Source organism: Mercenaria mercenaria, chromosome 8, assembly GCF_021730395.1.
Source record: "Mercenaria mercenaria strain notata chromosome 8, MADL_Memer_1, whole genome shotgun sequence".
In the NCBI taxonomy this organism is placed as follows: domain Eukaryota; kingdom Metazoa; phylum Mollusca; class Bivalvia; order Venerida; family Veneridae; genus Mercenaria; species Mercenaria mercenaria.
In genome coordinates this window covers 61,529,784-61,601,872 of record NC_069368.1, presented here as the reverse complement: position 1 = coordinate 61,601,872, position 72,089 = coordinate 61,529,784, and the positions used below count along the sequence as shown (strand labels likewise).

The 72,089-nt window shown below is 32.7% G+C and overlaps 1 protein-coding gene across 1 annotated transcript; it reads right to left on the bottom strand.

The window, feature by feature from the left end:
• Positions 1 to 21,823: 21,823 nt before the first annotated feature.
• On the bottom strand, positions 21,824 to 46,065 carry LOC123566248 (uncharacterized). Its single transcript, XM_045360191.2, has 3 exons — positions 44,759 to 46,065; positions 22,163 to 22,287; positions 21,824 to 22,043 (listed from the first exon to the last, which is right to left on the bottom strand). Exons 1-3 carry the CDS (start codon positions 45,676 to 45,678, stop codon positions 21,931 to 21,933), a joined length of 1,158 nt encoding a protein of 385 aa, XP_045216126.2. The 5' UTR covers positions 45,679 to 46,065; the 3' UTR covers positions 21,824 to 21,930.
• Positions 46,066 to 72,089: the final 26,024 nt, after the last annotated feature.

Sequence of the window (72,089 nt, the reverse complement as noted above, 5' to 3'; positions counted from 1 at the left end):
ACATCCAATGTTAGGATTAATTAATATAAAGAATGATGATAACGAATGTTTTAGATGGTGTCATTTAGCTTACAAATTTCCTGTTAAAGAAAACCCTCATAGAGTTTCAAAATATAAAAAAACATATAAACGATCTTTATTATACTGGAATTAAATTTCCTGTTACATTAAATCAAATACCTAAAATTGAAGTTTTAAATGATATATCATTTAATATATTTGGATATGAAGAACCTACGGGAATTTATCCATTGTACATATCAAAATATCAATACGAAGAACACTGTGATATGTTATTAATTAATAAAGATAAGATAAATGGCGACTGAAAATCACCAGAGGCCCCAGTCCAACATTATGTTTGGATAAAAGACTTTAATAGATTAATGTTTAACAAAACAAAACATGCAAATAAAAAACACTTCTGTAAAAGCTGTCTGCAACATTTTTCTCAAGAAAGAATATTAAATGAACACATACCAAATTGTTTAGCTATTAATGGTTCCCAAGGTGTAAAAATGCCAAAAGAGGGAAGTAAAGTACAATTTAAAAATTATCATCAAGGTTTAGCAATACCTTTTGTAATTTATGCTGATTTTGAATCAATAACTAAAAAAGTTTTAACTGCTTTACCATCAACTGAATCTTCATTTACTGAACCATATCAAAATCATATAGATTGTGGTTACGGCTATAAAGTTGTTTGTTGTTATGATAACAGTTATACTAAACCAACCCAGATTTATAGAGGTCCTAACGCAGTTTATAAATTTATTGAAAAAATGCTTGAGGAAGAGGAATATTGTAAAGAAATATTTAAAGAACATTTTAACAAAGATTTGAGAATGTCTAAAAAAGATGAAAGTGAATTTAAAAAACAAAAGTTTTGTGATATCTGTGAAAAAGAATATAAGGAAAATGAAAATCCTGTCCGGGATCATTGTCATATAACAGGAAAATTCAGAGGAAGTGTTCACTCAGAATGTAATATTAATTTTAGACTAACACACACAATTCCTGTTATTTTTCATAATTTAAGAGGTTATGACGGTCATTTTATTATGCAACAAATAGGAAAATTCAAAAAAGAAATTAATGTTATTCCTAACAATATGGAAAGATATATGGCATTTATGATTTCCGACTTGATCTTTATTGATTCATTCCAATTTATGTCTCAATCATTGGATAACCTAGTAAAACATATTCCAGAATTTAAATACTTATCTCAAGAATTTGATTACATAGAATTATTAAAAACAAAAGGTGTTTATCCATATGATTACATGGATTCATTTAAAAAATTCAAAGAAACAAAATTACCTTCTAAAGAAGATTTTTATTCAATTTTAAATGAAACACACATATCTGACAACGAATATGAACATGCTAAAAATATCTGGAATAAATTTAAAATTACAACAATGGGAGAATATCGTGATCTATATTTAAAAACTGACGTATTACTTTTAGCTGATGTATTCGAAAATTTTAGAAAATTATGTTTGGAGTACTACAAATTAGATCCTTGTCATTATTTTAGTAGCCCTGGTTTAGCTTGGGATGCAATGTTAAAAATGACTGGAATTAAGTTAGATTTAATAACTGATATTGATATGCATCTTTTTATTGAAAAAGGACTGAGAGGAGGAATAAGTTATATTTCAAACAGATACAGTAAAGCAAACAATAAATATATGAAAGATTATGATCCTAAACTTGACAGCAAATACATTATGTACTTCGATGCCAATAACCTTTACAGTTGGGCTATGTGTCAACCTTTACCCTCTGGAAACTTTAAATTTATATCTGAAAAACAATTCAAGAAATTAATTGCAAAAGGTAAAACTAACTTTATAGTTGAATGTGATCTTGAATATCCAAAAGAATTACAGTAAAACACCGCTCGCTCGAGGTCGCAAGGGGATGAGCAAAATGCTCGAGTTATCCATGGTTTCGAGCGACCCAAACATTGACCAACATACGAAGAAAATTGAAGTTTGTTTTACCAATTGTCATCGAGAGCATTTGCAGAGGAAACGGTGATGCATAATAATAACACACTCGTGACATTTTAAAAAGCAACGTATTACAAACGTTATTTATGATAGATCGTAAATGACACATGTGAAGAAACAGCTAAGACATTTAATTTTTTATTTGAAATACTGTAATCGAATTCGCAGTTTTCTTCTCCAAATTAAGATGTCGTAATTATCGTCTCAATTTTATGAAAAGGCTATATTATTTCCTTTATTTGCATGCAAACAACTGTTGAACAAAATATTAAGATCTCATAATTATCTTCTCGATCCCGCAGAAAAAATGTAATAATAACAATTTGGATCAATAAAATTTTTCTTCAACCTTTCATCAATTATTATTATAAAAAATCTCATAATCAGATCAAATATACCGACAAACAAACATTTAAGATAGTCGGGGAATAGACCATGCAATTCTCACGGCGTGCGAAAGTTTTAAAATAACCGATACATTTTGACAGCCGAAGGTGTGAAATTTTTTGACACCTCTGCTCGAGTTTGCCATAAGCAACAAAGAGTAAATTAATACACAGGGACCAGGTGTCATGCTCGAGCGATCGAGTTATCGATGCTCGACCCAGCCATGGTCATTTCACATAGAAAATAGAAGAAAATCGGCCGGGACTACATGAATTGCTCGAGCGATCACGGTTGCTCGAGTCATCGATGCTCGAGCGAGCGGTGTTTCACTGTACATAAAACCCACAACGATTATCCTTTAGCTCCTGAAAAAATTAAAATACCAGATGAATGGCTTTCTAATTATAGTAAAAATATTAAAACAAAATTTGAAATAGGAAAAAGTAATGTAAAAAAAATTAGTTCCAACTTTAATGAAAAAACAAAATTATGTAGTTCATTATAAAAATCTTGAACTATATACACAATTAGGGTTAAAAGTAACAAAAATACACAAAATATTAACTTTTGACGAAAGTCCTTTGTTAAAAAAGTATATTGATTTTAATACTCAAAAAAGATCTAAAGCAAAAAATTCATTTGAAAAAGACTTTTTTAAGTTAATGAACAATTCTGTATTCGGTAAGACGATGGAGAATTTACGCAAGAGGATTAATATTAAATTAACTCATGATGAAAACCTTTTATTAAAATATATAGCCAAACCTTCATTTGTTAGTTCAACGATGTTTAACAAGAATTTGTTTGGAGTTCATAGAATAAAAGAAAGTTTGTTATTAAACAGACCTTGTTATGTTGGAATGTGCATTTTAGATTTATCAAAATATTTAATGTATGATTTTCATTATAATTACATTAAGGAAAAGTACGAGGGTAATTGCAAATTACTATTCACTGACACTGATTCATTATGTTATGAAATAAAAACCAAAGATGCATATGAGGATTTTTATAAGGACAAAGATTTATTTGATAATAGTGATTACGATAACAACTCAAAATTTTATTTCGACAATAATAAAAAAATAATTGGAAAATTTAAAGATGAAGCTGCGGGCATTCCCATTGTTGAATTTGTTGGATTAAGAAGTAAAATGTATTCATATTTATTAGAAAACGAAGTTAATATTAAAAAATGTAAAGGAATTAAAAAACTTGCTGTTAAGAAAACAATAGTTCATAAAAATTACAAAGAAACTTCGTTTAATTCAACCCAAACTAATCACACCTTTAAAGTTATTCGCTCTGATAAACACAATCTTTCCAGTTATGTTATAAATAAAACATCTTTATCATGTTATGACGATAAAAGATATATTCTTGATAATGGTATTGATACATTAGCTTAATCTTAAATTAACTCTTAAATTATAGAACCATAAATTGTTAACTGAATATTTTTAACGTTTAAAGAATTAATATAAATAACATCATTTATTTTAAATTTATTAGCATAATTAATAGAAATAGATTCATTTTTTTTTCTGTTATTTTTTACATCGTAACTTTGAAGAATTACATTTTCTTTATTTTTTAGTTGTAATTTAGCTTCTCCTTTATCTAATTTAATTGCATCAACAAGAATAATTAAGATGCAATTAAAATTAATTCTTACATTATTACCATTTTGAACTAAACCAGGACTAGCATTTACAGTTTTCCATTGAAATAATCCACTATCAGTATCTTGGGTATAACATGTTAAAAACAATGGAGGTTTTCTTATTAATTGTCTTTCTATTTTATTTACTTTTTCATTTATATTATTAAATATTCCCATTATATTAATTATTCCAGTTAAATAAAAACACAGTTTTAATAAGTTTTAATTAAAACCCGGAAGAAAAATTTACATGTCCTTATTGGTTAAAATAATTTATAATAGTTTGTTCATTTTGTTTTACATTATTAATTTTTAGTATTTTATACAATAAATCATAAATGTTTATACCATCTTGTAACATTTTTATGAAAAATAAACAATAATAACCACAGAGTGTACTTGTTTTGTCTTGATATTGAACATTGTTGTATTTTACATTTGGTATATACTTAATTACTTCTTTCGGCAGAGGGAGTCCAAATGGATCGAAATACAAAGCATTTCTCAGAAAATCTCTGGTTTTATCGAAGTACATATTATTTATGTAACAAACCCAATGTGTTCCAGGTCCAGCAGAGTCATCTAAATTGATTATTCCACACTCGTCCTTTACTTTTAATTTTAGTAAATTATTTCTACTAAATACACCCCTAAAGTTTTTAATTTTTAATTGTTTTACCCATTGTTCAATTTCAAAGTTAGAAATTGGTTTGTTTATAAATTTTATTTTTTTTTTACTATAGGAATTCGTCTATAAGGTCTTTTCTGAGAATCAATCTGTAGACCAAAACCTTTGGTTCCTGGGAAATTTATAATTCCACCCTGACCATGTCCCTTACCACTTAACAAAGATGTAATCAAAGGTATCCCTAGACTAGCAGCAAACATACCTAAAAAGCCACCATTTTGTTTTTGTTTTTGTGTTAATTTAATCACTCCAGATCCTACTAGTTGCTTTATTTGATTAGGTGTAAGATATGGTGATATCATATTTCTCTTATCATTAGCTACTGAAATCATACCATTCCCAAGTAACTTACTAACACCAGTACTGGCCAGTCCAGAAAGGGGTCCAATGCCTAGAGGGGCTAATATTTTTGGAGCTATTTTTGCTGCCATTGGAAGAATTGTTTTTCCTAACAAACCAGCCAAAGCTCCTAAAAATCCACCATTTTAACCTTGACTGGACATTGGATTTTTTGAAATTTTAATTTCTAATCCCTTCTTATTTGCAACAGCTTTTTTAATTTGATTAATTTGTGTTTTTGTTAATAATAAAGGGAAGTTTCCATGTAATTGTTCATGTTTAAATCTAAAAGTATGTGGAATTTTATTATTATAAGCTTGTGCTAATTTTTTCTTTTGTCCATCTGTTAGGTTAACTTTATATTCAATATAATTTGATGTCATTATATATAATTTATATTTATTTTATTTAAACAATAACAAGTTCATTTCCAATAGTATTTATTTCAACTGTTTCTTCATACAATACAATTGCTTAAACACGAATATTAGCTGCTGGTGGAATATTTAATTTAGCTGTTAATGTAATATGCTTAGGATCTTCTGTTATTACTTCCTTTTTATATTCCAAGTCAAAATGAATAAATCCAAATAATCTAGAAAAAATTGATCTATTTAGCAGGCTTCCAGTAGTCTTATTATTTTGTTTATAATAATAATTAATTACATCATCATATATTCTTGATATACTTGTGTATTCTGTTTCTGGATAAAAAACACCATTACCAACTTCAAGACGACAAGATTCCAATGTACAATTATAATTATTAGCATTTACCTTAAATGTATCCAACAGGTGTTGGTTATGTTGTTGTGAATTACTTTTGTCAGGTCGTTGTAAATAAGCAAATACATGCTGTGGTTTTGTTACACCAGCTGTTATTCTAAAGGTTATATTATTTTGTTGTGTATCAGTTGATTGCGTCACCATTTCCCTGAGGTATGACCATCTTGCTTTTGTAAATCTTTCAGAAATTAAATTAAGTCCAAATTCATTAAAAACCAAACGTGAAACCCATAGAATTAATTTTGTTACAATTACTCTACCAGCATCAGCAGCATTAGCTCTAAAAATCAATTCATCATCATCTGTCAGCTGTAGTGTTATTTGAATTTGACTTGGAGGTATAATATTAGTTTCTAAACCCTGAAAAAATGAACAATTATTTAATGGAATTTTAGCATTTACCTCATTACCACCTTGGATTAATAACTTCCTAGTAGCAAAACCTTTATTATATTCAGCTTGGTCATCCCTACTTTCAGCAACAGCAGTAGTATCTAAAGAGATAAATTCATTTGTTCCAGTTGATTCTGCATAATCATTAGATAATTCAACTAAATTTTTTACATTTATTACTTTGTATAAATTATTACAATCTTATACAATTTTTCCATTTTGTTTAACCACTAACTGATCAATTAATGAAGCTGTATTATTAATTAGAGCAATTTGGTCTCCATCAGCATAATTATTACCATTAGCAAGCTTATTTACTTTAAAACTTACTTCAAAATAACCATTAAACCAATCAAAATATGAACTTCTATCATTAATTGTAAAGTGATATCCGTTTTTTGTTGCTTAACATTATTTCCCAAGACAGATATTAAAGCTGTATCTAATTGAATAGGAGTTAATTCATATCTTTCACAATTTTGTTTTGTTCTAAACATGTATATATTATATATTATTTTATTTTTTTATTAAAGTTAAAACTTTAGTTTTTATTAAAGTTAAAACTTTAGTTTTTATAAATTAATCTGTTAATACGTTTACGTTGAGTTGAAGTTCCAGATCCTGACAATATTCTATTTATTCTCATATGAATATCCTCCAATTTATCATTATTATTTTTATTATTTTTACTGTTATTCTTTTCTTGTAATTCCTTAGCAATTAAATTACCAACTGCCGGAGCAGGTTTCTTTTTAAATTTTTCAACAATTTTATTAGCAGCTAAATTTCCTACTTCTGTTCCAACCTTTTTTGTTCCACTTTCTAGTGCTGCTTTTCCTGCTGTTCCCAAAGCTTTTTTTCCAGCTGTGCTAATTGAAGATGCAACTCCGCTTGAAAACAATTTCGTTAAAGTGTCAAAGATACCTGTTCCGTGTATGATTTCTTTTCCTGTGTGAGCATCAACATAAATAAATATTCCTTTATTTTTGTCATAAACCTTTTTGTACATTATATAAGACTAAAATTTATAATTTCATATTTCTTTTAATATTAGTGTAAAACTTGTTTCAACCTCATTAAAATTAATTATTCTACCAAATACATCTGTAATATATATTCTAATTGAATTTATAATATAATTATTAATTTCAGAATATCCAACTCTTTTTGGTTCTTTTGTAAATGGATACGCTCTTGTTAAATCTGCAGTACTTAAAGCATAAATAATATCACTGAAATTACCATCTACAAGTGAATTATCAATAAGATCACAATGAATGTAAATTGTATCCACAGAGTTAGTTATATTTGGTGTTGTAGTTCCCCATTCAGTTTTGTTTAAAGCTTTTTCTCAAATCCAAGCAATGTATGAAAATTTGACATTCCTAAATCCAACATAAAATTATCTTTAATTGAAATCAAAATCTTAAAACTACTTAAATCAAATTCCAAGCTTATTGGAGCAATGTTTGATTTATCAAATTCATAATCATCATTACTTATTAATGTTTCCCTAATATAATTATTAATATCTGTGTAACTGTAAGAACCATTTGTAAATATGATATCTTTCCAATCCTTACCATTATTATAACGAATTCTTTTATTATCATATTCATCACTAATATTATGCCAAGAGTAGGTCATAGTGTTAATACTATCCAAACCAACAACATAAGTTTTTTTTTTTTATCTAAAATTAAAGAACGACTAAATCTGATTGTAAAATCACTCGGAATATTTTTATTATCTTTAACTGTTTCAGAACTTAATACTATTTTTTGTTCCATTTATATATAACTAAAATTTAAATTCAAGAAAAATATTTTTTATATAACATTTCATGTTGTTCTGGTAAGAGTGAATTCATTTTTAATAATTGATCTACTACCCTAATACCTTCATTTTTTAGTTCTTCATTATTATTTCCAGCATTAATTGAACCACAAATTAACTCCAATTCATTAACCAATTATTTTGGATTACATGGACAAACGTCATAACCTTGTCCTCTAATTACTTTTTTAAATTTCATAGATCTTTTATTGATAGGTAATCCTGACTTTTCTGTTAATTCTTTGAATATTTTTCTAGAATGAATTGAATGTTTTTTATTATTGTTATATCTTTTATTAATCAAATCAATCAAATCATTATCTACTTCAGTATTAATTACTTCTTTTCCAGTTCTTTGATCCTTAGCAATTAATTTGTTGTGACCATAAAGTTTATTTAAGTTAATAATTAAATTACCATATTGTCCATTTGGTGAAACTTTATATGGGTTATGATATCTTATTCCTTTTCCCATATACTTTTTTCCTTGTTTTAAAATATCAATGATTACGTCTCTATATTTTTTTATAATTTTCCGACTTAGCTATAATTGCTTCCTTTTGCTTCAGATCGAAATTTGTTTTGTTTTTCTTTCTAGTTATTGCACCAGATTCATTACCCAATTTTTTTATATCCTTTGATGCCTTTTCTATGATATTTTCTACTTCTTCTCTAGTCATTTTTTCATCTGGATCTTTAGATTTGCTGTGAAAAAAATCAAACACTTCTTGCGGCGTATAATATTGTTTTTCATCTAAAAGATCTAAATCAATATCTTTATTAAAATTAACTGTAAATTCTTTTGGTCTTGCTCCAAATTCTTCTTCTAATTCTTCTGATTCTTAAGGAAATTCTCTTGTGTCTTCAAACTCATCATCTTCATCATCCAAACCCATATGATCTTTCGGCGGTAATAATCGTATTTGTTCTTGGAATAGCTCTTCCAACCCTTTTAGATTTTCTGCTTCTTGTATCTTATCAGCAAACTGTTCTGGAATTAATGCCAGTTGTTCTTTAATTCCAGGTAATGCTTTTAACTGACTTGATAATTGTTCTTTTTGACTTTCTATTCCTTCAGTAATTGGCTTATAAATTTCAGTATACATGTCCCGATTTGTAGCTTTTCTTATTTTTTCTCTCATTATTTCTTCTCTAAGAGCTCTCATCTTTTGCCCGACTAAGTTTTTTCTTATTCTTATTTCATTAAGTTTTGATTGCATTTATATAATAACGTAAGATAATGTAAAATAATGTAAAATAATGTAATATAATGTAAGATAATGTATTATTATATATAAATGGAAATTCCAAATTATGATACAAAAAGTGATAAATCTAATAACTTTAAACAATTTAAGCAATATCCCTTTATGCCAGATTCATGTTTTAGAATGTTAATATGTGGATCTTCTGGATCTGGAAAAACAAATACATTAATGCATATACTTCGAAAACCTCTTATATATTATGATAAATTATACTTATATGCTAAAAGCCTAGAACAATCTAAATATCAAGATTTAATTAACCAATTAAGTCAAATTGCAAAAAAAAAATTAAAGTAGATCCAAATGAAATACTTGAATATTCAGCCGATTCCAACCAAATTGAACCTTGTGAGAATCTTGAATCAGAAAACCAAAACGTAGTAATATTTGATGATTTTGTATGTGAAGATAAAAAGGTTCAAAATGAAATAACAAAATACTTTATTCAAGGACGTCACAAAAACTGTTGTGTTATTTATTTAAGTCAGTCTTACTATAAAACACCAAAATATATCCAAATTAACTGTTCACATTATATTTTATTTGAAAGTCCAGGTAAACGAGAAAATGATATGATTTGTAATGAACAAAATATTAACCCTAAATCTTTTGCTAATGCAACAAATCAAAAATATGATTTCTTATATATTGACAAACCAAGGAAGTTTTTTAGAAAATAACTTTACTGGTAATATATAATAATTATATAATGGGAGTTCTTAATAATATAGAACAAATAAGTGAACCTGGTTGTATAAGTAAAGTTAAATCTGATATTGATTTAAGTGATTATGCTACTAAAAAACAATTCAAAAAACTTAAAAGGAAACGGAATCGTATCTTCACAAAAATAAGGAACTTGATAACGCAATGAACAGAGCATTAGATATGGGAGGTAATAACCTTATAAACCTAGGAGATCCAGATAAACCCAACGATGCAGTTTCAAGACGGTTTATGTTTAAAAAAGTTCAAAGTGTAATAGATAACTATAATCTTGAAGACATCAAATCTATAAAACAAACACTAGAAGCAGAAGTAAAAAATATTGAAGAATTAACAAAAGACTTAAAAAACAATTCATTATTAATAGTTCAATTACAAGGTAAAATTGAAGAAGAAATGAAAGCTATGGTTGATTCTATTAAAGAACTTGAAGAGAAATCTGATTTGACAGACGAAAACATAAAAGAAGTATTTCGAGTTAATTTAAACATTTTATTCACTCAAATTCAAGAATTAAAAGATAGTATGATTAAACATGAAGGACTAAAAGACAAGATTATTGAGGCTGAGAAAAAGTTACAAAATATGTATCAGTTAGAAATCAAAACAGAAATAAATAAACTAAATACTGAAACTGAAAATCAGCATAAAGATTTATTAGAAATAATTTCAAATAAACTTGCAGTATATAAATCTGAACTGGAATAGGCAGCTTCACAAAGAGGTGATGATCATGACACAGCATTAGATAACCTTAAAAAAGAGCTCAATTCTAAAATAGATGACTTTAAAAAACAAATTCGAGTTTGGATTAGTACTGTTGACAACCGTCATAATTTAAAGTATGCAGACTTAAGTAATATTACAAAAAAATTACAAGAAGATATTAATGAATTTAATGCTAAAGTTGAAAAACATAAAAATGAACTGGACTTTGTGGTTGAAAATCAGTTAAACAAGGAGAATCAATCACTGCTAATGCTAAAGCAATTAACACAATTAATGATCAGCTAGAAAATTTTAAAAACAACTTCGGAACTTGATTAGTACTGTTGACACACGCCACAATTTAAAGTACGCGGAATTAAGTACACTTACAGGTTTATTACAAAAAGATATTAATGAATTTAAAGATAAATTTAATGATAAAATTAAAAAAATAATAAATGATCTGGACTCTGTAGTTGAAATATCAGCTAAACAAGGAGAATCAATCACTGCTAATACCCAAGTAATTACTGCTAATACTAAAGCAATAACCACCAATGTTGAAGAAATTACCACTAATACCCAAGAAATTAAAAAAGTAAAAAATGTTTTTCTAAAACAAGGAACACAATTAGCTAGAACAAAAGGCGTTGTTGACAATTTATCTGCTTCTGAAGTTGCTACAACAAAACGACTTGATGATTTAGCTGAAATAATTCTTCAAATTAAAAAGAAAGATAAAAAAATAAAAGAAGAATTGGAAAAGTTAAAACGGAATGAAGTATTTCTTTTTGAATACAACAGTGGTTATAACACAGATCCATGGAAATACAGTACTTATGGATATTTAAAAATGAAAAAGTATTTTAACCGTAATGGTGTCTGGATGTATTCAACATATGAAGGTTTAAGTGGTTTTAATGAGGCCAATCTTCATATGTTGAATACACTTAATTTGAAACATAGCGATGTCATAAATTACGGAGATTTTATACACATAAACCAACAACATAAAGTGGCTGTACCAGATGTACTTTTAGAAGGTGTGTTTTCAGTCAAAAAAGCTGGAATTTATATAATAGATATCATGTTTTTATTATCGGAGCTCGGGCCTTTAAATCAACTCAGGAAAAGCTCAATATCATATTTTATATTTAGGTGGTGGGATGATAATGATGATGATCCATTTCAATTATTTCCCATTAACAGTGTAAATATAGCAGCCGAGGACAATAACATTGGATCAGACGGAGCATCTATGTATAAGAAAAAATTTAAAATTTATCTAACAAAAGGAACAATGTTTGACATTCATCCTTATGACGATTCATCATCTACAGAAATAAATTTTATACCTTTGACGGATAGTTACATCAAATTCTACATATTGGAGGAATATACACTAAATTATAAAGAAAGCAAACTTTTGAGTTAATCTTTAGTTTTTATTAATTACTGTGTTTTTATTTAACTAGAATAATTAATATAATGGGAATATTCCATACTACTCTCAAAGGCGTATGTTCAATCATGCATATGCCTATGGCATACTCAAACGGTTGAGTGATTTTCATAACATAAAAGTATTATGATATTCAATCATGCATATACCTATGGCATACTCAAACGGTTAAGTGATTTCAGTTGTTTGTACTTAAATCTTGTAATACTTGTTTAATAGTTGTTAAAAAATGCAAAAGCCGTGTTGTGTACATTTATTTTAACCCCGACGCCAGGTAGAATTTATTACGTGCACACCCGACGCCGGGGTGAACCATTAGTCTTTCCTAAGAGACCTCATCTGTAGGCTCACCATACAGCTGGTTTTTCCTAAATCATCAAACCTGCCCGGTTTTGCAGCCAGAATCACCTTCAACCCCATTGTTCGTTGCCTCCCGAAACCTTCGAAACTAGAGACAAGAACGAAGTAAGGCAATTCAGTGCTATTACAACATTGACGGAAGAATTCTTTATGTGCACAACCAGTCAATGTCATAACAGCAGGCTGTAACCGTTAACAGACAAGGCGATCCAGTACACAAACCATACTGCAAGCTACCTTTAAACAGACAAGGAAACGTCAGATCGACTTCCGGAACTAAGCGTAACACAACTCGGCTCAATGATATAAAAGTTGAAACCGGTTTTATATAGTGTATATTCTTTATTATAATAGTGTTATGGTTTTGAAATTATCATAATTTTATTTTTCATGTGTTATAATTTATTCAATTACTTTTTGTTTTTAAATAATAACAACTCCTAAAGTAATTTTATTCTTCCAATATTAATTAAAATAATTTGTATGAATTTCAGTTATCAAAGGGAGATATTACTTGTTTTTTTTTAATTTCAATTATTAAAGAGGGGGATAGATTTGTAAATAACCTGACCTTGTTATATTTGTTATATTTAGCATTTGGTTTCCCGGTCTATGTTATTTTTAGTTTGAAATTTTCTTGTTTCATGGATAATTATTAATGTATTTATTGGTATTGTGTACATTTTGTATCATTTCTAATGTCTTTAACAGTTGTTTTATCTATGTAGAAGGATTACAAAACAAGGAAGTAAAAAGGTGATTTAAACAGAAAATAAATGTGGTCTAAATTCAACCACATTATATTTTACTTCCTGTATGTTATATTAGGCCAAACTTATTATACATTTTGTCTCTCGGTGTAGTGTTTAAAGTTTTTAAGTGGAAACTATTTTTAAATAAAGACATATGTTTTCTTCATTTTAAATCATCTTTAATTAAATCATATTTAGTTAAATCAGAGGTTTTTACTGGGTTTAAAACCTGTGGATTTTAAATTGTCCGACATTGACCAGTCCTGACCAAGGGTCAAAAGGTCAAATGAGGTTATACTGTTTCAAAAACATCATGTTTCTAACTACTAACAAGTCCTGATTTCTGAGCTATTATTTTTGTAGATGTAGTGAACTTTAGATTGTTAAGTCCGTTGCATGTCGAACAGGGGAAACTTCATTCCAAACCTACTTTTCTGCAACTGCATGCAAATGTTTTACAATCTGATTGGCAAGTACAGTAAACAACTTTTGTGACAACTGTTCCCTCTGTTAGAAATGCAGAGGACTTAGTTGTGATAAATCGTTTGTACCGGAGTTTAGTGCTGACTTAATCTATAAAAATCTATAGTTCTGTAGTGGGTATTCAGTTAAGTTTAAAAACGTCACTGTTAAAGGTAAGGGGAGAAACAGCCAATCAGAGAGGAAGATCCCAATCACCTGGCCAGGAGGACCAATCATCGACGAGCAGCATCGCTTCACTTCCAGACTCCATTGAATCTACATGTATTCTTTATCACTAACTGAAATCCAAATCCATCTTGTGTAGTAAGTGACTGCATGGTGTTTATATCTGTCTGTTAATCCTCTTCCGCCCCTAATAGGAGTTTCGGCCCCGGACAGCGAAGGTCATTTTCTCCCTATTTGTGTAAGAAGTGGGATGAATGCAGCATCTATGTTGTCTATAGCACACATGAAACTAGGAGGAAAGTTAGATACGGTATCTGCATTATTGTACAGAACATATTGAGTGCTAGAAACAGGGGTGACTACAGTATACATAATTTCTAGGGCATTTAAACAAAAGTAAGGTATCTGATTTATGGCATAAGGCATATGGGGTGCTAGAGTTTGTGATACTGCATATGGCGTTGGAAGGAATGGTAGATACAGTATCTGTAACATTGTCCAAATCATATGGGTGCTAGACTGGAGGGTTACTACGGTATCAACACTATCTATATTGCACGTGGCATTGGGCATAATGTAGATACAATATTTGTATTACTGGCCAGATTGCTTTGGATGTTGGGCTGATACTTTCTGATATTTTCTAAACTGCAAGGGGCGCTCCGTGAAATGTTTAGAACAGTATCTACACTAACACACATAGTGCTAAAATTATGAGTGTATACAGTCTCTGAATGATCTCCTTTACTAGTTAACTTGTTGGCAATAAATATGGTGTTATTCCTACCAGGACTACTAGCATTAGTGGTGCCAGCAATATTACTCCCACCATCATCTGATACAGTCATCAAGCTGATTACCTGTCAATATACTGCTCCTCTGCGGAGACTCATCACTGATTTCCACAAGACTAGAGTCTGGACACAATAGAGAACTACCAGCCCCAGAGCTATTTGCCTGCTCTCCCCATGGTTTCGGACATTCGCCCAGCACGAGAGCACTACTCACCCCCCCCCCCCCCACCCCCTATTCACTACATCTACAAAACTAATAGCGCAGAAATCAGGACCTGCTTGATTATTTCTGGAGAAATAAAGGGTAACATACTTGCAGAATATCTCCTGGTGAGTAGGTCGGTAGACTAATTCAGATATATCTGTTTTGCTGAGAAACAGTGTTCCCTGAATGTTAAATGTTTAAAGCAGACACCATGATTACAAATGTACAGGAAGTAACTGTGTAAGTTAGACATGGAAATCCAATAAAATAATGCATTCTTACCCACATGCTAACTTGCCTAAGCGTGTTTTAGGGCCGTAGGAAAGAGAGGATGTGGGGTGGGGCAGGGGCCGATTATGGTAATTATCATAGCCATTTTCTGACAGCGAGTCAATTTTAGCTGATTTCCATAATGTGTGCTCCCCCGCCCCATATGAAAATGCTTCCTACGGTCCTGTATTTGACTGAAAGAAAATTCATAGTTATTCTTTCAATTAAAGAAATTAATAGGGTTCCAACCATTTTCTTCCAAATCCGATACACAAATTTAAAACGAAAATATTGAAAATAATGTACAAGATAAGTTTCAACATTTTTAAGCTTCAGAATTTCATTTTACTTATAGATATAGGTGTATTATCAATATCACAGAAAATCGTGATTTTAGATACAGTTTCCAGCTTTTTTGCACCCCCCAAAAACACAATTTGCGTTCTTAGATTCTGGTAGATTTTTCACTGTTGACTCAGCACATGTAGCAGGACATGAAAACACAAAAACGCAAATTTTTCCCTTTATTTGCATTTTTGACACAAGATTAACTGGACTATAAAATAGAGAAAAGTGGAAACTTCGCAGGTCGCTCAATACGACAAAAACGAAAATGTTGCAGGCTCGGTTTGATTGAGCCTGTTCACGGACGGTAGTGGAAATACATGCTACCGTCCACGCCCTCTAGCCCCGGGTTGAGCAGAACTCAACATTTACACATGCTAAAAGTACAAAAAGCAATTTAGAGATATCCGCATATGTAATCAAACGGCGGTGAACATGGAACCTTCAATGATACACGTGTTGAGGCGTGTAATTCCATGAAGAGCGGCGTTTGGTCCCCAGATAAAGTAAAGGGTTTGCCCCAAACGAGAAAACAATGGACAGAACTAAACCAACTGGAACTTAGGAAGGGGATCTGAGGTTATGGAGCCTGCGTATAGTTTTGCAATTGACTGCGTAAAAAGCAGTTTGCTTCCAATGTACTGTTGGTGGTTACTGCACTATAAACTGTTCCGCTATTTGCATGTATCACAGAAACAAATTTGTCTTGTAACGTAACCAAAGCTTACTAGGTAAAAGAGCGGAATATTTCCTGTTGCTTTCGTCTTGGACAAATGCTATTTATTCAAACTTTCTCGGCACACTAATGTAACATCCTCCTATGCTGAAACATGTCTAAACGTTCATTAACACTTTCAGCAATAGTTTTATTCGTTAAAAATGTGTTCCTTAATGTTTTTGTTTGTCAGCCTGTTCGCCCGTCTGACAGTTTGTCCGGTCTTAGGAAACAAAACATTGGTTCAGCTATTCGCTAAGTACATGCAATTTAATCAGGGAATCTTAGCAATTTGAATATGACGCAGGTCCTTTTATTTGATTTTATTGTTGAAAAAAGACAAAATGCAGAATATGCTGGCATTGTTGTTGCTACAGCAGAAAAAACTTACTCCAGAAGGGTTCTATGGGAAACTTACAGCTTGGCAATAGCTTAGTTCAAGAATATATTATGCTTTCAGCGCTTGTGTGCATTTGTAAAGAAATTGTGTCCTTTAGCTCAAGAAATTATATTTAATACGTTGATAGATCTAGCAGAAAATGCTTTGTTGGCTCTTTTTTACATTTATATACTCATATCATTCTTTAAAAAATATTTACCCACTACAGTGTAACTTCCGAAAACCGGACCTTCTGAAAACCGGAAACCTATGAAAACCGCACGAAAGTCAAGGTCCCGTTTTATTTCTGTTCTTATTTCTATATATTTTTAACTTCTGAAAACCGGAACTTCCGAATTCTGAAAACCGGACGATTTTTGAAGCACCCTTTATATTTTAACACTAAAATTGACTTATGAAAACCGAACAGTAAAATATTTGCTGGATTAAAAGTGACATCTGATAATCCAGAAACGCTGTCAACATGTTCTTTTGTTTATTTATTACCGTTGCGCGTTTATTTTGATACGCTATATAATCACAATGATGATTTGATGCAAAAGTAAGGAAGTAATTAGCGATTTTTTTCATTTGTATTCAATTGATGAAAACGTGATGAATTAAATATCTTATGTGTTAAAAACTTTCTTAATGTCTGAACAAAAGAAAGATAGATGTTTTAAATGATTAGTTACATCGCTTAAACTATGCATTATCAACATTAATTAAAATTTAATGTTGACGAACTCGGGACTCCGAAGATGGTAAAATGTAAGTGGAAAATATTTGCGTAAATGCTATTATTAAAGTTCTGTTGTTTCTTTTTATACTTGTTATTTATGTATTTATTATCCTTAGTTTTTGTAAATAATTAATGAATTATCTAATTAATTAATTAATTAATATGAAATTGTAAAATTAAAAAGGATAAAAATCTCCTTCATCCTACGTGTAAGAAAACATAACTCTCGTCCACTTTACCTACAAACTTTTGTAATTAGTTTTGTATTTTCAGGAAAAAAAGACCTTATTAATGTTAAACAGTATTGCTCAAGGACAGTTTATAGCGTTTGTGTCAAAGGATTTGAATGATTTTCTGTAAGATCTTAGAGTCGGTGTAAACTTTAAAGCATTTAATAATTTAACATCCATAAAACATTATAAGAATAAAGAGGGATCAATTGGTTGTGTTTGAAACATCATAATATCATAAAGTTAAGACACGATAAAATCTGAAAAGAAGATCCATCGGAAGCACCGAGAAAAAAGCAAACAGTGAAAATGGCAGTCTCGGTTTGATTGAGTCTATTCATGGGCAGTAATGGAAAATGCAACACTGCTCACGCCCCCTTTCGCCAACTTAAACAGTATTCAGTCTTCAAATCTAAATGAGTTGAAACAATGATCCCGAAGGACAGAAAATATAGGAATACTGAGATGAAGTCGGGGCGACTTTTTACGGCCACCACCTAGCACTTTACACCCGCTGTTGTGAAGCAAATAAATCTGAAAAGTAGATCCATCGGAAGCACCGAGAACAAAGCAAACTTCTTTGCAGACTCGGTTTAATTGAATCCGTTCATGAGCGGTAATGGAAAATACAACACTGCTCACGCCCCCTAGCACCGGTTTAAGCAGTATTTAACCTTCAAATTTAAATTAGTTAAAATCAATGATCCTGAAGGACCAGAAAATATAACAACACTGAGATGCAAGTCACCATTTAGCAAAATAGATTAAAGATTTTGTTGCGTATGTTGAATCATCCATGGATGACTCAGATACATATCGCTGGATCTTGAAATATCATCCGTGGATGACTCAGATATATTTCGATGGACTGAGGTGAGTCTACTATGGATGGCTAGTCTCCATAAATTTGGACCTGAAAACGAGCCATCAGTGGATGGTTCATCTACATGATAGTCGTTTAATCTTGAAATAAGTCATCCGTGGACGTCTCAGTGTCGATGATTTTCCGAATGAGTTATGCAGGCATGGCTAATCTATAAACATGAGTTATGCAGGCAATTTTTGTTATCTAAAAATAGAGGATGTTTTTTCAATAAGATCTTACCGTAGGTTTTGCCCTGTCCTTATTTAAAGCATTATGGAAGGTTCTTACAGTTTTATGCCTCACCAAGAATAAAATGAAGATTCTGTAAAGATACAGACTTACCCATACTCTAAAAAGGTGTAATCAATCTGTTTATAAAACATATTCTGAGAATCCATAGTCTATAAATGACTTTACGTGATGTCTCAAAACAAGGAAAGTCTGTATCAGTAAACAATTGGTAATCAATAAAATATAATACAATCAACATTATCGGGAATGATATGTACATAAGAATAGAAATTGCGTAAAGACAAAATTAAAAAAGGCAGGCATCATATCAAATGGGTGATTAAGCAATACCCGATGTTTTTTAAAGCTTGAGTATTGGAACTGCCCTAGCTGAAATGTTCCAGCAGATAAATTGAACAGTACAATAACACAACATAAGAGTCATGCTGAACAATCTGAAGACATTTAAATACAACAGTGCTGTGATCGCAAAATTGAAAAAGTCTCCCATAACGATTTAAATGAAAATGTTGCAGGCTCGATTTGATTCAGCATGTTCATGGATGGAAGTAGAAATTTTGATATACCTTCTTGCAGGAATGTCTTTAAATAAATATTGATTTTTAAAAACAAGTTTGAATTAAATGTAAAAGTATGCACATTATTTAATTTTTTGTTCATTGAAATCCTAAGCATGATTACACACTGTGACACACCAAATTAACTGTGAAATATATTTCCCGAAAGATGCTGCCTGGTGTACATCCCAATCCTAATGGGGGATATTAACAATATAAAAATAAAAAACATCGGTCTTGCAATAAATACAGGTATGTATAGTTTTGTCAAAAATACAGAGAAGTAAATCAAAAATGAAGCAGTAGAATCCGAATTGTTAGACTGGTGATACATAAGCTCCCCGACCTGGGATAGATTGTATCCAACAATTGAGCAAAACAAACGGATTATTTGTATCACGATCATCTTAAAATAGCGTGATGCATTGTAAAATGCAGTTATAATGTTTGTCTGCGAAGCTGGAGAAAGGCTCAACATAAAACTTCTTTTATAACAACATAAAGACTATTCTGATCTGCGATAGAGGATGCACACAATTTTTTTCCATATGAATACAAATTAAAGGGACAGAAGCCATATTCATAATGAACGCATCTGCCCACACAGAGCTCCGGTTGGAAAAACAGTGGCTGAGTAGATCTACACATTGACACAGACGAATGAATTTATTGCAAAAACATAATAAACAGAAACAATGATGCATGAAGAAAGAAAACAGTTTGATGCCGCCTTGAAACTGTCAATGGCCACCACTAGGGGGGTTTATTAATAAAAAAATAGGAATATGTACTCAATGACTTTGCAAAAGTCAAGGCACCAAATGAAACACCATACAATGTATAACAAATTAGGAGAGGGTACAGGTATCAGATCATTCAATCTCAAGACGTGGATTTGATAAAATCGAGTCTGCTATTAGTTTGCCTTGTTTCGCAGTATGTTTTATAAAGATCTTCTCACAAAATGTCTTAATTATCACAAGCGCACTGCAATGTGGCTGATGTAAAAAGTATCTCCGTGCTTGGACGCAGTGTTGTTATATTTCTTGACCTTTTGGATAATGGAAAACACTCAGTGTTACTATTATATATTTTCGTTTCAGCCTTTTGTAGGGAGCGTTAGGAATTTTGCACATTTCATTTATTCTCATGAACAGACTCTCCGAGTCTGCTATTATTTTGCTTGGTTGCGTTCTATGCATCCAAATGATCTTTGTGCAGATTATATTGAATAGTAAATGTTGGAAAACGTAGGATAATTTTGAAAAAAACAGAACATAAAAGAAATGTCTAATGGATTGTTAACAACTGTTTTTTTTTAAAGCACTAGTGCTACAAGTATATAATAAGGTATAAAAAGTGTAAATTTGCTGTTGCTGCATTATTATTCGTCAGATTAATGCATTTGTGTTTTATAATTATTTCATTTATGAATGTGTATACATTGATACTATGCATGTATGTTAATATGTTTGTACTTTTAGTGTAGCTCTTTTGTTAGTTTGCATTTTATCTCCTCAGGAAAGCGTCTTTAACCAATGACGCACGAGTCGAATTATATTTATTCATATTAATATATCAATACCGATTAACTATTTGTTAAGGGCTTTTGTAGTTAATTCAATCTTTTACTTCAATTTAGCTGATACTTTTTTCTTTTTAATCAGATATATGTAGACTTATATTATACATGCAAAAACAGTATGGTTGAAACATTCATTGCAGTTGCCAAATACCAGTACATAATCTATGGAGTTGTTCTTTTTTTGCGTCTAATTAAGAAATAATAAGTTCCCAAACGTGGTTTAACGTAGATTAACCCGAGTTTTTCGTTCTTATGAGTAAAAATGTATCACGAAGGGCTACGGCCTTCATGATATGAGCCGTGTCATGGGAAAACCAACATAGTGGCTTTGCGACCAGCATGGATCCAGACCCGCCTGCGCATCCGCGCAGTCTGGTCAGGATCCATGCTGTTCGCTAACGGTTTCTCTAATTGCAGTATGCTTTAAAAGCGAACAGCATGGATCCTGACCAGACGGGGTTTATCGTAGATTAACCCGAGTTTTTCGTTCTTATGAGTAAAAATATATCATGAAGGGCTACGGCCTTCATGATATGAGCCGTGCCATGGGAAAACCAACATAGTGGCTTTGCGACCAGCATGGATCCAGACCAGCCTGCGCATCCGCGCAGTCTGGTCAGGATCCATGCTGTTCGCTAACGGTTTCCCTAATTGCAGTATGCTTTAAAAGCGAACAGCATGGATCCTGACCAGACTGCGCATCCGCTCAGTCTGGTCTGAACCCATGCTGGTCGCAAACCCACTATGTTGGATTTCTCATGGCACGGCTCATATATTGTTTCGCATAAGAACGAAAACCTCGAGTTATTCTACGATAAATCTGATATGAAGTGTGAGTACACATCACTAAACAATGATATATATTAAACTAAATCAATTTGTGTAACGAAATCTTTAACAAAGCTATGTTTCTTATTAACGTTGAGGGCACTTTACAGCTTAAACATTTGTTTTTTATTTGTTTGCTCCCCTTTGAAGTTTACGAACAGCATCAATGTCACACGTACAGTTGTCTTGAAGAAACCAGTGTTTCCATGACTTTGCCCTTTTCATTTTGTTGACATTTCCTGAAACAAGGAAAGATATTTTCAAATATTGTTATAGTTCATCTATAAAGGAACAGTTTGATAACATGTTCGACCAAATCAGGCTAAAACCCTCGTATATTTTTGTAAAAACTTCTTACCTTCAATATAGTTATTACTAATCATTATTGGTTTAGTCTTTCGCCTCTCTGAATTTTTGAGCATATACCATACACCATCCGCATAGCGAGCAAGTGGAAGCTTTCTAGTCCTAATATTACCGTACCTGAAATGTTAACAGAAAATGTTGCAATTTTTCAAAAATTATCTCCATAAAAATATATAAACAATCATTTGCACTGCGTCTGACGAAACCATCAATAAAAGAGAGACCCGGCTTGAGCGATTCTGTTCTTGAGATATATTGAAATATGCACCATCCTTCAAGTTTACTATCACCGGCTTGATTGGTACGTTATATAACAGTGGCATTGAATTGATTTACAGATTCCAAATGTTAGCGGAGACTGAAAATAGGCTCATTAATAGGTAAATTAAACTTTTGATTTTTGAATAGTTTTGTTCTGCTAGTTTTTCAAAAACGATGTTAAAATTAGTAAAGGACTTGCTCATGTGTTGTGAAACCCTATTATTTCATATTTCAGTTCGTCTGTCTGTCCGTCTCTATACCTGTCAATGTCGCAACACATTTATCACAGTCGTGTCTTCCGCTCCGTTATTTCAGATTTGTTTAAATTTGCGTAAGTATAATTTCATTTGACAGTACATAAACATCAAACAGTTTTCCCGCAGGGTCAATAACAGGTTTAGACCTACAAATGAAGGTCAGGTGTGATTAAAGGCTAATACATCATATAAACATAGTTATTAGTTAAAGCGCGTTGTTACGTTCGAAATGGCTCGTATTAAATATGATTTTACAGTTGCTTTGAGCCGCCGTAGTCCCATTTTGTTGTTTCCACATCAAAGGTGATGTCACCAATTTTGAAAAAAAAAATGATTTACTAGATACTTCTATATACAATAATTTCTAAATCAACTATTTTAATATTCTATCACCTTTGTAGGTGTACACAATGTCAGTTTCTTTTTGTCAGCAGAATAAATGTCATCTGAGAAGAATTGCATTTTGACATTCATATTCATTAACCCTTTTCATAAGTATTTAAGGTATGAGACCCGTAATAGAGTACCTCCTTCCTGAAGATTATTTAATTCCTACTATAAGCCTTCTTTGACTGTAGTTTTCAGTGGTGGGGGAGGGGAGGGGGTGGGGGGGGGGGGGGGGGGGCGGCGTAGGTTCAAGCCCCATTGAGATCAAATTGTTCCCCTTCTTTTCTTTTTTCTTGTATGTTTTTGCTTCTTTCAAGACTTATTATTGATTCATTGTACAAAAGTGGAAAATTTTCATATGATAAGCGATTTCTTGCTGTTCAAGTGAATTTACCTCTGAAACAGAAGGGGTAGAGTTAGACATCTTTAAAAATAAAGAGTTACATAAATTTTCTTTTAGCTTTTACTCTTTAGACTACATATTGTTCAAGAAATATGTAGGTTTTACTGCTGCCACAAAAGTTATTTTTGAATGAGTGAGCTAAATTCAAAACAGACCCGTAGTATTTAACCTTAATTTTTCAATGTTGGAGTTAGAATTCTGTCTCATTAAATCCGTTTACTTGAGTTACCCTAAAAAAATGATACTGACACGTTTTATTTTGTGTTTTATAATTGTTTACCAATAGTTTGATGTTTCTTTTATCAAAATTAATGATATAATGAATTATCTGCCAACGTTTTGGATAGTGGCCATAACTTTGAAATTTGTCGCTACCTGAGCTTGAGGAAATATCATAAAGTATACAAAATTTATAAAAAAGAATGTACGGTTAAAGTTGTTCAAAAATTGCAACACAATACGAAACACGATCAACTTTAAGAATATATCAAGTAAATGTCATTTTTAAACATTACTATTAAGCGGCTAATACCTTAACAAATTATAATTTCTATACAAAGAATGCAGTATACTTTGTTCAGTTATCATAGTATTACCTTACTTTAATTTCATATTGTTTTAACGCCATTTGTATATGCCTCATTTGAAAATGAGACAAATTATGTATGTCTCCATACATGCATATATTGAGCTAAATTTAAATCAAGTGTTAACGAGAATCTGTAAAACGAGTTGTCACGTAATTAGAGGGGCGTTATGGCGCTTGCATTTATTGACATTTTCATTTTTTTCACATTTTATCGTCACTTTATCATTTTATTTATTTGATATATGCAAGCAAAATTACTCAATTAGGATATTCACGTTTTCATTTTTTTCACGTTTTATCGTCACATTGTCATTTTATTTAATTGTTATCATATGCATTGCCTAATAATTATGCTATGGCCCATTTACTGTAATAATTGGGTCCAAATTCGGCGTCACGTCATTTGAGAAAACCTCGATTAAAGTTATGTCACAAAAAAAATGTGGATTTTACCACGTGTTCGCGGCAATTAATGCATTTCTGTTTTCAATAAAACTCTACCTTGCAACAAGAAATAAATGAAGTGGCAAGCGGTTTTTATCAAACTGTTATGTATTTTAACATTTCCATGTTTATCTATCTATCTATGATTACTGCCTCACGCCTCTTGCGAGTATTATGGGCAGGGTGCACGCCGGGTGTTAGTGAAGATAAAAGTAAAACTGGAAGAAGACTTCCAGTCATAGTAAAAATATAAGAGATAGCATGGTTGTTAAAATGTTAAAAACAGTAGAATAAAAGAGAATTAAAAAGTACTGCTATATTTAATACTGGAACAGGGCCACTGCCTGCTTGAAGGATTCAAGATCAGACAGAGTCGCAATATGCGGGGGTAACCTGTTCCACAGGACGGTGGTGTTGGGGAGGAAGGAGAATTTAAAGAAATCCGAGTTGACGTGAATTTGGCGGAGACTGAGGGGGTGCATGTGTCTGGTTAACCTGGTTGGGAATTCTAAGTAAGTTGGGAGGGGGATGGCTACAAGATGGTAATAAATCTTGTAAAACATGACCAGTTTGGAGTCTAGACGTCTCTTCTCAAGTGTGCTCCAGCCTAAGGTGTTCTGTAGGTCCGTTACGCTTGTGTATCGTGAATAATCATTTTTGACACATCTGACTGAACGTCGCTGGACCATTTCCAGCTTGTGTATGTTAACCCTGTGTGTGTGGGGGGGGGGGGGGGGGGCATATTCTAATTGTGGTCTGACCAGTGTTTTGTATGAAAGTGCTTTGACGTTTTCGTGTTTTGTTTTGATGTTGTGTTTGAGGAAACCTAGTGTTCTGTTTGCATTTGTTGTTATTCTGTTTATATATGTGTTCCAGTTAACGTCGTTGCTGATATCGACACCAAAGTATTTTGCATCCTTAACTGGGGATAATGTTTGACAATGTAGCTTATAAGGAAACTGGATGGGCTTTCTGCTACGTGTGATATGGAGGACCTGGCACTTGCTGGGGCTGAATTCCATGTCCCACATTTTTTCCAAAGGTTCTAAGTTTAGGAGATCGCTTTGTAACCTTTGGCAATCTGAGGGAGGTAACTGCAAGGTACACGGCTGTGTCGTCTGCAAATAGCCGTACCTGGGAGGTGACTGTGTCAGGGAGATCGTTTATGTACAATAGGAAGAGCAGGGGCCCCAGAACAGAGCCATGGGGGACCCCGGATGTGACAGGAACTGGATCAGACATATGACCGTTGACCATGACAGACTGGGATCTACCTATTAGGAAGGGCCTGATCCAAGACACGATTTGTTTGGAGACACCATGTTCTTGGGGTTTGAATAGTAATTAAATGTGGTTGACCTTATGAAAGGCTTTACTGAAGTCTAGTAGGATAAGGTCGGTTTGTTTACCTAAGGAAAGATTCCTTGATATTTCATCAACAAGTTTTATTAGCTGGGTCTCACAGGACCGTTTTTCCCGGAACCCGTGTTGCAGCTCATATAGAATGTTGTGTTTGGAGAAGTGTGTGGATAGTGTGTGGATAGGCTAGAAGCAATAATATGTTCTAGGAGTTTGCATAGAACACATGTTAGGGATATGGGCCTATAATTTGCTTGGTCACTAGTATCACCTTTTTTGAACTGAGGGCTTACATTTGCCTTCGTCCATTCTGCTGGGAGCCGTATGAAAGGATCTTTGGAATATCTGTGATACTATGTTAAGGATCTCATATCGGAGCTCCTTAAGAAAAATGGGCCTTATCAGATCTGGGCCAGCAGCCTTATCCACCTTTAGGTTTTGGAGAAGTTTCAGGACACCTCTGGGGTCAATGACAATATCATTCATAATCGGGTATCTGGTTTTACAAAGGGCTTACATAGCTGGGTCACTGATAGTACAGAAACTCCCGAAAAAAACAGACTGAAACTGTTTATTCAGGATGTTAGCTTTTCTAATGCATTCTGAGTTAATTTTACCAGTTGTCTGATCTTTTTGTGGGGCAATACTTTGGTTGTCCTGTCTGCCATTTTTTATTAGTGAGTAAAGTTTCTTAGTGTTGAATTTGGGAGAGTGCGTGTTGTGTGTATGTTGGATGTCAAGAATGTTTTCAATGTATGTTTCGTAAGATAACCTATTTTTTTTGTTGGATGAGGTGTTTAATGGTTTTAAATTGCCGACAATACTTATTTTGACCATTGTGCAACTTGACCTTTTGAAACAGTTTGCCCTTTTTCTGATTTTACGTTTTATATCTTGGGTGACCCATGGGAGGAGCTGCTGTGTACCTATTTTTTTTGATCGGGACAAACTTAGATATGCCTTCTTGTATTAGGAGTTTAAACCTGATCCAGAGGTCTTCGACTGGGATATCCTCTGTATCTTTGACCTTAGATCTGTTTATAAATTGTTTGAAATCATTTAGCCCTTTGAATAATGGAATGTTTACGGGGACTTGCTTGTTTATGTAGGGTTTAAGTCGGGACTGGGTAATGACTATGTTATGGTCTGAGATACCTGCTAGAACAGATACTGTGGTGACTAATGTTGGATTTGATGTTAAGAATAGGTCCAGTATGTTATCATTTCGTTTGGGAGTGTTAACCAGTTGTGTAAAGTTGTAGTCATCAATAATTTCAAGGAGTTTGATATAGGATTGGGAGTTTGTACTGTTTGGTTTCATTATGGGTATGTGGTCAGAGTCCCAGGTGAGGTTGGGGGTGTTAAAATCACCAAAAAACATTTGGTGCCTTTAAGGGATCTGGAGAGTTCCAGTGACCTTTCGAGCTCAGTAAGACTCATAAGGTCATTTTCCTTTGGTCTTTAGTAGGCAGCAACATATAGAGACTGAGAGGCATTCATATTTATTTTGACCAATAGCATTTCACACTGTGTACTGAGTTGTTGCTGCACTGATGAAATATATTTGTTTTTGACCAGAATGAAAACGCCACCACCTTTACCGGAAAGCATATCTTTGCGAAATGGGGTATAACCTAATGAAGAGGGGAATATCTAACTAGTGCAGTAGTCTTTGGTGAGCCAAGATTCAGTTCCTATGACGATGTCTGGATTTTGAGTGTCAAGTTTTTTTATTGACTATAGATTGGCAGTGCAGATACATTACCTTTAGATTAGCATGTGGTGGAGGGGTATGTTTAACTTTGGAGGTTGACCTGGTGGGACCTGACTCTGGGCTACTATGTGTTTTGCAATTTCGTTTCTTTAACTAAATGATTGATAATTTATCGCCCTTTGAATCGACACGCCATTTGTACTGTAAACATAGAAGGTCGTAGAGAAAATGAAACTATAAAAACATAGAATAGTTGATAATTTATTTCAATGGTATAAGACTGACAGTAAGCGAATTTTCAGGCAAGTAAGTATTTAAGCGGTATGCAAAGTTAAAAAAATATTATTTGCGTTTATATCGACTGTTTTGCCCGATATCTTTTCCAAAACAGCTCGGATATTGAACAGGTATAGGAAAGTGGTATATCTACAGATTATCTGTAAATTTGCAGATAATCTATAAGTTTACAGATTTTTCGATCTGTAAATTTACAGATTGTGTGTATGAAAATTGATGAAATTACATTTATTCACAAAACCGCAGCTTGAAATTAATTGGTTTATTTTCAGTGTGCACAAATTAACATCATTGTTGTGTTTCAGCTATTTTTATTGACTTTAATTTTTTGGCATTTTCAAAAAAATCAAAGTCAACAGAAATGACTGAAAGTTACAACTGGCCTTTATTTATGCGTACCATAAGTAAATCAATTAATTTCAGGCTGCGATTTTGCAGTCTTCAATCATTTAATCTGTAAAGTTATAGATCGAAAAATCTGTAAAATTATAGATTATCTGTAAATTTACAGATAATCTGTAAATATACCACTTTCCTAGACCTGTTGAACGTTTATGACACTAATGACAGTTTGGAGATACACAATTCATACTTGTTTCACTACGTTGTAGACTATATTATTAACTAAATCTAGATGTAATGTATTCCTAGATTCATCAAGGGACTATTAAAAGGAGGTTAAACAACAGTGCTGCTACAGAAACGATGTTCAGAACAAAAAAGTTTTGTTACTACATGAACAAAAAACGACAGAAAGCAAATATATTTGATTAATTGCATGTTGCTTTTGTTATTCTATCATGTATTTTATCTTGATATTACTTAAAAATGGAGTAATAATTAAGATATACTGCCTCAATTTTGATACAGTTAGACAAAACCATGGTGTCCGAAAAGTGGTAATTTCTCCATGTAAACGACTGATTTTTGTTGTCAAATTGCAGATTTATACTCAGAACATGTCAATCTGTCAGATTAGCCCAAAACCCTATTTTTGACAAAAATCGCATTTGGACCCAAAATCTCATGCTTTGTCAAATATATCGTTTAAATAAAGCCATTCAATTCGGCAGTGATGCATTTTACTGCGCTCTTCGTTCCACGCCCTGTAATTTTCTATGTACTCATTTATTGCAAAAAATTTTGCCACCCTCTTGACGTATTCAGATGAGAATGTCTACTTAACCGTTTGTTTGAAATTCAAGAAAATGGTTGAACACGATTTATAGTGCACAAAATGCCAATGCCATTATGTTTCAATACTGGAAAAATATTACGGAATCCAGTACTAATAATATGTAACCGTCGCCAAATGATCAAAATGCAATACATGTAGTAGCATGGCAGTGATAGGATAATTATTGGTTGCATTCTATGCTACACTGCGAAAAAAGGGTCAATATACGGGAGTATAGGGTCCTGTATATTTTGAAAATTCGGGAGTATACGGGATGTATATTACAAATATACGGACCTAATATACGATCCCGTATTCGGAACATCTAGTATACGGGAAGTCCGTATATTTGTCATGCATTACGGGATCCCGTATGCGCCGAATATACATATATGTGTATTTCCCGTATATATGAAATATACGAATTTTCAAAAAGTTTCCATAGAAATGGTGTTTTTTCGTGTTCTGAATTAACTTAAATTTTATTGTCATGTATTCGAGGGGTCTTGAGACTTCTTCCGGTATACTTTCCGTATTTTAGAATATACGGAAGACGTATATGAACCTGTTGGATATACGTAGTATACGGAATCCGTATTTTTCTCATATACGGACCGTGATTGCATCTACTATACGGAACATATACGGACCTATATTTTCTTATATACGGGTTTCGGAGTTTTTCCGTGTAGGCATGATATACTTAGTATACGGATCCCGTACTTTTATCATATACGGGGAATATACGAAACTGTATTTTTTGATATACGGGCTACGGACTTGTCCCGTTTATGCATGGTATACGCAATATACGGATCCCGTTCTTGTGCCATATAAGGAATGTATTTGCATCTGTTATACGGGATAGTTTTTGATATACGGGTCTGTTTTTTATGTGAACTGATTTTGTATATGGGCACACACTGAAAGATGACATAAACTGAAGGTTAAACATACTCACAGCAGAAAACGATATGTTAGAAAAAAGAAAGACAAAGACAGGGTATGAAAAAAAATGCCATATATGGAGACAAGTCAGATTTAATTAACATTTTATTCAACTTAAATACTTTTTAAAACACTTTCTCATACGATTATGAATTATTTTTTTCATTTCTTGTCCAAATGAAATAAGCAGGAAATGTAAGTAATCAATATCATCAAGCATTTTGTCTCTAGCAATTCGAACATTTAATTCTGCGCCATTAACGCAACAAATCAGTTTAGTATCACTTCTTTAATTACTGTTTGTACATGTTTTCGTTATTCCCATGAATGTTGATTACCGCTATAAGCTTTTCGATATGTCATCTGCTGCATATGTTGATCAAACTAGTAGTAACTTCTCACATAAGCATATTCTCTATCGTGAAAATAAATCGTCGTCCCAGCTTGTGATTCCAGTCGGAGTTAAGTGACAAAACTCTTGTGTCAACCTGAAATTAAAAAAATATGCACACATTAAAAGTTATGAACTCTTGCAGTTCATAGATACTCTGATAATTATATCTATTAAACGATGTGAAAATTATGACGAATAAAATGACATGTGAACAGGGATGACGACATCACTTAAGTGTCAGTACGCACCATACTCATTTCGTCGCGAAAAGAAACTAGATATCATTAACTCGGATAAAATGCATAGTGTTCATAGTGCCATTACACGTAGCCAGGCCAATCATTACATCATTTAGAAGGATTGTGTTCAAACTGACATACAGTAATGACATAGGGGAGAGATTTTTTTCAAGGGAGATTTTACCTGTCACAATTAATTACTTCAAAAGCACATAAAGTGCAGTGATGTGATCTAAATAACACTTCCCCATGTTATTTCTACCAAGATGTCAAAAATACATCCACAATATAATTTAACCCAAAGCTTGCTTTAACGTTAACCTCCGTAGCCACCTATTTTGAAAAACTAGTATCTCATAACCTGTTCGCCATTATTATGCTAAATTAGTGTTCTATAACCTGTCAGCCATTACGCAATCCTCCATGGTTTTCTTATATTGTTAGAACTTATTAAAAATGAACAATAATAATTATTTTGTACAGTTTTGATAAAATATATGAAGGTGACATAACAGTCGCGTTGCTAAGCTTTTTTTATCTAATTTTAATCATCTCTTTAAACTTTGTGACTGAACAAGTTCTGAACGATATATTTGCCACTAAATATTGTTTTTTCTTTTTTTTTTCCTTTTTTATTTATTTTTTTTTTTTTTTGGTTAAACAATCTGAAGAGTTTCCAGAATTTCCAATCTCGCAGTCAGTATAATATTCTCGCTAAGATTTATTGTAGACAAGTAAAATATTCACATCATAAACGTCTCATCTCGTCATGTTAAAATAAACATAATGCATCTTGGCTTTTAATTCCTGTATTCAAGTATGAAATAGAAAACTAACTGTAAATCGGGATTTAAAATTATCATAATCTCATAGATTAACTGAAATATAATAGAAAATATCAGAGTATCAATATAATTTACATTATTTCGTATTAGAGTTGCCGAATATTCGATAATGATTATGTAGCAGTGTATACATATCTAATCTGTGCTAAAATGAAAGAAATGGTGCTAGTTTGATTGAATGTTTTAAGATCGAATTTACAGACATAGTCGATTTCTTTCCTAACAAATGACATCTTTGTTTTCAGAATGATTGGTTGTGCAAGAGCGCATGTCTATTCGTGCACGTTAAAAGGCCTGGCTGGAGTAACAGAAAAACACATTTTTTACGTGCAAAAATAGACTTTCCCGCGAGATGTTTATTGCTCTTACAACTTGTTAATTAAGTTGTATTTACTGAGTGAATAGCGAACAGTAAAGATCCTGGCCCAAATTCACGAAAAATTCACGAAAAACAACTCAAGTTATCATTATTCTTACTTGGGATAGGGGAAGCACAATGGTAAATAGAGAAAATCTAAAACGGTAACCACCATTTTTTTTCTTATTTTCATTTTTGGAATCGATAGAGATTAAAATTATGTACGCTTTTTCAAAATTGTTCAAAAACTATCGTGCAGTTTCTTAAATAAAGGCGTCTTTACGCAAAATTTTGGGTGAAACCCGACGTCAGTTTTACGTGATTTGCGTTCATAAATCGTTTGCCTCCAATGTGACGTCTAAATTAACTTGACAAGTAATATATCATTGCAGAGATAATTTTAACACAAACTTGAAAATGAAACATATTTGCCATATTTTTGTTGTATATACAAACGCTACTTAGAAAACCTGTTAAGTACATCATTTTGTGCTCTGCTGAAAAAAAAATGACGTTTGTGGTAATATTTGAAGATTTGCAGCTGCAAAATGGAGAATAACAGAGAACTGAAAAAATATCAGTGAGTCGGAAATATCGTCAACTTTATTTTTTGAAAATTTCATAATGATCCGTTGAAAATCGGTCGGTGGCGCATATATAAAATAACAGACTTAGCTGAGCAATTATTTGTTTGTACATGTATGTTCCTGAAAGTAAATGTTTGTGTTAGATGTATAATATGTAACGCTTTCTAAATATGTTAGACAACATACCGGTATTCATATTATTATATATCACTTTTATTTGACAATTTATAAAGTATTATATATATATTTGACTTGTTCCACATTTCACTTAAATATTAAGTTTAACTTCATTTAAGTACATCGTTTAGTAAACCGCCCGCCTGTAAATGCATCATATAAAATTATAATGACCAAAGCTATTAGTTATTGGTTACCCCCCCCCCCACCCCCACCCCCGTGTTACACAACCTACAACAATAACATTTAGTACGGAAATCGACGAAAGAGGTAAGAGTATGTTTGTATTTTTACGCGTATTTTTAGGTTAATATAAAATTCTTGACACTTTAAAGAGAATTCGTATAGTTTTTTTTTTCCTTTCATAGATCTTTTTTTAATTCACATATATGATAGGAAAATTTGTGCTGAAAACAATGAACAAATAAAAACAATAGGTCACCAAGCTTGTTTTTGTGAAAAAATGTTTTGAACACACCCACTGTTGCTGAAACTGCAAGCGATTTTTCAACATTTTCATAATTTTCTGCTTTTTTATAAATACCAACCAAAATATACATCAAGACAGCACAATACGTATTTTTTTCTTTTTACATATTTTTTTTATATAGTTATTTGATATCATAGATATATTTGTAATACTCTATCCTTACAATAATGGGTACAAATGAAAAAAAAAGAATTGTTTCATATTCACTTTTGTGAACTTTTTTCAATGAAAAATACCCATAGTGAAGAATATTTTTTTTTAATTTTGAAAAACCTCTTTCAAAGAATTTTTTCCTGTTTTTCTTGTGTATAGATAATTGTATTGCAAGCATAAAAATGGCTAAAATATATGGGTCACCAGGCTAAATTTTATGTTAAGACCGCTAGAATACAACACCTGTTCGGACGGAAAATGGCGCGAACCTGGCCAAATTGATTACATGTATGTCTGCTAGAAGTTAAAGAAAAGTTTTAAAAAATCTTAATTCTTTCTATAATTGAATACTAAATAATCTGAAAGGTGATATTGTCTTATCAGTACTAAGGCAATTATCTTACATTATATGAACAACACTGTCTTTGTACTAAAATGCGATGTGAAAACACAACCACAAAAATAGCAAGATAACTGTCAGGCATGATACTTGTCAATACAACATAAACCAATATCAACATTTGATAACTGATAGAACTTATCACAAATGTTATTTCATTCAAGATTCCTCATATTTAAGATTGTCTGTAACACGTTTCAACATATGTTGACTTCAGTTCATTTTTTCCACAGAAAGTGTCGGCTGTGCAGAAAGATGCGCATAAAAAAACTATAGGAATTCCCTTTAAGATTAATAATCAAATTCTACATAATATGAAATTTAATTATAACCAATCCTTTTTATATAATACATTGAAAAGATAATACGCATCACAACCGCTTACATTTTAGTCTGGAAAAGGCGATATTTTGTCAGTTAGATTACCATTTTCTGGAGATAAAAGATCGTAATTATTAACTTCATGAATGCTTTCCTGAGATTCCAGTTTTGATCGAATGAATGAATGTATTTGCCCCCTCATTCCTTCGTAAAGAAGCTAGCCTTGGCTACTTAGCTTCAACGAAATAAAACTTTTTATCAGTAGCTGTTTTTGTTCTTGCAACTTTATTCTCGTTTAACCCCAATGGTGTTTTTGCGCGATATTTTTATTTCAAACTCTTGCAACTTTTGGTGACAGACATTCTTGTCGACTAGTGGATGAAAGAATGAATAAAATAATACTTTAATGATGAGTTGTGACTGATTGATTGATTGATTGATTGATTGATTGATCGAATAAATGAATGAATGAATGAAACTATTTAACGGCTATTCTGAATTTCCTTTTTCATATTAAGATTACAAAATTTAGTAAATTGACTTTTTTCTGATGCTTCTGAATTCGTTAAAGCAATAAAGGAGTATTTAAAAGTGTATCATTTGATGTACATTAAATATTTTCATTTAAATCGACATACTGGAAGCAATTAGTGTTTCCGATTAATTGAAATATAATTCATGATCTGTTTTGTTACAAAAAAAATCATATTGAGAAAAAATATCGGTCAAATTCAGATTATTGAAAATTAAGATATATTAAATCAAATAAGTACTTACCCCTGACTTCCTCTCCCTCTGTAGAATGTAATATACAGATTATCGCGTGCGGTCACTTCGATCAGATGTTATCGCCTCGGGATAGATGAACGCGAGATGCGTTGGGATGAATCCATTCAAGGCGCATGGTGCATTGGTCATGTCTATTATCTCTAAATTTAGTTTTAGTGTTGCATACACTGATTCTCAATTAATGTTGCAGTAAAACTGTTCCGCAGAAATTATAGTTTTTATTGTTTATTAATGTCTCATCAAAGTACAATATTAAAGGCATGATAAAATTCTATATATACATGTACTTTGCAACTCTTTAGTAGATTTATAAGAGACAACTAAAACATAATATAATAATTTCACAGTTTTCAATAATTACTACACATTTAAAATAATAATAATTCAAATTAAAAGTCACTGTGCATATATATACATATATGTATACATACATGCATACATACTTATGTATCTATACATTAACCCGGAATATTAGAATAAAAAGATGGGTTTGGTATGTAATAACTATTACACAAAATGTACTACATGTTACTGATAGTGATGCCAAAGCTATATTATTTAATAGGATTTAATTTTATGCGTTTACTAAAGGAAGAAAAAGTCAGAAAAAGTACCGAATTTATTCATTCGTTTGCCAAATTGAATTTATTTAGAAAGGATATCTTACTCAACTGCCGCTAAATACTGGTCATTCACATTTTAAAACAAGAGTACTGTCTAGCGGGTTCAGGCGTCTCTGTTAAATAGAAATATTGTACAGTGTATTTACGAGGAGGTAAATGCTTATGTAGCATTTGATGAAAGGTTTATGTTAAACGATTGTGTTTATTCTCATAATAATCATATATTGTCCGTAAATATTGACCTTGCACTCATTTATCATTGCCAATATTTTTCGGGCGTTTTCGTTAATTTAAGCAATATTTGTATCCTAAAACTATCTATCTTATAAAGTTAATCAGTGTCACGGTGGGTCTGACTTCCACCCACGTTACCACGGGTATCATTTCTTTAAAGTAACGAAATGTAATGTTATCGCTACCTATTTTATTTTTAAGAATTTTAATTGTTTTCTCTTGAAGTATTTATTTTCTAGTACGTTTGTGACAGGTAATTTGTCTTTTTGTCTGAGATATTTTTAATAGTCCACTGTTTTACAACCGGTGAATAAGATAACTTTTAATAAATGGACCATAAATATTACGATACGTTTGACAAATAAGTGGTTAGTTTGCAAATGAAATTTGAGGGAAAAGGTATGGCCAAAACTCAAACCCACTACCCTGATATAGGCAGCTAAACGCTTTGTCCGATCAGCTACCAGCACATGCGACAGTATATCAACTAAGAATTATATATGTAGTATTTATATTGCTATCTATGTTTGGACATAAAAGATAATTTTAACGGAAATATACGAAATATTCATGAGTGCTAGGTCAATATTAAAGGACAGTACGACCACGAGACAAAAAATAGTCTCGGAACAGTGTATACTACGGTGGTATAGAGGGGACATAGGAAATATTTTATTTATCACGTGCGCACGTGTTAGCACCACATTCTCAAATGTTAGTTATCACGTGCAAATGTGTTGATTAACTATCTTAGCTAACACGTTCGCATGTGATAGCTATCACGTTCGCAGTTGTTAGCTAACACGCGCGAACGTTGTAACTGACCAACGAAACTAATCGAGATATCAGCCTTTTTTTTCAAAAACAAGAAACACTTACTTTATAAATTACAGGTAACTACTAAATAACACTTCCTTATAACCGACATGTAGAAAAATTGCAGATCTTTTACGCTTTCTTATTGGTCAGCTAACACGTGCGCACATGTTAACTATCACATGCGCACATGGTGGTATAACGTGCGAACGTGATAGTTATCACCCGCGCACGTGTTAATTACCACATTCTCACGTGGTAGCTAACACCTGCGTACGTGATGCTAACACCTGCGCACATAAAAGATAAAATATTTCCTGTGTCCTCTCTATGCCACCGTGGTTTACATAGAATCATCTGCGGAATTACTTTGAAACAAAAGTCAACGGATTTGTACGAAAGACCCGTGGTGACATTTCAACTTCATTATTTCACGATTTCTGCTTCCTGATTTCACGATTTCCACTTCATGAATTCACGATTTCACGATTTCCACTTCATGAATTCACGATTTCACGAATTCACGATTTCACGAAAAAACTTCACGATTTCTTGATTTCACGATTTCATGATTTCACGATTTCTTGATTTCACGATTTCCACTTCATGAATTCACGATTTCACGATTTCTGCTTCCTGAATTCACGATTTCCACTTCTCTAATTCACGATTTCACGATTTCCACTTCATGAATTCACGATTTCTACTTCACGATTTCAACTTCACGAATTCACGATTTCCACTTCACGAAATCACGATTTCACGATTTCAACTTCACGAATTCACGATTTCCACTTCACGAATTCACGAATTCACGATTTCCACTTCATGAATTCACGAATTCACGATTTCCACTTCATGAATTCACGATTTCACGATTTCAACTTCATGAATTCACGATTTCCACTTCACGAATTCACGATTTCCACTTCATGAATTCACGATTTCACGATTTCAACTTCACGAATTCACGATTTCCACTTCACGAATTCACGATTTCACGATTTCAACTTCATGAATTCACTATTTCCACTTCACGAATTCACGATTTCCACTTCATGAATTCACGATTTCACGATTTCCACTTCACGAATTCACGATTTCACGATTTTAACTTCACGAATTCACGATTTCCACTTCACGAATTCACGATTTCACGATTTCCACTTCATGAATTCACGATTTCACGATTTCAACTTCATGAGTTCACGATTTCCACTTCACGAATTCACGATTTCAACTTCATGAATTCACGATTTCCACTTCACGAATTCACGATTTCACGATTTCCACTTCACGAATTCACGATTTCCACTTCACGAATTCACGAATTCACGATTTCAACTTCATGAATTCACGATTTCACCATCGTGAAATCGTGAATTCGTGAAGTGGAAATCGAGAATTCGTGAAGTGGAAATCGTGAATTCATGAAGTGGAAATCGTGAAATCGTGAATTCATGAAGTGGAAATCGTGAATTCGTGAAGTGGAAATCGTGAATTCATGAAGTTGAAATGTCACCACGGGTCTTTCGTAGATTTGAACATATATTTCACTTAATAATTTATAAGTTACATCTGAAATTGAACAAAAAGGTATGAAATACATTTTTATAGCTCTTTGAATTAAATTACACTGAATGACTAAGGCTAATTATGTGTTTTATAATAACCAAAATGCTACGTTATCTACATGTTGGTTTAAAGATCTGTCCTACACGGACGGGTCCTCCGTGGCCGAGTGGTTTAGATCGATGACTTCAAACCAATTTCCCCTCATCGATGTGGGTTCGAGCCTCACTCAGGGTGTTGAATTCTTCATATGAGGAAGACAAGCTCGGTAGTTCTGTACAGGTGCCCGTGATGAAAAAGTCACGTAGGGGTCCCTGGGGTATTCCTCCACCAACAAAGCCGGAAAGTCGCTATAGAACCTAAAATTATGTTGGTGCGACGTTAAACCCAACTAAAACACAAAAAAAACGACCTACTCGGACGGTAGCAGAAGATACTGTATTAAACTGAACGAAGGGCTTTTGTTCGAGTCTTTGGACGTAGACATATTATATCGATTATTTTGCGTTTGTAAAAATATTAGAATCGATTTCATAAGTAAAGTATCAATACATGTCTGATATACTTTTTTTCAGTGTAAAACCGGAATGGATTAGTTAATCTTCTTTTTTTCTATAAATATTTGCATTCTATGCACAGGAGTTGGAAATGTGCAGAAGAAAGAGTTAACTTATACTTTTATTTTTATAATAGCGATGATCCACGGATGTATTTATCAGTAAAATAAATCGGGATGAATCAATTTTTTATTTCTCAATCGGGTAATTAGATTAACTGTAAAAATGAATCGGAAACGCGCAAGAAGAAATGATGGATTCATTTATGTCTTTGATTTTGTTTTGCTCCGTGAATGCTTTTTATTCAGTTCATGATAATATTAGTATTATACATTTCATTCTTTCAATATTGGCTTTCATTCTGCATACATGTACAAGTTCGAAAACCTGCAAAATGTTTGACCTTTGAAATGGCCGGAGAATCTGGAGAATATAAATTTCACTACATATGTTGATTGCATGGATTTATTAATCATCTTTTTCATTAGTATTGACATGGAAAAAGCTTAATCCATCCTAATTGCTTGTATTGAAAAATCCATCAATATTAACATGGAATCAAAATTGTTTGAAACATGCAAGAAGAAGGATAAATTACCCCGGAGGTCTTTGATCCCGTATTCCAGAATATACGGGAAATATACTGGGTTGTATACGAAACATATACGGAAAATATACGTCCCGTATTTTCGTAATATACGGATTTATGTATTCCCGGGAAATATACGTTGTTGTATACGATCAGAATAACCCTTTTAAAAATTTCCGTATTTCAATAATATACGGGGTATCGTATACTAATAAATCCGTATTTCATAGTATACGGAAATCCGTATTTTATTAGTATACGGACTTTTAAATATACAATCCCCGTACACGCCCGTATTTTAGTTTTCCCGTATTTCTTCCCGTATATGGGTAATATACGGAATCCCGTACACTCCCGTATATTAACTCTTTTTTCACAGTGCTACCAAAGGATAACTTTGCATATTTTATTAACTATCACAACAACAATTTTTAAGAGCCGTGAGGCGACTGTAAAAAATTCTCCCGTACTTGGTTCAGTGCTGTTATATTTTCTTGTCCTTGTTAATTCTTTTACCACTATCTGACAAGGTATGACAGTATGAAGTGAAAATGTTATAGATTTTGCACCGAGTTACTTGAAGTCGGCCAAAAAGCGGCATCGACAGTGTTTTTTTGTTGTTATTAAAATGCCGCATTAGTTTTACAATCATATTACTTATAAAACGAGAGTTAACAACACCTTGTATATTTGTACTTTAAGTGTTGCAATTGTTATATCAAATTCCAGTTGCGTTTTTTTTTGTTTTGTTATAAGGATGTTTCAATGATGAAACAAAGACGTTTCATATATTGAGATTGCCTTTACTTACGTGACGACTTAATTAGAAAAGGTGACTGTTTGAAGTGATGTGAGAAAATTACCTGAAACACGTTATAAAACGTCATATTTTCGATTTCTGCTTTAATGTTTCTCATTTTTGACACAGACATACTAGGCTGGTCTGTGTTTGATGGACAGATTATAGTTTGAACGATGTGTCAGTTGTTTTTATATTGAAATAAAGCGACTATCATACTAGTAATTTAACAGTTAATTTCTTTACTGAACATACTTAGTGAAATTGTAAGATATATGTATGAATATATTTTATGGAAAATGCCTCGATACCCTTTAAAGTAATAGTGGGAAGTTGATTACATTCTTATCAAAATAAACTGCCTTTCCACATTAAAAAAAGTCTTATACGATGTTATCTAAACAAAACGTAAGACTATTAGTAACTAGTGAAATACTGTTCATTCTTTTTCCATTAAGTTTCATATTTCAATCAAATCGTCAAAATAAATTGTTATGTGTCCACAATTTCTTACACGATGTTATTTGTGATTTCCATTTAATAAAAAATGTTTTAAAACATGATTTACCCCTTGATATCTTTATTATCATACGGAAGACCGCAATTCGTTAATATTGTTCAAGTAAGAGTGAGCCATTCCGGCATCAAGATATGATGCATGTACTTTTATGTTTTAAGATAAAAAAAAAACCTTCACTGAAGATAAGTCTTTCAGAAATGTAGACAAGTTTTGTAGCGACTATGCTAGATTGACATATCAAATTGTGTACAGCAACAACGTTCTACTAAAGTATTATTGCTATCCGCAGATGCTGAACACGAGTAGAAATTCCGGCTTAAATACGTGTCATTATAGATATTTTGTAACTAGAAGCAAATGTTTCTAATACATATTTTTGCGGAAAAGTACATGTGCCTGCCATGGTGTCCCGCGTGTTTATTAACACGAAGAGGCACGGCGTTAGGCTTTCGTGACACTATGCTTCATGGAAGTGTTAATAAGTGTCCAATTACTAATAAAAAGCTTGTGTAAAATTTCAAATGGATTTCGTTTATATACGTCTGTGACTAGCTTTTAAATGTTTGGAATCATGTTATTTTTCTTTTTGAATTCTGATTATTTCTTATATGTGTTCACCTTCCGGAAAAAAAAGAATGCCATTGTTTAATCATTAAAAAACCTGGTAATTATTTCACATATTCTCTTGCGAAAATATTAACGACCGACCTAGCGACACACTTCTCCAAGTGTTGAAGCAGGAAAATATAACAAGGATGACCTAAATATGTTTACAACAGAAAGGTATTGTTAATGTAATGAAGATACTACCATTTAATTAGACACACGTTTAAGACTTCCTGCTGATGGGTTAAAGACGAAACAAAGCTTGATAGCATTTGCAAGTAGAGAAACATAATCTCATTTTGATTTAAAGTTAATAATTTATCAGTCGATACAGAGTTTGGTTTTGGCGATAAAATCTTATGGTCAATTATTCAGTCTTATTGATCCTCTTACGTTAAGGCAAAATATAGCAATCGTGAATGTTAATAATAAATATAAAGAATTTGACAGAGTTAATGATATTAAGAGTTTCCTGAAAATGTCAGAGGAATGGGATGTTTATGTAAACTCAATTAGCTGAAAGACAAGAGATGCACAGTGCGGTTAGAAAGAAGGATTGAGTATGTGTTAGACACAATTCTTGGCAATAGCAAAATTGAAGTAACAGTTCATACTCTAGATAAACTATACGAAAGTAGCAGTCCATCGTATATGATAGAGACATCTGCTAGAAAATCTTTATTTTCTTGACAATAATTATTGAACGAATCGGAACCCGACATGTAAAGCACACTGAAACGAAAAGTGGAAATACTCAGAACTTAACATCTAAAAAAAAAAAAACTTTATATGAAATTGTATCAGAAATATAAGCATATGTTTTTAATATTTGATATATTTCTGTAAAAGAAAAAAATAGTGTTTTCAGATACGTTTTGCTGTATCGAGCGCGATTGTCAAAAATGCATATGAACTAGGCGTACATTTCACTTACTGCGGTAGATGATATATAATTTGGCTACTTTATAATATTCAATATTATTTCATAGAAAATATCAACGCAACTTTAATTTTTTTCGAATAGATTATATCCTTAGAAATGATTCGTTAATAAGTCCAATTCTAATAATAATAATTCTTTTTGAGGGGCTTCCGTAGCCGAGTCATTCGCGTCATATGACTTCAAATCACTTGCCCCTTACCACCATGGATTCTAAACCCCGCTTGGAATGTTGGATTCTTCCGTGTTTAGGAAAATATTGAATTAGCTAGCAGAAAAAGTCCGTCCGTGCTAGAAATAATTCAAGGATCTGCACCTACGTTTTTGTTCTACCATGAAGCGTCGTTCAATTCAATAAAAGAAATAATCACTAAGAAAAAAAACGATCACTTTACAGGAGTTGACCATAAGCCTGATAAGAGCATGCAGGTTAACTGTAAACGTTTTGCTGTTTTTAAATAAAAGAGTTGCTAAATCAACTTAACATCAACAACAAAGTTGTTTTAGTAAATCATCAGCATTATATACATCAAATGAAGTTCAATTTATACGAAATTATATACATTATTTTATTGGACCTGCCTGGAACACATTGGCTGTGTCAGGTTGATATTTAAATTTGTATCCATTTGAGTTTCTTCCTCTCAGAGAAGTTATAACATATATACTAAAAATTTAATGGTGTTATGTGACGTGTTGGTAGAGTTTGAACGTTTGCATAAATTTTTGTATTTTCTTTCTTCTAAAAATCTTGACTTTTATACAAAGAGGTGAAGTGATGAAATCATTACAAAATTAATGCACGGAAGTGCTAAATGTATGTACATTATGTTTATGCATCAAAACTATTTGACTGAAATAATTAAATTGAAAGGTAATAAGCGCAAAAATGTGTAAACTGTTTTAAACAATGGTTTTGCTTATTGCATTCCATTGTCAAAGATTAATGCATTTCAGCGAGTCCTGTATCTTCTATTATTTCATGGAACTTGTATAGGGTTAAGTTACACACACCAACACTCTCTTTCGCAGTGATTTTGAAGCTTTTTTTATTTTTGTTTGACTCAAATGTTATAAATGCTTTTGTTTATCAATAAAAATTTGGTTGTAACTAAAATAATCATAGCCTTTTCATGTATGAATATGGAGATTGTAGACGATCGTGTGATATTTCATTGATGGTAATATTTTTATTTACACTATAATTGCTTGAGAAATAGTTTTTGGAAATTAATTCCTAAATACATGTTTCCGTCACATCTGTATTGCGAAAAATACATGCAATCTGCCAAAAAAAAAAATAAGAGTTTGTTTTTAATGTCTTGGGGACTTGAACAAGACTGTAATATTTGTAGTTCAATACAATACGTATCTTGCCTGACTGGACGTACACATTTTCCATGTATTGAGATTTGTTGTACACGCTAAAATGGCCGAGAATATTAGCACACGATGTATTTTAAGATTTTACAGGCTTGCGGAGTTTTCAATACCATGGGTAGGCGTTTTGCATAGAAAGAAACATATTTGCGCACATCTCCGTTGCGTTGAACAGGAAATGTGAACAACTATGTTAATATCCAAAGTAAAGTATCAGTACTGAAGTAAGACAGCATTCTAAATACAAAAAGCAACATGTAATACTTATTTACATATACACATGAATGGGGAACCTGGTTATCCCAGTTGGCAAAAATTAAAGAAATACAAACTATCAATACAACTGTAAGTTATATCTTGTTGTAAAGTGATATATAAAGTCAATGTTATCGTCAAGTATCAACATTTCGAAAATACTTCAACGTAGTGTATTGACAAGAGAATAGCAGTGCAAACATAATTTTTACTACAGTAACTCCTAGGTTCCATGAACGCTAAATTAATTTGTCTTAACGGATTTCAAGTTTCCTGGTGTTATCACCTCCTCGTTGCGTCGTTCAACTTCTCCGAATTAATACATATTGTTACGATTGCTTACCATGGCATGTACGTTTAGAGCCTATCTCTGACACATGCGTGAGGGTCGACGCTTTGGCTCAGTTGTCAGAGAATTGGACTAGCACCTGAGCGACCCGGGTTCGCATTCCGCCACAGGAAATTGTATTTGTTCATCATAAAATGCTATGCTCTTTGATTTCTTACGACAAAAAGTGCTAAGATGGTAGCTTGATCTGGAAACGGACTTTATTTCTTTATTTTTCTAGTAAAAATAAATTATGACTTCTTTGAAGAGGGAAAGTGTTACTGTCGCTTACGCATATCATGTACGTTTAAAGCCAATCTCTGCTTACTCGGAATCGACACTTTGGCTAAGCAGTTAGAACATTGGACTAACACCCGAGCGATCTGGGATCGAATTCCGCCACAGGAAGTTGGGATTTTACGTCCTAAAATGTTACGCTCTTTGATTAGTAACGGCAATAGTCGTACGAATATATCTAAAAACGACGGCGTTTGTCCATTTAATTTTACGAACTTCAGCCTAACTTGGTAATGACCTTATTTCGTATGTAATAACTATACCTATTTGTCTCAAATTCACGAATAAACCGTCTGTACAATGATCTGAGTTTGAACTGCTATGTATGTGATGAAATAAAGAAGCCTTAGTATATGAGGAAAAACAGGGATCCAAAACGCATACCAAGACAAAGAGTGCAATATTTTGTCAATCTCAGAAATAAAACTATGTAAAAGAATGAATATAGTTTGAAAACACAAAATGTAACTAATATTATATTACCTTTCCCTCAGCAATTTGGAATAATACATTTGATCATTTTCGTGTTCTGAAACTTTAGTATGAACTGATTGTGTTTGAATCCTTTCACCAAGGTCGATCATTAATTCAGTTAATTTTTTCCAGAACACTTTTGCTCTGTCTGTGGCATATATAAATATAAGTCCACCATTACTAGTATTTCCATTTGTCAGAGACACTGGATTAAACAAAATATCAACATCCGACATATCGTTAAATTCTGGTAAAGGATTAGAGAACCAGACGTAGTCAAATTCAAACAGAAGCAAATTTATGTCAGCCTGTAAAATAGAATACATGATCTGTGTTCGTCGAATCATTATTTTTACATAACCTGCTCGACTGTATATTTGATCACCGCTAGGCATTTCGATGTCAAGCGCAAAAACATTTATTTTCTTCCAGTTTGTTATAAGATTATCTCTTATTTGAGTGTTGAATGTAATAATTAAAACTGATTTATGTACATCCATTTCAACAGTATTGCATAGCCAGCTATATGCGAACGGTAAATAAGCATCATTAATAACACTTACAAGGACGACATTATGATATTTTTGTATATTTCTTGCAACATTAATTATATCTTCCATGGTATTGTACTGTAGCGTGTTAGAGTTAATAATCCTGTCATCACGCAGCAATCCTTTGCCCGACAAACAAGAGTTTCGAATTTGATCAAGCAAATTATCGGTATCATTCGGGTTCCATTGCACAATTTTTAATTCAAATGGATCACTATTTCTACGTTTAGATTCTGCGACAATTTTCCTTTCAATTATGTTATTTATATTAAAAGCCTTTGTGATATTATAATTAAAAAGCACATATACCAGTATTAAAAGTGCGAATATGAGTGTGCAACAAAATCTCCATTGAAGCATTGATCGCCGATCATCCATTTTAATTTCTTCATAAATACCCTTAAATGTCCTATGCGTTTTTGTAACGCAATACCTAAATTCACATCAATATTCCTATTTAAACAGTAACAAAACTGTAATGCGCAAGTCAAATATGATATTTTTTTCTGCCATGCACACTACGATAGCGATATAAACCTTAACAAAGTGCTTTATAACTCCATTTTACTGGAGGCATGTTCTTGGTATCGCAAAAAGCATTGAAGAATATTAAACATTGCTTCGTTCACAAAGGTTTCAATAAACGTACTAATTTCCATCAAAAAGTATAGCATTCGTTAAATAAAAAAAAATATTTAGTGAATATTTGTAATAAACAGGTGTTTTAATGTTTTCGACGTCAGGAGTGATATATAAATAATTTAAACTTTCACTTGCACTTACATTTACAAGTAGAGATATATTTATTGCTTGTGTCAGGTGTGTGCTTTTTTTATCGTTTTATAGCGCTAGAGATTCAAATATTAAGCTTACATCTTAACATAACGTTATGTGAATACCCTGTTGTGGAGCATAATTTGATTGATAAGGGTCGTTTAGTTAATCAAGAAATCAAGAAAGAGGGCGAGGACTACTCAATGTTTCTTTACGAATGGGAATGATTTTAAATATCTTGAAAAGGGGCTACCCAAAAACACGATAGAGTACCATACATTGAATATTTATGCCTGAAATATAAAAAGGATAAACCCTAAAACTATCTTAAGGCCATTATTTCATAATTATATTTCAATCTTTTCTCTAGAGGAGACATCTTATCCAACCAATACTTACCCCAGAGGTTTCAAAACATTTAGGGTGGTCGTTACATGCCTTGATCTTGTCCTGCACACAAATTATTTTTTTTTTATGTTTATGTACAATCTAATCTGTATTAGACCAAAACAGGCAGTAGAGACCACCTTTACATACTAATATTGCATAAACCACAAATCCAGGCATGTTTTACGTGACTAAATGTTGTTGTTTTTTTTCAGATGGTCTTTTAGGATAATTATTAACTTCTGGTATTCGAACACGCATTTTTATATATTGTCCTTGGCTAGCATTTTTTGCTTTTTCCGCGCTTTCACCGGCACATATATTTACCCTGGGTGGAAAATGACGATACTTTTTTACACTGAACCACTGCTAAAGAGTCTAACAAATCGCGATGCTTTTGTAAGACCCCGCGATCTATTATAAAAAAATGTTCACGGCGATTCGCGATGAAAAATCTCAGCGGGTCGAGCTGAATTGCGATGGATCGCGGTGAATCACCGGCAGTCACCGCGAAATCCAAGTAAGATTTGCTAAGGTGAATATTATAAACTTTACAAATGATATTACGCACTATTTGCAACCTTGTTTATTGCAAATATCTTAAAAACTACTTAATGTTTCTTTATAAAATTTAACTTTCATCAAATGCACTTTTAATTACTTAAGTGCAGTCATTTTTATAATGATACTTTTTTAATCACGGATACAATGCTACAATAGGACCTAAGTTCTAGGGGTACCGTTATTTCAAATCTAGTCCATTTTCTTCAAATTGGTTTGTTACAATTATACTGGGTATATGAAATAGTAAGTTTATTATTTATTTTTTCGTATAATTATAAAGAACTATCTGCGGCGTTCAAATATTTTGAGCTACAATTAAAACACTCACACACTAGGAATTGATAAAAGTAATTCAACAGTGTATCTAGACTGAATATTTAATAGTTTCATATGTTCACTAATGTAACGAATATATTATATATGTTTTCTTTCAAGGTAAAATTGAACATCAATTGAATTTTTTAATGTGGAAGACTTTATCAAACCTTTGATAATTAGTATTTATCAAATTCAGAAAAAAACATGTAAGCAATTAGTATTGATGATAATCTTAAAAACATACTTTATATGTTTAACAAATAACATATAAGAAAAACGTGCTATTCAAATCGTTTTTCTTAAAGGTCTAGATCCACTGTTATGTAGGTGTACCCCCCTCATATCCGATAAACAGCTCCCATCTTATCTGCTGCTTATCAGCGATAATGTAACAGTAGCTGATAAGTGGGCAATTAGCACAGTAGGGGTCCCAACCAGACCACGAAAATGTGTGCAGTGGAGTTGAAATTTTCCTTCGGTTAATGTGAAATCATAACAATAACAATAATAATAATAATTATAATAATAATAATAATATTTATAATAATATTATAATAATACTATTATTATCATTACTTTTATTATTAAATGATTATTATTATTTTTTATTATTATATGATATTACAAATAAAATAATAAAACATATAGTAATACTATTAAAAATGACAATGATAATAAAACTCAGATATAGTGAAAACTCAATGAGTTCTTTGTGTTGACAATATCGTATAATATCATAATGAAAACGGTCATACCAATGAAGATGATCCTTCCATTATATTTATATATAAAACTTACAAAAAGAGTGGGAAAATGATTTTCTTATATACATGCAATAACCGTTTTTGGAATATAGTATTACTTGATTAATTTAAATTATTGTATTCTATCTATACTGACTTTTCGATTTCAATAATAAGTTGCCTTAAGTGTTCTATTTTATGCTTTACTTGATAACACTGAAATGTACATTCGGGTTTCAGTCTTAGATAACAATTATTTACAATAATCTGCCAACATTAAAACAGAACTCTTAGATGAGTGAATGTCTCCAGACAGAAATTGAAACAAAAAAAACCTTGCCTTTTCCCTAAATTGTAACCTATTCCTAAATAATTTTGATGTTATTTTATTATAATATTTGATCAACAATATTTTCTTTTCATAAAAAATGCCAAAACTAGGAACAATTTTTAAAGTTATAACATGTTATCAAAAAAAAAAAATGCACTTGTTCTCCTTCTCACTAATTGATACATATTGTGTAGTAGACTGACTTCCCAATAAATAATGAACTTCACAACCTGGGGGTTTTAAATATGCAAAATAATCATATAAATTACGAGTAAAAAAATAAAAAACTGATTATAATTTGCATGGGAAAATGAAACCGCAGATTTTTTAATAAATGTATTAAAAAAAAAGAATCAGATAAAAAGTAACAACACTGTCATAAATAATAATAAAAAGAAAACAGAAATAAAAGATGGCAGTAACAAATGTGTTTATCTTTTTAAATAATATTTAATATGTAAAAATGCAGAAATGAATAAGTACCATCAAAAAAAATGTTAGCTAAAAATATTATAGAATAGAAAACTAATGGGTTTAAAGCTTTGTATGTCAAGAAATATTTATCACACCTTTATGTAAAATATACCATTAGAAAGAAAATTTAATTTTGAAAAAGACCTTTATGTTGGATACTAAGTGTTTAAAACAATATTTAATTTAGTAATATTGAATTGAATAACACAGGTATAAATTCTGCATTCACCCCTCACCCCCCCCCCCCCCACCCACCCCCCTCCCCCAATATCCTGTTTGGAGTTAGTGTACTTGTTATCTGTGAAGTTGTATGGATATGATCAGCCCAATTAAGCTAAATGTATATGGAGTAAAGGGTTAAGATTGTGTTAAACAAATATCGTACGTTTATAAATGGCATTATTTACTTAACAAGAACTCGAAAAATACCCATTAATATTGTAAAATATTGAAATTAAAATTACAATATCAGTGTTTGCAATCAGGTACATATGTTACGTATTTTCTAATTATAGCATACTTCAGTAAATCATGCAGACTCATTATGTGGAATAAAACATTCAAACACTGAATCTGTATGTAACCTACTTACGTTACCATTTCAAAAATCTTGATTTGTTGTATCGTTATTTTCTTAGAATAAAGTGTAGGAATATTTTGTTTTCAAATTATAAACACTCTTACAAAACGGTATAGTCAAAAACTTCTCAAGCAGTGAGATGTTTTCCGTAACAACACTGTATTTTGCTGTATTTAGAAATATGTAGGAAGAATTTGAAACTATTGTTATCTATATAATGAAAGCATTGATCTGTTAAAACTTTGAAGTATTAGTGCTTACATTATTTTTCTTTTCTTTTTTCAACCAATAAATCATCTGAAACATTCGTTACTAATTCAATATTCGTTTTCCCTTTTAAATTTATTTATCTATCAGTTAAGTTATACTACTCTCAGTTTCTTAATTATATTCTATTTAATTGTTGTCAATAATTACATTTAACATCGACTATGTATGTTTATGTATATATTCTGTATATATTAATTATGTACACATACATGTACACACCCATACACTGACATAGGGTTACGATTGTCTGCAGCCTTCATGGTGATTTCCTATATCGGATATCTATCCTTGTTTTGTCTGATCATAAAGTGTATCTATGCACAGTCATTTACGTTACAAATAAAGAATTTTGTTTTTGAACTTCAGAGACACATGCATTATTGTGAGATATTTATGCGCTCATTAATAAAACATTCACTGTTGAAAAGCAGCACTGAACAAGAACTAAAAAAGATACGTTATACAGGTAGTTTATGTAATCTTTAGATTAAAACTGATGAATTTCAAAAAGCTAATAATGTGTACAATTATTCTGTAGCATTTAGAAATACCGTAATATATCCTAATTACATGTATCATCTGAAATATTGCAAAACATAACGCTAATGACTACCCTGTACGGAGACATTATGTGTCAAAAGTACATAATAAACTTTTTAATAGTACCGCACTAATAAAACTCAATCTATATGTTTTAACTATTCTGTAATTAAATTTATCATATTAATTATACCAAATTGTTAAGAAAACAAATACTTAGTGCTATTCAAAACTTCTAGAAAGATACTGACTGCCTTCTGAACGACACTGGATGTTGCTGAAAACGTTTTGCCATAGAAATGATAATAACATCTTTAAGGAGATCATATAGAACGCAACAAAGCAAATAAATAGAAGACGCGGTCTTATCAAAACAAAGAAAAATATCAAACAGGGAATGCCACGCACCAAAAGCGCAGCCTCCTCAAAACGAACCCCCAGCACGCAAACGCGTGCACCACACACACACACACACACTCAAAACTTATACATCAGGACAAAACGAACAACACACACACACACACACACACACACACACACTCAAAGCCAACACATAAGGATAAGACGAACAATAAGCATACACACACGCGCGCACACAAAGTCAACACACAAGGACAAAACGAAGAAACAAAGGAACACAGTGGGGCACCGCCTTGGAACGGTCAGTGGCACAAACATTACTGGGGAGCTTAAACCGGTTTATGGTGCGTACTCAACCTCACTCTTACCTCCACCATGTTCCAAAGACATGGGACAGTGTAAATAAAAGTAATCCCCTCCAGGTGAATCTCTAACACACGTAATGGAAACAAAAAGGCATGGCATGTAAAACACAAAAAATGCTCGTGTATAAATATATAAAAAACAAACCTTAAGAACCAAAAACGTATGTACTCAATGCCTTTTCAGAAGACAGAGCAACAAGAGAAACACCCTTAAGGGCCCGACGAAACAGGCCAGAAGACAAATATCAAAACAGTTCAGTCCGTTAATGAGTGGTAATGAAATGTAAAACACCCCTTATGCCCCCTAGCCAAAGCTGAAGTGTAATCATATTATAGTTATATTGAATGGACTCTATGAACAATCTAACAACACTGAATCCGAGTACCGTGAGACCAATTAGAAGCATCACATGGTACGAGGGTTGGATCAAAAGTAATGCAACCAATGGTGTAAAATGACAACTAAAGGTTGGATTAAGAACATCTTTATTTCAAACCTTCAAAGTAATCTCCTTTGACAGATACACAACGTCGTAATCTTTTAATCCAATCCTTAAAAGCTTTCTGATAGTCTTTGTCAGGTATATCACTAAGGAGGTTAAATATGGCGGCCCCAGCTTTTGGCGAGATGTATATTTTCTGCCTGCAAGCGTTTTCTTGAGACGAGGGAAAAGGAAAAAGTCACAGGGTGCTAGATCCGGAGAACAGGGTGGGTGTTCTAGAACATATACTCCCTGTTTATTCAAAAACGACGTCACAATCCCAGCCTTGCGACTCGAGGCATTGTCATGTAACAAATGGATGCCTCCGATACCCGTCTTTGGTCGAAGTTTCTGGAAATACTTGAGGAGCTTTTGAAGAACATTTTTCTTATAAAACTTGGCATTCATTGACTTGTCTTTAGGTAGGGGAACCTGGATGGCGAGACCTTTAGTAGTGAAAAATATGGCATACTTAACCTTTTTCACAAATAACCTTTCGAATCCTTTTGGCAATGCAAGGCCGTCTGGCATTTTTTTGTGAGCCATACTCGGTTTCTAATTTTTCGATGCGGTTCGAAGAAATGTATCCAAGACTGATCACCTCTTACTACATTCATTATTGTTTTTTTGATCGTATCTTTGAAACCTTTTCAAAAACTTGCGCGCCAGCTTAACGCGCGTGCATTTTTGCTCATCAGTGAGCAAATGCGGGACCCACCTAGCACTTTTCTTCTTCAATTTCAAAATAGTTCACAGAATGCGCAACACAGATGCTTTTGAAATGCCAACCATGTCCGCAATCTGCCGAGAAGTATATCTTGCGTCAGAAAGTACTATTGGTTTGATTTTTTCAACAATCCTTGGACTACTTGCAGACTTAGGTCGACAAGTTTTAGGCGCATTTTTGACAGACTCCACGCCTGCAAAAAATTTCCTAACCCATCTGCAAGCTGTGGAAAAGGACATTTCATTACTACCATAAACAACACATATGTCAGCATAAATGTCCTTTGAACCTCTTCCGAGTGAAGCGCAAGTCTTAATGTAAGACATAATTTCGTTCGCATTTTTTACACTTTTACCAACCATTTTGCCTAACCGCCTACGAGTAGTGTTTGTGCAAATATAAATTGTGAGCGAGATATTGTGTTTACGTGTATAGTTTATACGTCGATTGAAAGTTATTACAATGGGGAACACGTGCAAGGCTTGAATTTTGTACTCGCGCTAAAATAGCGGTTATCAATAGCCAGTGGCATTACTTTTGATCCAATCCCCGTACTTAAAGTCTGTTGTTTTGATAGTGTTTTTTCTAGGATGATCCGTTGGAAGCAAAATGATAGCCGAGTTGGTTTGATTAAATCTGTTCATTAGAGGTGATAAAAGGTGAAATTGCCCTCACGCCCCTAGCACTGGCTTAAATATTGTTCTGTTATAGTAAAACTTATTGGACTGTTTGCAGTTGAAAATCTGAATCCAAAATTATGAAGAAATGTCTTAAAGAAATAAACTGCACACAGTTTGAGGCAGCAGTGTTACAAAAATCACATTCCTCACATCTTGATAAAGATGTAACTTTCAGTATTTTCACTTTAATGCAACCTTCTTTGGCATATTTGCTTTCTTGTCGGTTAGCTGTTGAATAATATATTGTTCTAAATGGAAAGCAAGTTACAAAAGATGATCGTAAGCTATAAAAATATCTGATTGCACTTTGATTCTGAAGCAATTTGTGTCATTTTATTATAAATGCTTTCAAATCTCTTCCTATAGTTTGGACTTTTGATATAGGTAGGCAATGCCTTCTTCGTAACCTTTGATATCTAATTCGATTTATATTCAAACTTTATTTATTTTGATCGATGCATAGTTTCTCTTAGTGTTTCTCTTAAAGTTCCAGTATATCTGGAAATATTCTACGACGTAATAAAATTTAGTTTCTGTCAGTACAATCTGAAATATTTTAAAAATAAATGTTCATTCTGACATGATTTCAAATGCTTCAAAATGATACAACCTTTTCTTCATTCCATTTTTATCAAGTATATTTCTTATATCTTGGTTTGCTATGACTAAAAGTTCACAAGTTTGACAACCTGGTTAAAGCTCTTACTTTATATACCAGCATATTTTCTTTTGTTTGTTAGTTTTGGTTTAGCTCCGCTTTGCAACAGACTTTCAATCATATTACAATGAGCAGTTAACCTAAACAACGTTATAGCATTCTTTATCAGTACTAATCCGTTTTCTAAAAGTAAATGCTAAGTTATCCATATTAAACAGAGGTAGAGGTCAAATGACTTCAGACACAATGTCTTTAATAAAATAGTAGGATTTCTGACACAAGACCCTATGATTCATATATATGTGTTCTCCCTATTTAGTTTACTTGCTTTTATATGTTTCCTTAGATCGTTATTATTTCTGATATTTAAAAACAATACTTTTATAAAACTTGTTTTTTAATTCACAGGAATAACTGCTAATATAAGGGCATCATCGCAGTATGTTGGTTCATGTTTATTTCAAGTTTTATGAAATTCTACCTACTAGTTACTGATAAATGGCTGCGGACGGACGGACGGACGGACGGACGGACAGTTACATTTCAATACCCTCCTCCCGATTTCATCGGCGGGGGATAAACAGCAAACCTTAAGAGCCAAAAACGTAGGTACTGAATTCCTTTGCAGAAAACACAGCAACAAATGAAACACTCTTGTGGGCTCGACGAAACAGGCCACAAAACAGATACCAAACCAGTTCAGTCCTCCTCGGATTTAAATGTGAGAAGCGAAAAGCAAATGTATCAATTTCTTTACTTTTATGATATTTCTATATCTTCCGAGTGTACGCAGGGTTTATCTGACATCAGCCATGGTTTAAGGTCAGCTATTTGTTGCCGATATTTTTTCCTGTAGATTCATTTTTCCACAGATTGTACATAACGCCCTTTGATATACTTCCTGAAAGCCAGGAAAATTATATTGACTTTTCCGTCTTAGAATACCTGCATATTCTTCATTATTTACAACTAGTCGTTGAAGGTATGCTCCTAAATCGTCAATAGACTGATAGTCATTAGAATCAATATATACGTTTTGAGGAATCGTCAATGCCTCTCTAAAATTTGTTTTTCCCACCCTAGACACTAATGATAAATCGTAGTTGAAATTTTCAAAGAACTTTTCAGTGGAGTATCCTCGACAGAGTGCATTTTCAAAAGCTAAACAGAATTTATAAGAATAATTTAAAATGTTGAAACAATCATCATGTACATACATTGTTCCACACTTCCATTCTTGTCCACATCTTCCTAGAATATCGACATTAATATACTTCTTCAATATTTTGATAACCAGTTCTCTTTTAGAGTCTGTTTTGCAACGAAATGTTATAATAACCGAATCCTTAGTTTTGCTTTTGGCAATTTTTTGGAAATCACGATTGTCCTCAGTTTTTCGTTTCCATATTTCTCCATTAGGTAGATATATTTCGGTATTATTCCTATTATATGACATTGTCCAATTAAACGCACTTTTCCAAAAATTGTTCTTATAATGTCCACAAAAATCGTTGTAATAAAAAGGGCTTTCATCCTCGGCAAATATCCAAACTTGCCCGTTTTAAAAGGATATTTCTCTGGTAAATGTGCCCCTTTGAAAATGACCTCATCACTTTTTTCTAAACAACTTTTTTCGTCCGTTATCACACAATTATTAAATTCACATGAATCGAAGCCCCTGCTCAGAGCTAATGGTCGTCGTTGAACGTAAAGGGGTACCTCAAACCAAGTAATCATAAATGTTTTACGTATCACCGTTGAGTGCTCGTTAGGAATGTTAGCCTCTTTGAAAAAGGCATTCAGCTTGTCCATCTTTTTCTTTGCTTTGCAAGTCTGCAAATAAATAAAGCAAATAGTGTTTTTTTTTTTAACCTTAGCATGCTTTCAGCTTACTTTGGAGATGTTTCCACATAAAATCAAAGTGCTGAAAGGACTGAAAACCAGTGCTTATTGAGTGATTGTTCAACCGATACACCTGAAAAATCAACATTTCATTGTGCACAGACTGGTCGTGATTTGAAAAATGTTGATAAAGGTCCACAATACAATGCTACATGCCAAATATCTAAGCTCTGTGAATTGTGGTTCAAGACAATATGATTTTTTCCCTATACAACTCTATGTTAAACTAAGTTTGCCCCAGGGTTGGGTCAATTTTAACCCTGACCCTAACCCTAGACCCTAGTCCCAGCCCTAATTCTAAAGCAAAGTAATTCCAAATGTTTCAAATGGGAGTATGAAATGCATAATTATTGTAGAATCTGTTGCTCGATATATATTTATTTGTTTAAAATAGAAGTTCTCAACTGCATTTAAAACACAGTCACTTTCTCGGCTAGTATATTTCAAAAATTGTCTGATGAAATTAGCTCTTTATATTAGGGCGTCTTATCACACAGCAGAGGCAAAATTTGCAATAACAACATTGCGAAAACTTTTGAATGATTAATTAATAACACTGTTGACTGAACAGACCTGTTTTCTAAAGTATCTGAAATTGCATTTTGATTTTAATAAAACTTGCAAAGCTTTTTAAAATAAAGCTGTGCAAAACAAGCATTTGTTTTCATTGTTACAAAGATGCTATGCATTATTTATGTATTGACCGATATACCACCTGACTCTAAAATCAGGAATTGCGTAGTTCTATTTAATATTAAGCAAACACTACGTTGCCCAAAGCACCTGATATTATTTATTTATTGCTTCATGCTAGACAAGAAATCTGTCATTGCTTTTCAATGACTTACCAGCAAGATAATTATTATTAGTATTCAAGGATCCTGATTGTACACGACCTCTGAGCTATTTATGTCAGTTGATCACTATGTTATTGAAAAACCACCGATTTAGTGGCATGACCTTTTTTAAAAAAAAAAAAAAAAAAAAAAAAAAAAAAAACTTTCTCGTTTAAGTTGTGTTCACTTATGAAACAGTCATATAGGATATTAGCAAGTTTGCAGTAGCACATGCTGAATCAGGTTTCGGGTAAATACTTGAACAGTTGCAAGCCATTTAGTGATATAAATACAAATGATATGTTATTGCTTAACGTATTAACAAGTCTTTAATGATGATTAATATAAGCCAGATGCCAGACATATCTATCTAACCTTTAGCATATGTAAAAGTATCATATGGCTAAGCTGGAATTAGAAATAGAAATGAATATATCACCAATCTTTGTTTCCTGAAAGGTACTCTCTACAAAATGGCTACATTATTGTTTTAAATTTTGCTCGTTTGCATTACACATATACAATGTACAAGTACTTCGAATTTTCTCAATATATCTATTAACATCGCTTACATGCGTATCTGTATTATAATATTTTTACTTCTTTGTGAGCGAAATCATACTGATTTAGAGGCTTTTATTGCGGTTGTTAAATATACCATCAGATGAGTACCATCGACAGTGTCGGTAGCATGGTTAACTTTAGTCTCTTAGATAGCCCATCCTATTCTGATGACTTAACCGTACAGCATGGTGAAAGTTGGTAAATGTAACCCTAGATTAACCTTGTGAACAGTTAACTTCTGAGAAACCCTGACAGTTGTAAGGCAATTAACTATCTTACAAAATGTCATGTGGTCATTAACAAAAATAAGGGTCATTTGAGAGAGGGAGGAATATATTTTAGAGAAGATTATGATTCTGAACGTTTTTATGATTCAGCATTTGAAAAATTTGAAAATGTAAAGCATGTATAAATGTTTAGAAGTAACCTAGAATCGGGATATCATTTTATGACATTTAGTTTTAGATTTAAATCCCACATCAAAACAAAATGCATTTTATACAAGGAATGGAAATAAAAAGTAAAGCGGAGTCAATGTTTGTATTCTATTGAAGAAACAAAAACAATGCATATGATCAACATTTGGGCATTAATATTTCTAAAGACGACGACAGTGACCCTTAATGTAGAAATTATTCAAACATGTTTTGTATCATGGATTTCTGAGAATAGAGTTATGGATTTTAGCATCATTTCTGTGTTATTTGCCGTAATCGAAAACAAAATGACAATAGAATTTCACAGAATTCATACTTCTGTTCATTATTAAACATATTATTGACGAAATATGCTATTAGGTCTCAAAATAAGTGACTCCAATTGAAAGGATTATTTAAATAGCAATTAAACCTGATTTCCGTCTACAGCTCGGCAGATTGGTGACTAAGAAATACTGAAAATGATTTTGACATTTTCCTTTACCGAGTGCATTTCGGTTTCCAAAGATTCCTAAAGTTGGTGAAAGTTCATACAGAAAGTAATTTTCTTACAAATATTATTACCAACTGCTGTTGAAATCTTTGATTTTTCAACATCTATTTACAATTTCAATGATCAGGATGTTAGACAGAATAATACCGACCGAAGTTATGTTGCTTTTTCTTGAATAAACGTTTTACATTAGGACAGTCGAAATCCTACGGCCCCAATCAATGTCTCAGGAAACAAAGCATTCAATGTATCCACAACAGGACAAATCTTAATCTTAATCTGGTTTCACAGTTTAACATCCGCTTCACTCTTCTTACTCGTCAAAATCCGTATGTAGATATTAAGTGACGATGGTACAGGTATGGCGTCTTCAATATATCATTAACTGAAAACAGTGTTTCCTAGGGTTATGACACATTGTCAAAAAGACAACTTGCACAAAAATGGACTGCATACCTTCGAACTGGTTTTGGATTTTTTCAAAACAGATATTTGGAGGTCAGGTTTCCCTCTTTTTTACGCCCCTGCCAAATTTCAACCATTTTTTTAGCATTTTAAAGCACATTGAGCATATTTCTCGATCATTTAATTTTATTTTGTTATAATATCAACATCAAATTATCAAAGCAATAAAACTTTTTTTGTATTATGCAGTTGATTTTGTTTTATAAGTTCATATTTTAAACGTTTTAGACTTTTTAAGTATAGCTTCATTCATTACACAAATCCTCAGCTAAAAATGTTTTACATTTAAAAAAAATCACATTTCCGTGGTCTGATGAGCCAATACAGGCTTAGCGGCTGAGCGCAGGCCATAAATTTGTAGACTGACTGAGGTTCTTAAGATAACACATTATGTCCTAGGATAATAACTGACAATAACGGCAGCAGATTATCACTAAATGATATCAATGGGAATTTGCCTCACAAAGTTGTAAGACACTGGATGCCAGTTCCTATGTTCGAAACCATGGCAATAAGTAGAGAAAGAACCTGCTGGAGTTACTACACTGTTAATGATGAGAAATATTGCAGAAAAAGAAAACATAGGGACGGGAGTCAGTTTACAGTGTCGGGTGACTTACTTCATGATACAAGCAATGAAATAGTTTCTTAAAATGTTTGTCTTTGCCCTCTGCACACATGTTTTTCGTCTAATATGAAACATATACTTATATTTCATTACAAACTATTGTTAGCTATCTAAGACTATATCCACAGCATAAATATTAGATTTCAATAACGGTGAATTATTTATTGAAATATTTTCTAGGTTATGTTCGAGGTGCTCAGTTTACCAAGAGATTCAATATTATATTGGAAGAATCTAGTAATCAAAGCAAACTTATAGCCTAGTGTAGTCAAACTCATTCCTTTACAAAAAAAACAAAACAACAAAAAGACGTGACTATGCTAGTTTAGTACACTTCCATAAATAATTTTTCAAGAACTGTAACTATGTATGTTGTTTTTAAATACATGATGTAAGAAATTAATTAAATTATATTCAAAGTGCGGGTGATTCAATTCCTGCAAATACAAATTTGATTCACTTTATGAATCCTAGGTGTGCGTCACCGCGCGCATCAAATTACACAGATTACTCTTAAGAAGTGATTTTGAAAATTTAAACCAAAAAAGGCGTTGATACCTGTAACTGTAAACGTTTTAGATGCTACATAAAATAGAGGTACGTATATTTGATTACTATCTCAGATTTGTTATTGATCTAACACAAAAATGTCTATATAGACTATTCTACAAATATAGTTTTTAATCTTTCTGAAAGTCTACATTCATAAAAGTCATTAAAAACAGAGATTAGACATTTCTACCGAGTAGTCATAACAACATATAACAAAGTCATTTTCAACAATAGAAACCAGGACTATTAGGCAGCACCAACTGGTAACATACAGGCTAACATGTATTTTATATAAAACAAATCATGACAAGGCTATTACAGAACACTGTTTGAAATGATATGTTCCACACATTAACGATTATATTATATTTTGACGACTCTCTTATAATATTATGCTAATATTTTCGAATAACACCTTGGAACTTCCATATCTTGACATAGACATATTTTGTGCAAAGCAGTGAAAGGCCAACTAGAACCTATTTGATAAAATGGGTACTGCCTTGTAGTTCGTATGCTTCAACTTACATGTCGGTTTACTTTTGACTTACTTACCTGATATTTCTAAACTAAAGTAAGATGGTGTTTCGTTCTTTGAAAGGTTAACAATATCAAAATCATCGATGTGAAGCTGAGCAAAACTGAAGAAGAAAAGAAGACCAGTTGTTTGAAAATAAATCTAACAGCAAAAGAATCAGCTTTCAAGCTTGGCACAAATGCATTTGTAACATACGATATATGATACATTGATTGTATGAAAACAAGATACTTCGATAAAGTCAACAGGATGTGCAATATATTATAATTGAGAAATCGATACTATTAAAACGTTTACTGAAAATGGTGTTAAACATATTTCAAAGTCAGTGAGGCATGTCTGTAGGCAACTTTGATAGTGCGAATATTTTATCAGTCATGGAGCAATTTGAATAAGATTGTTAATCTGTACTCTTAAGGTTGTAAATAATATTTAAACAACTTTTATGACACGTTGCACTTATTGTAGATTATATTATAGATCTTTAACAGAGGGATACATTGCAAATCCCAATACAAAAATATTTTTATTTATTTTAATAATATTTTGTAATTAAACACAGTTCACATAAAACAGTTTTATCATCAGAGTATCACTTTAATTCAATATGATTATAAGCTTTACAATTGCAAATGATATTACATCATTGTAGTTCAAATATCTGAAACGCGGGTTTTAAGCTGTATAATTTTTTTCCAATCTTTCTTGGCTGCGTCAATGGATCATCATATATCAAATATAGTGCAGTCATTTCTTACAGTTTATTTCAGATTTAAGATAAAGTATGCTTATAAAATTTATATTTATGCGGAAGTTATTCTTATCTTGCTGAACCAGAAAGACAATGACATCACATTTTTAAAACGAGAGGTGTGGAACCCTAACATGTAATACAGGCAAACTAAACGCAATAAAATGATAAATGATCACATGCTGAAGGTTTAAAGAAATCTATTTATCGACTAAGTTCTGAATAACCACCTTTAAAGTTGAAGCTCTTTGTGTTGTTCGCTGCTTGAACCAACGTATATAACAAAAAAAACTTTAAAGAGTAGAACAAGCATTTTTTAATGAATATGATAAGTTGCCAAGTTTCAAGGTGATTTCTAATATTTATCCAGAATGTCCAGCAACCTTAAAGATTCACATAGACTTAATACATGATCATAATATGGACTTGTATTCGAAGTATCTTATTTGTCCAGAATGTCCAGCAACCTTAAAAGGAATTCCTATAGTTTTTATGCCCATCCTTCTGCGCAGCAGACACTACCTATGGAAAATTGAAGTGCAGTCAACATTTGTCCAAACATGTGACAGACAATTTTAAATATGAGGAATCTTGAATAAAATAACATTTTTAACAAGTTTTATCAGTAATCAATTGCAAATGTTGATACTGGTTTATGTTGTATTGACACGTATCATGTCGGACATGTATCATGGACTTGCCATTTTTGTGTTTTGACAGCGCATTTTAGTACTAAGACAGTATTGTTCATATTTTAGTCAATTAACTTTGTATTGATAAGACAATCTATCCTTTCAGATTATTTAGTATTCAATTATAGAAATAATTTAGAATTGTTTAAACCTTTTTAAACTTATAGCAGATATACACGTAATCAAGTTAGTCAGGTTTGTCGAACTGGTGTTGCATTCAAGCGGTCTTAACATATAATTTAGCCTGGTGAGCCATACATTTTTGGCCATTTTTAAAAAACAGAAAAATATCCATGAAACAGTTTTTATCAAAATTAAAATAACAAATCTTCCTGTAGGTATTTTTCATTGAAAAATGTTCACAAATGTGAAGATGAAACAAGATTTTTTTTTTCATTTGTACCAATCATTGTAATGATATAGTATTACAAATATGACGACGATATCAAATAAGCATATAATAAAATCTGTAAAAAGAATAAACCTTATTGTGCTCTCTTGATGCATATTTTGGTTGGTATTTATAAAAAAAGCAGAATATCATGAAAATGTTTCAGCAACAGTGGGTGTATTAAAACAATTTTCACAAAAAACAAGCCTGGTGACCCATTGTTTTTATTTGTTCATTGTTTTCAGCACCAATTGTCCTCTCATATATGTGAATTTAAAACAAAAATCTATGAAAGGAAAAAAAACTATAGGAATTCTCTTTAAAGATTCACATAGGTTTAATACATGTTCATAATATGGACCTGTATTCGCAGTATCACATTTGTCCAAATAGTTAATATTTAGAATAAAAAATATCAGGTAATGAAATTCTATTAAGTAAACTTCAAAATGAAAAAGTTCTTTAATTGCCTAAAAACTAAACATGCATATTTACTCGGCTGAATTATACATTTTTCTATGACAGTTTTAGCGATCTGTTATTCATTTTATGTAAGGATGTAATGTAATATATGTACTAAAAATATTTAACAGTTTTAATCAAACTGTTTACATGATGGTTATATAAATGTCTTACAGTTTTAGACTAATTACTATTATTATTATTATTATTATTATTATTATTATTATTATCATCATTATTATATAAGATTTGTATACCGCTTTTTTTCATGATTAACACGTCTAAACGCTCTTTACATATAGTAAACGCAGCCACATAGGGCGCGAAATTCATCATCTACAAGTACTGACCCATAGCGATCTGACCAGAGGGACACACTGAGATAAAGGAAGCAGAACGAATAGAGATGTATCCCTTGTCCGGCTAACTACGCCTAGCTCCTTGCGAATAGATAATCTGGTTCTTTAGCGTGCCCGTTGTACAGCTCCGATACACACAAAGCCAACTTCCCAGGGTAGAACCAGAATAGGCGTCTTAATTCCATCAACAAGAAAGTAAGTAGTTATACAATCGCTTAATGCAATAAGTGCACGCAGACTATTTTTATTCGCTTCATTTTTCAAAGAATCTAGCAAAGAATATAATGAATGTTTTTATCAGTATTTTTGGTGGGCCGAATGCAGAAAGCAAAGTCCTCAATATGGCTGTTCGTAGACTTACAAAGTCTGTTGAGATCAAAAAATCTGCAATAATATTAATGTCTTCATACTGACACTGATATTTTCCCAGAAAAAGAAAAATCTTTTCTCTTTAGGCTCATCTCAACAGACTTATAAAATGTGATTCTGAGATTATGTAACATCATGAAAAGCCATTAGTATCACCTGTCAATAGCAACCCTAAACAGTAAGGCAACAAGATTCATTGAATTAACTTTTTCAAATGACCTGTACCAGATGTTTTATTAGTCCCCTACTGGTTGAGAACCAGTTTCGGGGACTATAGGAATGCGCTTTTCCGTCATTCCGTTATTCCGTCCGTCCGCAATTTCGTGTCCGGCCCATAACTCTTTTATCCATCAAGGGATTTTAATTTTACTTGGCACAAATGTTCCCCATGATGAGACGACGTGTCTTGCGCAAAACCCGGACCCCTAGCTTAAAGGTCAAGGTCACAACTTGAGGTCAAAGGTCAACAGGGCTTTTTTCATGTCCGGTCCATAACTCTCCCATACTTGAAAGGATTTAGCACAAGTGTACCTCATAATAAGATGATGTGTCATGCATAACTTTCAGATCCCTAGCCTAAAGGTCAAGGTCACACTTAGCAGTCAAATGTTAATATGGCATGAACAGGGTCTGTTTCCTTTCCGGTCCATAACTATGTCATTCATTATGGGATTTCAATATTACTTGACACAGATGTCCCCCATGATAAGCAACATGTCATGCGCAAATCTCGGAGCCCTTGCTGAAAGGTCAAGGTCAACATTGGGGGTCAAATGTCTTTATGGCTTTTTTCCTGTCCGGTCCATAACTCTGCCATCCATGAAGGGATTTTGCTATTACTTGGCACACAAATGTTCCCCATGATGAGGCAAGATATCATGCGCAAAACCCGGAACCCTAGCTCAAGGGTAAAGGTCACAATTGGAGGCCAAAGATCAATATGTTTTTTTTTCCTGTCCGGTCCAGAACTCTGTAATCCATCAAAGGATTACAATATTACTTGGCATAAATGTTCCCCTTGATGAGTCGACATGTCATGCGCAACACTTAAAGGTCAAGGTCGCAATTTGAGGTCAAAGGTCAACAGGGCTTTTTTCATGTCCGGTCCATAACTCTCCCATCCATGAAGGGATTTAGCACAATTGTACCTCATAATAAGATGATGTGTCATGCATAACTTTCAGATCCCTAGCTTAAAGGTCAAGGTCACACTAAGCAGTCAAATGTTAATATGGCATGAACAGGGTCTGTTTCCTTTCCGGTCCATAACTATGCCATTCATTATGGGATTTCAATATTACTTGTAACAGATGTTTCCCATGATAAACAACATGTCATGCGCAAATCTCGGAGCCCTTGCTGAAAGGTCAAGGTCACCATTGGGGGTCAAATATCAATATGGCTTTTTTTCCTGTCCGGTCCATAACTCTGCCATCCATGAAGGGATTTTGCTATTACTTGGCACACAAATGTTCCCCATGATGAGGCAATATATCATGCGCAAAACCCGGAACTCTAGCTCAAGGGTCAAGGTCACAATAAGAGGCCAAATATCAATATGTTTTTTTTCCTGTCCGGTCCAGAACTCTGTCATCCATCAAGGGATTACAATATTACTTGGCATAAATGTTCCCCTTGATGAATCGACGTGTCATGAGCAACACTTAAAGGTCAAGGTCACACTTCGAGATCAAAGGTCAATAGGATTTTTTCCTGTCCGGTCTATAATTTTGTCATGCAAAACAGGATTTAAATATCAGTTGGCACAAACATTTCCCTGGATGAGACAACATGTTGTGCGCAAAGCCCCGGCTTTACCTTTAAGGTCAAGGTCATACTAAGAGGTCAAATGACAAATTCAAGAATGACTTTATCTGGGGCATTTCTTCTTTATGCATAGAGGGATTTTAATATAACTTGGAACAAATGTTCACCACCATTAGATAAATTGTTGCGCGCCAGAAACAGGTCCCTAGGTCTAAGGTCAAGGTCATACTTAGAGGTTAAAAGTCAAATTCAAGAATTACTTTGTCCGGAGCATTTCTTCTTCATGCATGGAGGGATTTTGATGTAATTTGGCACAAATGTTCACCACTATGAGGCACACTTAGTTTAGAATTATGTCCCTTTGTTGTTACTTCAAATAGATTATATTGTATTTTTTTTATTACTGGCCGTAGGGAAAAATCGAGACCACTTTTCTGTGGTACAACATTCATGGTAAATCCAAATTTTAGGTGTATTTTGATCTATCTCTACATGGTAACGAGATTCTTGTAGACTTATATTTTATAGAAGTATTTATTTATTTATTTATTGATTGATTTTTAGGGTTAACTTCACTTTGTTGTTACTATAAATAACATTTATGATAACTTTTTGTATAATCGTCCAAAAATATTTCCCAAATGAAATCAACTGTACGTTTTCATATATGCAAATTTTTATCCAAGTGCTTTGTTATATTATATTGTATATAAAGCACAATATTGTTTATACATCATTGACAGATATCAGTTCATTATGTTATACTGCAGTAGAGAAAATTAGGTGCCTTTCAGTAGGGGACTTTGTATTGCTTGGCAATACTTCATTCACTTGCTTTTGTTATAGAATTGAAATAAAGTCAAACCTTTTTCCTGCAGACGTAATTGGTTAGGCGCTTATAGTTTCTGAATTGCTGCTGTTGAACATTTTTTAACATTCAAATCTTTCTGCCTGTTACAGTTAATGAAAAAATAATCAAAAGATCATAATAAATCATTAAGGATTGTAGTTTAAACTGCGCTTCATAGTACTTACCTTTGTTTGGAATATTGTCTTGTCCAAGTAAGACGGATTGACATGTGCAAACTATAGGGCCCTATCATAAATGACAAGGTCGCATTAAGGGGTCAAAATTAATGTCATCTGTGATATCAGTCCAAAACTTTGATATGCATTGAACAATCTTTTTTTTATTTATTTTTTTTTTGATTGCCAGATCTCATCTTTTTTTTTTATTCACACCCTTTGAAGAAATATTTACACCTTGATGCTATCATAAATAGTCTATTTGGTATGTTTCTTACTACAGTATTGGCGGTTGGGAAAAACCGAGGTATAGTGTGGCATACCTGTTCCTGGAAATGATTTTTCTGCACTTAGATGGTTTTTAAAATTACATTCTTTTATTGCTCCTATAAATAGTGTTTTTTTTTTCTATTTTTCCATACAAAATACATAACAAAAGATAAAAGGTAAGGGTAGAATTCTCGGAAGCACAGAGCACCAAAAACACAGCCCCAGAGCCACGCATTTACATAGTAGGCCCACAACAAAAAGAAGCTGTAATTGAAAAATATTTCAGAGGGGTTGCTTCAAACATCCAACAAGTACATATTAACATAAGCTTGATATTCATAAAGGGAAGGCAATTGGTAAGGGGCGAAATGGGGTCGCGGGTGGGGGAGGAATCCGAAGGGGAAAGTTGAACAAGGACGAATATACAAGGGAATGCCGTGTTCTTTAAAAACAGTTGCACTACAACGTAAATCACAATAGCGCAGACACTCATGTACCAAAGATAAACACACAACGACGATCAACTGAATAACAAAAAAAAACGAACAAGCAACACATAAGAAAAAAATAGGGCACCGTTATAGACTCACAAGCTTACAAACGCACCCACATACGTAGGAAAAGGCAATCAAGTACCGCGTCTTGGGATTCGGCTGCCAAAACAAAGAGGAGCCACGAAAACTTACTAAAAGAAAAGGGGGAGGGGATGCAAAAAGTAGCGTAAAAGCAAAGGAAAAGAGAGGGCAAAAGGGGGAGTAGGTCGGAGGAAAATCGCTTACAATAAACAAGAAAACATACGCAACGCACAATACAAGACAGACAAAACAACCTGTTGAAAATAGGGACACCGCCTTGGAACGGTCAGTAACAAAAATAAAGGAAACTGGGGGTTTAAACGCGTTTAGGGCATGCCAACCTCGCACTTACCCTATTTTCAACAAGTTAAACAACACAATGTATATAAAATCCCCGCTGAGAAAGGCTCTAACATTAGTGCAAAAGTAACAGATAAATAAAGCAAAACATAAAATTAAGGTGAATTTAAGGTACAATTACACCAATGTACTCAACAACTTGTCTGAAGTCAGAGCAACGGGAGCCTAACTTTTAAGGGCATGACTAAGAAAACTGTAAGACAAAAATAAACTACCTCCATCCGTTGTATGTAGGATTTAGGAGAAAAGCATCATGGAGTCCTACACTTTATTAGTCATCGCACCATCAAATAGGAAAGCGCAGCAATTAACTGTAGAGGGGTCAATCACTAAACATGCACTGTGCTTCACGATTTTCGCATCGTATCCTCTTTTCATAAACATTTTAACCAATTTTACAAAAATTTGATTAAAATAAGGGGTATGTTTAATTTTCCGAATTTTATAAACTACATCTCTATAGTATTCTGGGTGTGTAAGTCCAAGTTTTAAAAGTGTTTTAAGGGGCGTATTGCATTTTTCTAATAGTTAAGACGATCTGTAGTAAAATTTACTAAAAGCTTTCCGTAGCTTATGATAACGGTAACCCTGCTGTAATAATTTCTTGGTGATTTGAAGATTTCTGTCATTAAAATCATCTATCTTTGAGCAAGCTCTTGCAAAACGAATAAGCTGTGAAATATAGACACCGTATGATGTTGAGGGACATCTCCATCAAGATGGGGAAAGTTGACAATTTCAAAATTAAAATCGTCCCTTTTATCATGTATTTTCGTTTCTAGATTATTATTCACAATTCTTAAATTTAGATTCAGAAATGACGAAGTCATTAGCCTTGTTAAGCTGTAACTCTTTAGGGAAAATACATTTTACCATTTCTGAAAAAAATATTGGTTGTCCATATTTAAAATATCATCAAGATACATTGAGGTTCCATTAAAAGCTTCAATAATTTCAAATTGTGTCGCAGTGGATAAACTAAGCATGAAATCTCGTTCATAACAGTATAAGACATCACAAATCAGCAATGAGGGGGCGCAGTTGGTTCTCATCGGGATACCAATTACTTGTCTGTACGTTTTATTGCCAAATTTGATAAATATATTATCTAGTAGAAACTTTAGAGCTTCACAAACCTGATCAAAACTCCATAGGTTTTATCCCTTAAATGCACTGTTAGAAAAGACTGCTCTCTCAATTAAAGCTACTAGTTTATCTTTAATACAATTATGTGGTAAATTAGTATAAAGAGTAAAAAAAAAATCATATGTACTTATCATTGAACATTTGAACCATCATTGAACATTTGAACCACTTTTATATTGTATAACATGAATGATACGTAACATTGTAGGTGTATTTTGACTAGAAACACGTGAATTTTAACGTGACCGTTTAAGCAACACAAAAGTGTCTACATGTTATCGTTTCGATCAATAACTCATATTAGACATTCGCAAATTAAGACGAGGTGGAGTGTGAACACCTAGGAATGCGTGAACGGTGATATGCTTGACTAATTATGCCACCACTATGTGATGGGGATTTAGAATTGGCTTTGTTATTCCGTTCGTCCGTCCGTCAGAGAAAATTTATAATACACATATCAATAGAAGTATTGAACGACTGTCATGAAATTGTGTGTGGATGTTATTCAACATTTAGAGTTGCACACCCAAGACTTTATCACATCCAAGCTCAAATTGAACTATTGTTTTAGCGCTGTGTTTGTTGTCAATCTTCGTTGGTCGTTCCCAATTTCTCTGTTAGCACTCTAGTGGTTGCAATTCTAGTCTAACCGCAATGAAACTTAGTCAGAATGTTGTGTTGAAAATTTCGACAGAGTTTGTAGCTAGGTTATTATGTGACGAGGTCAAGTCATAGAAAACTTTGTTAACATAATATATATTCCATTTTTACTGGATCTATATACGACCTGGTCAGAATATGTCTTAATAAAATATTCGTTGCGTTTGAAAATAGATTATCTAGGTCATTAGATGAAGTTAGTTGAAGTTAAAGAAAACTCGTTAACACATTAGATATCATGATTTATTTTCGACCTTAGAATATTTTACACAATAAAGTTTAGATGCAGTTTGTAATTTGATTTTTATTGGATTAAAAGTGGGGTCTCTAGGCTGTATCATAGAAAATAAAACATGTTTAATACTGTAGAGGCAATATATTCAAAATAGCTTTCTCTAATGGACCTTATGAAACCGGGTCATAATGTAGGCTAACTTTAAAACGGAGTGATAATCTAGATTATTACGCAAAACAACAAAAAAAAAAGATACATTGTACCCATAATACAGACCAAACTGTTGACCTGATTTATATGAAACACAGTCATGATATTTGCCACAAGTAGGTCTAGTTTGAAACCTGCTCATCTAACGTTAAAAGGTCAGTAAAATGAATCATAGATAAAACATTCTTACATCCCGATGTCATATTTTATACATGAATAATAGTAAGAACATGTCTCTTCATACATGTAGAAATAGTGTTATCTGGGATTTAATATATCATAGAAATATATGGTGTCCGACGTTTTGTTAAGACAATAATTCTGACCAACGATTGGGCGATAATTGTTATCTCTAGTATGTTAAAAGAGAAAACTGTTTACGTCTGACGACGACCATGGACAATACACTGGGCGATCACACTAGCACATCCTGACTACCTTGTCTCGGATGTACACCAACTTTTAGTATGTGTATAAAACAAAAGTTCTTTGTTGACACAAAGCCAAATTTTTATCCCAAACAAGTTGTTTTGTGAATTAGGGGGTGGGGGTTATTTTGAATGATAGTTTATTTGCAGATACACACAAGTTATGCACAAAACTAATATTTTTAAGAATCAAGAGAAAACTGCTCGGTAGTGATCTATAAGTTTCATGAAGATCCATCGATGGATGACATTGTTTAGTAGAAATCAATGAATTTTAAAACAATTAAAGGAAAATAACTCTGAAGAGATTCTGATGAAAGATACGCATTCATCACCGGCGAACAGTGATCTATAAACATTGTGTGTAAAATTTCATGAAGAAGTATCAGTAAGTTATTTTGCTGTGTTAGAATTTACGGATCGTTAAATAAATAAAGGGCAATAACTCTGGTAAGTGATGAAATCCTGACAATATTGCAAATAAATATCATGTGCTTATTAATTATTATGTTAAAATTGGTTATTCTAGCATAACTTCTTATTGAACTATTAGAATTCTTTTACCAAATCAAAGGAAAAAAAACTCTGCTTGTATCGGTAAAAAGGTATAATACTATGTGTGAGCAAAGGTTATATGCTAGTCAATAACTATGCGAGGCTTGGTGATTCTAGCCGAAATAGTTTTTGAATAATAAGCATTTCAGGACTATTTCCAAACACATCAAGGGGAAAATATTTGCTTTTACTGGGTCAAGGCTGATAATATGCATGAGCAAAAGTCATGTGTTTATTTATAATTATGTCAGGTCTGTTTATTCTAGAGAGACAGCGCGCTCCACTTTTCTCCATACTTGACTCTGAATTAGAGCTGTGCTAGTAAAAACTTTATGAAACTTTAACCAAAAAGTCTAAGTTTAACAGGGACATAACTCTGTCAAATTTCAAACCACAGTTATGGAGATTGTTTCTCTTGGTGTAGACTTTGATAGTAAATGACTGTTTTAAGTTTCAAGTCAATAGCTTTGATGATAACAGAGATATTTGACTTTAACAAAAACTTTAACCAAAAATTCTAAGTTAAAAAAAGCTCGTCGAACACGAAATGTCCCCTTGATGCATCCAGTTCTTGCACAAGGAACAGAAACTATTTGCTCACTGTAAAAAAAAATTCCAATGTTCATGTTCAATGTGACATTGACCTTTGACCTATTGACCTCAAAATCGACAATGGTCATCTGCTAGTCATGATCAACCGCCCTATTAAGTTCACTGATCCTAGGCCCAAGTGTTCTTTAGGTATCGTCCGGAAAGTGTTTAACTGTTCCGAGTCAATGTGACATTGACCTTTAGCCTACTAATCTCACAAACTATAGAGGTCATCTTCAGGTCATTACCAACCTCCCTATCAAGTTTCACGATCCTAGGCCCAATCGTTCTCAAGTTATTGTCTGGAAACGGTTTGAATTGTTCCGGGTCACTTTAACCTTGACCTTTGACCTACTAACCTCAAAATCTACAGGGGCCATAAGCCTGTCACGATGAACCACTCTATAATCTTTCATGACAATTGGCCCAAGCGTTCTCAGGTTATCGTCCAGAAACCGTTTAACTGTTCCTGGCCAATGTGACCTTGAACGTTGACCTAATGACCTCAAAATCAACAAAGTTTTATCTGTTGGATATGATACATTTCCCTACCAATTTTCCTGATTCTAGGCCCAAGCGTTCTCGATTTATCGCCTAGATTTACTGTTGCTGGTCACTGTGACCTTGACCTTTGGCCTACTTACCTCAAAATCAATGAAGGTCATCTGCTGGTTATAGCCAACCTCTCTAATAATTTTCACAATCCTAAGCCCAAGCAATATTTGGTTATTATCCGGAAACCGTTTAAATATTCCGGGTCACTGTCAATTTGATCTTTGACACTCTGACCTCAAAAACAATAGCGGTCTGTTGCTGGTCATTACCAACCTCCATATCAACTTTCATGATCCTAGACCCAAGCGTTCTTGAGTCATCATTCGGAAACCGTTTAAGTGTTCAGGGTCACTGTGACCTCCTTCGAAGGGGCGCATAAAAAGGGGAAATATCTCTGTCAAATGCAAATTAGAGTTCTTGAGATTGTTTCTCCTGATGTAGACTTCCAAGTCAATAGTTAGATTAATTCTTCATGTGAGGAAGCCATCCAGTTGGCTTACGGAAGGTCAGTAGTTCTACATAGGTGCCAGCTCGTGATGAAATAATGCACGGAGGGGCACCTTGGATCTTCCTCCACCATCAAAGCTGGAAAGTTGCCATATGACATATAATTGTGTCGATGCGACGTTAAACCAACAAAAAAAAAAACAACATTTCACAACATATATATGTGAGCAATTAGTAGTAACTAACACAAGTCCCTACTTAAAAAAACA

Coding starts and splice junctions, on each gene's coding strand:
- LOC123566248 (XM_045360191.2), bottom strand. CDS start 45,678: ATGGATGATCGGCGATCAATGCTTCAATGGAGATTTTGTTGCACACTC. Junction 22,288..44,758: donor TCCAAATTGCTGAGGGAAAG/GTAATATAATAT, acceptor TTAACATTTCAG/GTACGGTAATATTAGGACTA. Junction 22,044..22,162: donor TAGTAATAACTATATTGAAG/GTAAGAAGTTTT, acceptor TCCTTGTTTCAG/GAAATGTCAACAAAATGAAA.